The sequence below is a fragment of the Nelumbo lutea genome, chromosome 7 (genome assembly GCF_056320005.1).
Source record: "Nelumbo lutea isolate HS-2025 chromosome 7, American lotus-T2T, whole genome shotgun sequence".
NCBI classification, from domain to species: domain Eukaryota; kingdom Viridiplantae; phylum Streptophyta; class Magnoliopsida; order Proteales; family Nelumbonaceae; genus Nelumbo; species Nelumbo lutea.
The window spans coordinates 47,459,482-47,520,429 of NC_142690.1; the positions used below are offsets into that span (position 1 = coordinate 47,459,482).

Consider the following 60,948-nt stretch of genomic DNA (forward strand, 5'->3'; position numbering starts at 1 on the left):
ACTGACTAGAGGGTGGCTATTCAAGTCCCCGATGGGAAGACTAAGAGGTCACTTCAGTCATGGGCTCAGCTCGGGATGAACTACAAGGATTTCACAGCCGAGGAGAATCTCATCCAGGTCGGCTTGAGCCCGGGTAGGTTTGCCTTTACTTCGGCTTTTTCAATCGCATACTTACTTCAGGGTTACTAACGCTGAGCTTCACTACAGGTCCCGTGGAGGCGGAAAAGATAGAAGGTCAGAGGCTCTTCCGCCAAATGAAGAGGAAGAAACGCATAGCCAAGAAGGCGTGCGTCAAGTCTCTGCAGACCTCTACCGAGGCCCAACCTCCACAGGCCCCGGCTCCAAAGCCCGAGCTCCCCGACGCCTACTCTGTCATCAACTTGGAGGGAGACATGGCGCCTCAGGGGCCCGAGATGGCGGCAGAGCCCACCACTAGGCCTGTTGAGACTACTGTCGGGGATGCCACAGAAGCTACCGCTGAGGCTCACCCGGCAGAGGCTACAACCGGGGCTTGTCCTGCTAGTGTCGCCACTGAGGCTTCCGAGGAGTCCACCCATGCAGTAGAGATGACAGTATCCAGCTCGGAGAGTTAGGAGAGTCAAAGCATCTTGAACCCTCAGTGCAGCCTCCAAAAGAGTAAGGAGGTTGCGTACCCGGAGGAGGTCACAGATTGGGCTGATCTCACTCCTGGTCAGCTCGGTGCCCGAACTGCTACTCATACTATGGTGGTGAGTTCCTTGTGAAGGATTCTCTTTCTTTCTTTTTTTTTTTGACTGGTCTCCTTTTTGTAGGTGAACACAGCCGTGTGCGCCTTGACCCTTCAGTCTGATTGGCACCTGAAACGGACTTTGGCAGCTGAGAAGTCATCCCACGCAGCTCATACCAAGCTGAAGGAAGCTTGCGGTCAGATCCACCGCTTGCAGAATGATGCTTCAGCTCAGAAGAGCTTCATCGAGGTACTGCTGGTGGAGAAGAGTGAGCTGGCCCGAGACAAGGACAGATTGAGGGCCGAGGTGAACGGGTTCAAAGTTGGCCAAGAGGCCTTGAGGCTCGAGGTGGACAACCTCAAGACAGACCGGGACGCTCTGAAGCTCGAGGTGCAGGGCCTCAAGGAAGCAAAAGGGAAGTTGGAGCACGAGGTGGAGTACCTCAGAGGCGACATCAAAGAGAAGACCGAGATCTTCGAAGATGCCCTCAAGGAGACCAAGGTCCAGGCTGTCATTGACTATGTCAAGTCTTCGAAGTTTGACGACGCGATGACCGAGGCCTACCGCAAGGGTTTCAAGCTCAGTCGGTGGTTAATCAGGCACACCTACCCTGGCCTTGATATGAGCGCCATCACCACTTCGTGTATCACTGATGACATGGTGCGTCAGTCAGTGGATGATCCAGACTCTGAGGATGAAGGCGCCGATGATGATGCAGAGGCCACCGATTCAGTTAATGCTCCTGAGGAGGTCCCGAGCAAAGGCGATGAGCCTCCGAAGTAGTTTTGTCCCTGTACCCTGAGCCTGCGAGCTTGATCTCTTCTTTTTTTTTTTTCATTTCAATCCTTGTAAAGAATTTTGTAGAATTAATGAAAGAATTTTCTTCCTCGATCTTCTTCTACTGTTTTCTGGACTGTTCATTATTTTTACAAGTAGACCCCGTACGTTGGGGTGGACATAGTAAGGCATGTGCTCGACCCTGTCTACTCAGTTGATATTCGCTTTTGGCATATGCTGGGGTGGGCTATGTATCACTCGGTGCACGTACAACCGAAGTGAGGCAGTTAAGTCATACGCAACGCCGAGGTCTCTTACCAGCTTGGCTTCTTGGCGCTTAAGCCAGGTGGTGGTGACTTATGGTCTATCCATCCATGCCAAAGGGGCAGTTGGTCTTCATGTATTGCTGAGATTCCTGTCAGCTCGGCGTTTTGGTCCTTGGGCTCTGAGTGACCCGCGGTCTTCTTAGCGGTTACAGGTAATATTGCCTTCATCACCGAAATGGCTAAGTCTTTCTTGATGCTGATGTGTCAGTTAGCTTAGTGTTTTAGCCCATGAGCTGGGGGTGACTTATAGTCTGCCCTTGAAGTTTGCCCATGCCATGGAGACGACTGGGTCTTATTGCGTCGAGGTCATGTTTGCTCGGCATTTTGGCCCTTAGGCTCTAGGAGTGACTTGTAGTCTACTCAGTTGTTACAGGTAATACTGTCTTAAGTTGACAATATTCCATGACCAAGGTACTTGTTTCCCTTCGAGGGTCTTGAGCTCGTATGTTCCTTCCCTGAGCACTTGTTTCACTCGGTAAGGTTCTTCCCAATTAGACCCGAGCTTGCCAGCGCCGGGCTCAGGTACCATAACTTTGCAAAGGACCAGGTCAATAACGCGGAGGTTCCGCTTCTTGACCTTGGCGTTATAGTACCGAGCTACTCTTTGCTGGTAAGCTACAGTCCTGATGTATGCGAGGTCCCTTACTTTGTCGAGTAGACCGAGCTACTCATTGTATGCTTCTAGTCGTAGCGTAGGTAGTTCGATTTCTGCCGGGATAATTACTTCGGTGCTGTAGGTGAGATTGAAGGGAGTCTCTCCTGTGGCAGTTTTCTCCGTGGTTCGGTAAGCCCATAGAACACTGGGTAGCTTGTCTACCCACAATCCTTTAGCTCGGTTCAAACGTGCCTTCAGTCCGTGGAGGATGGCTCTGTTTGTGACTTTTGCTTGACCGTTTGCTTGATGGTGTGCGACTGAAGTGAAATTCTATCGGATTCCCATGTCTTGGCACCAGTTTTGGAATTTGATGTCTTCGAACAGCTTTTCGTTGTCAGAAATTAGTACCCGGGGTAGCCCGAAGTGGCATACAATGTTCTTCCAAAAGAAGTTTTGGATGTTCCGGGCTGTGATTGCTACAAGAGGTTCAACTTCTACCCACTTGGTCAAGTAATCCATTGCTAATACTAAGAACTTCCTCTAGCCTGTCGCTGGCGGGAATGGTCCAAGTATGTCGATGCCCCATTATGCGAATGTCAGATACTTGCGGTCGACAACAGGCTGATGGTGAATATTGGCATGCTTCTGGCATTTGTCACATTTTCTGACAAACTCGATGGCGTCTGCTTTCATTGTTGGCCAATAGTACCCTTATTGTAGTGCTTTTTGGGTGAGTGCCCTGCTCCCTAAGTGTCTGCCACACAGACCCTCATGAGTGTCGCGGAGTACGAGCTCGGCTTCGGTAGGGTGCAAGCAGCACAGGTAGGGAAGCGTGTAGGATCTTCGGTACAACCGTTCATCTATTATGACGTATTTGGCTGCCTGGCGCTCTCCCCTTCTGGCCGCATTGCAATCTTTAGGGAGGGTCCCGTGTAGCAAGAAGCTCGCGAGTGAGTCAATCCAGCTCGGCTTTGCTTGGACGACATGAGCGATCTCCTTGCCCCCCCCGAGAATGCTAGTCCGAGGCAGGTCCTCTATGTACACAGTTCTCATGGTGATATCACTGGTGCTAGCTAACTGGGACAGAACGTCGGCCTCAGCGTTCTCCGACCTCAGGATTTTTCTGATGAAATGTGATGGGAAGTTGAGCAGATCTTCTCTTACTTTGGCTAAGTAGGTGATCATGGTTGGTTCGCGAGCTTCATAGTCTCTTGTGACTTGGTTGACTACGAGTTGGGAATCACTGCAGATGACGAGATGCTTGGCTTTTACTTCTCTGGTTAAAGATAGTCTAGCTATCAACGCTTCGTACTAAATTGTTGGATGCTGCGAACTCGAAGCGCAGTGCGTACTCCAATTTCGTGCCACTTGGGCCGTGCAGGACTATTCCGGCTCCACTGCCCTTCTGGTTCGAGGAGCCATCTACGTGAAGGATCTTGGGCTCCTCATCCCAGTTCACGCTTGGCTTAACTAGGAGAGATGCCACACTGGCTGCTACCTCACGAGTCTCGGACTCAATTGGCCTGGGAGCTCCGGGTTTGCCCGAACTGGGGGCCCCGTGCTCAACCGGCCTGGGGACTCCGGAGCTGAAAGTGCACTTCGCAATGAAATCTTCTAAGGCTTGGGCCTTAATAGCAGTTCGCGTCTTGTATTGGAGGTTGTACTCGTTGAACTCAACAGCCCACTTCGTCAGTCGACCAAAGACCTCGGGCTTAAGTAAGACTTGCCTCAAAGGTTTGTCGGTAAGGATGATAACGGTATGAGCTTGGATGTATGGACGGAGCTTTCGAGCTACGATAACCAGTGCGTAGGCTGGCTTCTCTATCTCTGGATATCTCATCTCTGCTCCCTGCAATACTTTACTAACATAGTAGATGGGTCGTTGGACCCGATCTACTTCCTTTATCAGTACCGAGCTGACCACTTCGTCACTTGCCGAGAGGTACAACTCTGAAACATCGCCCTCTTTGGCCCGGGTTAAGGTTGGTACACTAGCGAGGTATTTCTTGAGCTCGTCAAATGCGAGCTGGCAGTCTTGGGTCCACTCGAATCCTTTGCTTTTAACTGCCTTAAAGAAAGTCAAACAGCGGTCCACTGACTTGGACATAAAGCGGCTCAGGGCGGCTATGCGGCCATTCAGCCTTTGAACCTCCTTCAACTTCTTGGGTGATCTCATATCTAAGATAGCCTTAATTTTATCCGGATTGACCTCAATGCCACGCCGGTTGACAATGTATCCCAGGAATTTACCCATGGCGACACCGGAGACAAACTTGTTTGGATTTAACTTCATGTTAAATTGTCGCAGAATTCAAAAGACAGAATGCAAGTCTTGTATTAATTCGTGAGAGAATCGAGTTTTGACGACCATGTCATCTACATAACACTCTATTTTTCTGCCAATTAATGGCCCAAATAGTTTATTTACAAGCCTTTGAAAGGTTGCCCCAACATTTTTCAACTTGAAGGGCATAACTTTGTAACAATATAGACCAAACTCTGTGATGATGGCCGTTTTTTCTTTGTCCGTCGGGTCCATCCTGATCTGGTTATAGCCCAAATATGCATCTAAGAAACTTAGTAACTCGTGCCCTGAGGTCGTATCCACCAGGTAGTCGATTCTGGGGAGGGAGAAGCAATCTTTTGGGTAGGCTTGGTTTAGGTCGGTGTAGTCCACGCATATGCACCACTTGCCGTTAGCTTTCTTTACCAGAACGGGGTTGGCTACCCAACTCAGGTAATGGACTTCTCTTATGAAACCGGATGCGAGGAGCTTTGCTACCTCTTCGTCAACTGCTTTCCATCGCTCCGGGGTAAGGTTGCATTTCTTTTGTCTAACGGGCCTAACTACAGGATCAGTATTGAGCTTGTGAGTTATGAGATTAGGGTCTATACCGGGCATTTCTGCCGTGGACCATGCAAAAACATCTAAGTTTTGAAGTAGGAAATTTACTAGTTCGGATCACAGGGGTTCCTAGACTGAGGCACCGATCTGAAGTGTCTGAGTTGGGTCTTCTGCTGAAGTCGGAATAGCAATTGTTTCTTCCGTGGGCGCAACTCATTCTTTGCCTTGCTCCATAGGTCGCTCCAGTTCGACGTTGTTGGCCACCTTGGTTTTTCTCTTGAGGGTGGCAACATAGCACTTGTGAGACTCAAGCTAGTCGCCCCGTGCTAGACATTGAAGTCTCCTATTTTGGGTTGACAATGGCATAAAACATAAATTTGACTTGCCTATAAATGTTATTTTGTCTTTTCCTATCTTTAAGTGAGGTATCTTTGGGATTTTGGGCATTTTAAGTCTATTTGGCTTAAGTGAGGGGCAGATGTTATCTCCCACCCTCATGAGGTCACAAGATGGAATAACTGATGTTGCGATTTAATTTAATGCGTCAAAATGGAACTTTTTTAGTTTAACGATCAAATTGTTAGACAGTGTATGCCCTTAGCTTCAATTAGATTGATGTACATTAGACATTTATTGTAAATGAATAAAAGTACATAATTGATTCATGTTATATCTGGTATGTTTCTGTGTAATTACCCTTAAACTAGACCCTTATGAGACTCGTGTTAGTTTAGAATGTTCTCAGCCGTTGGATAGACGTAGGGAGGATTATCCTGCCATGGCTGACACTAATGTGCTACCAAGTAGGTTGGGGTAGCTTGTCTAAGTTGCCAGGGTGAAACCCAAAGCACATATAGTGTGTATTTACTTGAAACACTGAATCCAGACTATTTTCCAGTTATTCCCTGAACCTTGGAGACCGGTGGGTAAAACCGAAAAGTTACACCTAACCCCTAGACTCGATTATGGTACCGCATTGGGTGTTGGATTGGCTTGTCTTTGATATGCCAATCAATGAGATCCTCAGTGGGGGTCAAAATTTGGGAATGTTGGGGCATGCTAAGAATTCACTCAAGTGGGTGACCATAGTGATAGGATCAGCCCCTTTATCGGACAAAGTGAATGATTGGGGACTGCCATGATTTCTAATGAAATTCTCAAATAAGGAGATTGGACGGAATCCACCAGAATGATTTAAACGGAGTTCCCCGAAGAATGAATTCCGGGAAAGTAGAGTAGAAATTCATATAATATAGTAGTAAAAATGAACAAAAACAAATACGTTCAATAAAAAAGAGATTTATTCTTCTTCCTTGATTCTTTTTTTTTTCTTACGACGCAATCTGGATTCTCAGATTTTTTGAACAAAACATCACTCTCTCTGATGGAAACAAAAAACTGTCGGTAGTCAATTTCAACCGTGTTTAAGATTTGTTTTTGAATATATATATATATATATATATATTATGTTTTATGAATAAAGTTTGCAAAATGTTTTAATTCTCTAGATCCATCCGAGAAGAGAGTGCAACACTATACCTTACGGCCGAGGGAGAGGTCCTCTCTTGTTAGGCAGTGTTTGATCATTAAGGGTTGAGAGGTTAAATGTAAGACCATTTAGGGCTTTTATACCTAATGGGTTAATCTCACTTAAAAATCACAGTCCTTGGTCCTCATAAGGTGGCTGGACTCTAGGACCATTTACTGTAAATGTTGGGTCCATTAAGAGCCCATAATGATGGACTCAGGGGTTCATTGTGTACAATAATGAATTTAGCCAGGCATTATAACAGAGGCTAGACTGAACCCATATGGCTTTTGTGAGATCAATGTTAGGGTCCTACGCCATACAAAGAGAGCCAAGTCAGCCTGCAATTAAAAGGGGAGGTGAGCCCACTTACTTAATGGGCCTAGGGCCCAAGATTAATATAATTAATTAGGGTGTCACATGACAGATTAAGCAATCATGTGACATAGGGCAAATATGGGTATGGATGAGCAGATAAGATAAGGGGATAAGCCTTATCACTTAAGGAGTCTAGGTCCAAATAAAGATTTGGATTAGGAGAAGCTGATCCTTAATGATTATAAATAAAGGGAGCGGATTGCTTCAGTTTCAACATTTTTTTGCTCTTAGTTCTCTCCCTCTGCTCTTGCCGCACTACCCTATTCGATCCTCAGTTTCATGGACTGATCAAGATTGGACCTTGATTCTGATTTTTCCAAGAAAAATAAGATTTAATTCATGCTCATCCCTTGCTTGATCCTTGCTGAAGGATTGTAGTTCTTGCTGAAGAACTGTATTGCGGAACCTGCTTCATCTTAAGCTACGCCATTTTCAGTGGAAGCGGGTTTTGGTACCCTCTTTGGGCGTGAACACCTACGTTGCTCTCCCATTCTTTTGGTTTCAGATCTGGTCTAGTTTGTTTCAAGAATGATCATTGAAAATGCAATTTTTCTAAAACTGGGAATACAATTCCCGGAAGGGAGAAAGAAATTTTTGAAATTTCGTCCAGCCACCTTGCATGGTTCGGACATCCATTTGATGGATCTCCCTTCCCTTCACAAATGAATGAATTACGCTGTGAAATTTGATGTACACTGGTGTTTTGGGTCTCTGAACATGGTGGTGGGGTCTGATCAGTTAAATAAAGCTTGGATGATGGATATCTATGGCCGGTATTATCTTAATGAATGAAATCTACTAAAACAGAATTGTGGCATGATAAAGTGTCAAACGAGGGAATTTTGGGATGAAAATTGACGGGAAGCCATTTTGGCATGTCTTAAATCTGATGAAAATAATGGATGTTTGACCAGTGGTGTGGATTGATAGATTTGGTTCATATAATGTCTTAATTAACAAAAAAGCCCAAAATGGAATCTTTCTTGATTAGCAATTAAACAGAGGAGTTTGGTCATGAAATTTCATATGCTGGGGGTTTTTGGGGTTCTAAATATGGTAGTGGGGTCCAATTGTCAAAATAGGTTGAAATGACAAGGATCCATTGTTGTATGCTTTAATCAATGGGATTTATCGAAAAAGAATCTTGGCTTGATAAATGGTTAAACGGGGAAATGTTGAATTGAAATTTGGTAGAGTGGCATAGATTTGGATTATGAGGCTGTTGGGAGGTTTGATCTTATTGGTGATGTATGGATCGTTGGTTTTAAGCTTAAGAGTTGTCATAGTGTTAAGCATGTTAAAGAGAAATCTTTTATAGATGAGTAGCGAAATCAAGGAGTTTAAAGCTGAAATTTGGCACGGTGGATGTTCAAACATTTTGTCCCTCATTATGGAGTCTGGTCGGGGATCAAGTATGGTGATGTGTCGTAATCATGGATGTCAGAAGGGAATCATGTAGATTTAATGGGGATTTGAGGGTATTTGGGCTGAAATTTGGTATATTGGGGTTTTGGCACATTCAATAAAGATTAGTGTGATTTGATCAAACATCCAGAATGTGAGAGGTGGGTTATAGAATAGATCGAGCAAAAATTGGATGCTAACACCAGGCTAATGAATGATGGGACAGGTGAACCGACATCCATAGAATGAACCACAACTGACTGAATAGCACCTGTTGCATTTGGAGTACCCAAAACTTCCTTGGATGGATCCAGATCCTTGTTGTTAGCCCCACAACACATCTCCATGTTTGTCTTCTCCCTGTAGAAAAAATTTCTTTCTCAAAATTTAAATCATCCACCATACCCAAAGGGAAGATTTAGAGGTCTATCATAGACAACAAGTCTGGGGGTAGGGGGAACAACATGAGGAGAAGCAACTCCATCACCGCCCTAAAAAATGTTGAATGACGAACATCGGTTCTTTCGTTGGATGGGGATATAAAATATTCCTTTAGTGTGAACCTTGTTGAGTCTTCACCTTGGTAGTAGTAAGATGCCTGCTTGGCAAAGTATTGCTTGAAGAGTCTAAAACTCTGCAATGCTTCCCTGTTGAGAAGGCAAAATCTTTGACTGCAAATCTTAACAAATAGCATGAAACCAAGACTTCCAAGACAAGAAATTTTAGGATGTGTCAAATGGAACTACTCTAGATCATCAACCAGAGTGAATCTAGTTTATTCCATGAAAGATTGGATGGATCCACTTCAAAAAAACCTCCTATTGCATCATTGATCTCTTTGAAAACCGAGGAACTCCAACCATGGGGTACTCCAAAAACTTTTGTGTGCTAATTGTTCAAGTTTTTTTTACTTAATATTAAGAGCACGAAAACAATAAAGGAGATACTCAATCGGATGTTTAAATGTTGATTGATTTTTCTATGACTAAAATGTAATATGGCACTATAATCTCAGAGGTACGATGTGAATTCTTATTAATCTATTAATCTAAAATTAATTAGTACCAAAAATATGAAAATTAATTAAGGCATCTATAGAAAAATGTACCCCATAAAGGCTTCTCTCTTGTGTTTAAGTGAGCCTCTTTCCTCCTTTGCTTTGACCCTTACCCCCCCTCCTCTTCTTCCCCCTTTTCCCTTTAACCTTACTCACGTTGTCTAGTGCAAGATGGTGGGCAAAGAACTATATACAAATCTGTCATGACTTTTGCCAACTCTTAAGTACTTAATTTGAAAATAGTACAATCTTCTCCAGAAGATTTTATCCCAAGTGACTGATTTTCAAAGTCCTCATAGATAGACCATTCAACCCAAGGGTTAGCAAGGCCTAGAAATTCCTAGTGGCCTCGATTATGGATTTTACAATGAACTAGATTATGAGAGAGCTAGCCCAACGTGAGCCCACACAACTGTGATCCATGAAAGGGGATTTATGGATTTGGTTAAGGCCCCGTTTGATTTTTAGGAAGTTTTTTATTCCAATAAGTGCATTTATTCATGTTCTTTTATTTCCTAGATGAATAAGACAATGATCATTTTAACCATAAAAATCCATTTTCAAAATGAGAAATTTTGTCCCATCTAAGTGTTGGCAACATTTTCCCATGTGGGAAAGTTACTAGAAAAATAAATTTTCCATGGACCCTAGATAAATCTAAAAAAAGAACATGGCATCTTAGTCAATGTGAACCAAAATCCCATTGACCAATTCCCCCCCCCCTAAAAGTCCAAAAAAAAGAACAATTCATAAGTGGATTTTTAATTGAATATGAAAATATCTCACAGTTTGAGCAGTAAAGAAGGCTGCATCTACACTTGGCAAGCCATTTGATTTGTCTTATAAGAGTATTTCAAGATGGAAAAAATATGCAAGAATCAAGGTTTCAATAGACATTAGCAAATTGTCAGTAGCCTCTATGGTAGTATGGACATCTTCCCCAATATTACTCCTTCTGTGGTAGGATCGTGCATGAAAGGTCTTCTTGTAAAACTCTTCACCAACTTAACCATTGAAGAGCTGGCCCAATGGAAAAAGCTATTGTCGCTTTGAGTTGATCAACTTCCAAATTACTAGACCTCTCTGACATAATACCACATGCAAATGATGAATAAAGCACTATTGTAGGCAAGGATCTTGTCTCTAAGTTTTTGAGTTTATCTCCTCAAATCCCATCATTGAACTTTACTATAGTTGTATGATGATGATGAGGAGGAGGAGGAGGAGGAGGATTTGAGTACAAAGGCACAAAATACCTAACGCAAAGGCGCCTATAAATGATGATGTCATGATAATCGACAAGGATTCAGCAATGTTCACAGGTGCAACCATTAACAATTCAAGTCAGATAATTGGAAGGAAAAGGGAGCATGTGGTTTTGAATCAACGTATGGGAGAAGGTAATTGCCACAATTTGTGTTGGACATGGAGCAAAAAGAAATCCTAAGAAGAGATATCAATTGGTAGCCTAATTAATTAGAAGGTTTCAATGAAGAGAATGAAAGAGTATAGAATGGGATAAATGGTGGTCTTTGGTCCAAGTGAAGAGAAGAGATTACAAAGGAAAGATAGGTGGGAAAAAAGAGATAGGGTTGGAGTTTTGGTATTGTAAGAGGAAAGGAATTGCTCTTCCTTTTTTTATTGTTTGGAATGTTTGTCAATATAAAGGGTAAAATACTTAAACCTCCCCTAAGTTTTATGATAAATACTTACACCTCACTTGTAGTTTTATATAGGATGTAAACCTCCCTCGTAGGAAAAAAGGTGCTGCTATATTTAACAGAAATTATGAAAAGATGATTTTGCCCTTCATTATTATTTAAAATTTCAAAGAAAGAAAACCACCAAGTATGGGAAGAAATTGATGGGATGGTTCTATCCATGAATTAGGTGGAAGATGCGTTTGTGGGTGTAGTAGAGGTGGAGAAACAGGAGAAACATTATTCTAATGTTTGCCTTTTTAGTTTCTTATTTTTTTTTGAAGATGATTTAAAACTTTGTTATGTTGAGATTTTTTTTGTTCTCATTCTTCAAGTTCTTTTCTCTAAAGAAGGAATTAGATTTAGGTGTTTCATTAGTTTTAGGTCATAATGATCTCCTGATTATGGCCAAAACAATAGGGAGATTAGCTAATCTCTTGATTATGGCCAAAACAATAGGTCATAAAGAAGGAATTAGATTTAAGTGTTTCATTAGTTTTAGGTCATAATGATCTCCTGATTATGGCCAAAACAATAGGGAGATTAGCTAATATGTTTAAGTGGCCATGGGTAATTCAAAACTATTTTAATGTAAGGATGTTTTCACCACCAAAATTGTAAAAATCCCATTGCACTATTCTCAGATCCACAACAAAAATGTTTTGGGGAGAATATTAACCATGAGAGTGTTGGTGGCAAAATTGTGGAACAATAGAAGTGGCAAGAAAAAGTATCCATCCTAATGCCTTTGCCTTGGAGTGATCCCCATGTAGTGTTGCACAACACTCCAAGATGTACTTCTACTATTCTCTCTACTTATTATGCTACAATGGGTATTTTTTCCATCATTTCTTCTCCTTGCAAATTCAATTTCAATTTCTTATTTGGCCAATTACAAATGGAATTTTTGTTTTGACTATTGACATAAATTTTGATGGGTGTATGCAGTTGGTTTAAGAAGCTATGGCAAAGTTGTTGCCTAGTTAGCTTAACCCAAGGGATGTGAATTAGGTTGTATAAATTTTTCCCCCAACTAAATCCTTCTAATATGATATGATGAATGAAAGAATAAACAAGTAAAACAATTAGAGAAAGCTATGTGTGTGTGTGCTATGCAAATGCAACAAAAAGTAAAGCAATCAACCTTAATTAAATAAACAAGAGATTGCAATAAAGTAAAGCAAACAAAGATTTTTGTAGAGGTTCATCCAAACCCAAGCCTACATCCTCTCCTTAAGAAACCTCTTGAAAATTCCACTAAAATCGATTAGTCTTCTTTGTGCCAATCAAAGCTTAAAACTAGCAGGACTTTTAGGTGCTTACACCTTGGACAAACTTCTAGATGCTATTCCAACTTGAACAATTGGCTTATGGGTGCCAACCACACCCATACTAGTGTTATACTCTTGTTCACCTCAAGTACAACAGATAATACAACTGTGAGCGTCTACAAATAGATCACTTGGATTGCTTTGGAGTGCCACCATAGTCGTGATATTGGGAGATATGGGCCTCCCAAAATTGTTTATGAAATCATTTTAATCTAGTAGTGACTCCAAACCAAAGGTAATGGTTGAATTAGTCTAGGTAAGACTTGGATGGGAGAGGGAAGGGGTTTGGCAGCCCCCTTCTATTTCTAATAGGTGGGTTTTTAGGTATTCTAGAAACAATGGAAGGGTTTGACTAATCCAATTATGTTTGGATGGAAGGATTTGGAGATGAATGAATCGGCTAATAAAAATGCTCAAAATTGAATATTTGTCTGATGAAGGGGTAAAGGGAGGAGTTTCGAGCTAAAACTCAATTGGGTGAAAATTTTATGGGTCTTGGATTGTTTGGTAGGTGTAATAGGTCAACGAGTGTTGGGATCAAGGGAATAAGAAGCACAAGTGTTTTATCCAATGAGAAAACTTAGAATGGAATCTTGGTTTAATGAAAGGATAGATGGTGTCTAATAGCTTTGAATTTGTGGGGTTAGGTGTATTGAGATGCCTAGGTAAAATTGAGAAATTCGGGAAGAATGGTGACTAACTGATTTTAGACCACCAAAAGCAAACTGTACGATGATAGAAATGGTTGAAATTTGTGATTTATTGATAGTATATTACAAAATCTTCGTAACGGTATGTTAAACTTTGAAAATGAATAACCACACTAAAAGTTATGAGATTAAGAAATTAGGTACTTGATCATGACGGATCTAGGTATTCTAGAAATAGTTGGTTGCCGGTTGAATTTAGGTGGCCAAAAAACAACCGTTTTATAATATTTTAGGAAAATTCCCAATTAGTACCCTATACTTTGGGCCTAGTGCCACTTTGGTCCCCAAACTTTAAAACGCGACAATTCAATACTCAAACTTTCAAAATGCACCAATTTAGTACATGCCATTAACTAGCTGCTGAGTTGCATTTGAAAAGACACAAATGCCCTTTGAGTGTCATCTAATTTTTTTTATCAACCATCCAAATGTTGACAAAAAATGAATAGTCCCATATCTTTTTCTCTTCTATTCAAGAAAGTTGGGGTCATGTCTCAATGGGAACTTTGGTGACTCAACTTTCTTGAATAAAAGAGAAAAGGATTTGGGACTATTCATTTTTTGTCAACGTTTGGATGGTTGATAAAGAAAATTGAATGACACTCAAAGGGCATTTGTGTCTTTTCAAATGCCACTTAGCAGTTGGTTAATGGCTAGTTAACAATAGGTACTAAATTGATATGTTTTGAAAGTTCGGATACTGAATTTTCAAATTTTAAAGTTCAAGGACTGAAGTGGCACTAGGCTCAAAGTATGGGGTACTAATCAGGAATTTTTCCTAATATTTTTGGGTCAAATCCGATTCTATTTTATAGTTGGTCATGGGAAGTCTATATTGAAAGGATAAATTTGTAAACTTTTCCATTTGAAAATGTATTATAAATGTTGGACACTAGTCCCATGAGCATATTAGCTAAAAATAAAAAATTAAAGAAACTTCAAATCCTAAACTAATACACCATTTTGGATTTAGTGGGTTTTGTGCAATAAGATAGAGGCATATTGTGCACACAACATCAACAATTTTGAATTTGTTGAAATAATTAATTATTTATTTATCTATTTATTATTTATAGGCTTTCATGACACACCTTGACTTGGTATATATATTGGGTACTTAAGATTTAGCATACCAGGTAAGCAAACTTCCATCTCTCTGGATAGTTTTAAAAATGTTAATTGAACAAAAAGTATATAATACTTAGTTATTTGTTTACTTATATAAAATAAAATCAGGCACCAAAAAATATTTGACCTTATGTTTGGAGTTTTGTTCATTACATTGTTAATTATTTGAAATGATTTGTTCGATACTTTGTCTTTTTTGAAATATTCCATTAATTTTTCTAAATATTTGGTATTCAAATCTAATATGTTTTGGCTATTATTGTCAAATGTGTTATTGAGACCCATGTGTGGATTATTGTATCTGTTTGCATTCTAAGATTAAGTTAATGCACTCTAAACCCTGCCATTGGGGATGAAGATGATGGCATCACAGGCTAGTCTGTTTTAGGCCCTCACCACAGTGCATATATGTAGTTTTGGACCTTGCCACTAGGGTTAGAGTGGTCATAGTCTAATTTCTAAATCTGTTAGTTATAGTCTATTATACAATCCATGACATGTGTTTCTAACAGTTTTATCTTAGTGTGTAAGTTTTTTTTTATAAATATTTAAGTTTTCATTTCTTTCAATTAAATGTATATTGCGTTATGTGAGCTTCTTGATGAAGGATTTTCTATTAGATATCAAATGTATTCTCACGCTTTTCCTTTCCACATTTTCAATCACCCATGAGTAACTTTTTGCATATTTGCTTGGGTGTGGGAAGTGTACAGAGCTTATTCTGCTAGTGTGATGGTTTAAAATAACATTCTTTGAAGTTAATTATTGATTGAATAGGAATTTTGATCCCACTTGTTAACTTGAGGTTTTTCTTGGTATATTTTATATAAGGATTATTTAATATATTTGGATAACTTTATTTTGAGGTATTAAAGATTATCCTACAAATCTCCAATTTTAGTTTTAAACATGGTAGCATTGCATGTTCTTTGAAAATATGGAGCTGTCATGTCTTGACCAAAGTTTGGGGCATGACAGTTTATTGGTGGTGTTTGATAGATCTGAAGTTAGGCTAAAGCCTTTACAACCAACAAAAATTCATGTGTTAGATACGTTAACAGTTCAATCGTTCGGTCAGATGATTTTTGTTCAAACTTTGGGTTTTAGGAAAACCAGGCCCAGAATCATGATCAGGTGTTAGTTATAATGATTTGATCATCCGGGTTAATAGCAGGTTAAAAACATTGGATAAAATTATAGATCGCCACCCTATACTTTAGGGATATTGGCACTTAACCCCCAAACTTTCATTTGTGACAACCCCCCTAAACTGTTAGATTCCGACACTTTTAGTGGAGTTCAATGAATAACTCAAGAGTCTTTAAAACCTCTCAATTTACTTAACAACATTGATAGTGCACTATTGCATTGGTAATACTTAACTAATGCATAAAAAATGTACAAAATTGGAGTTGATTGAAGATAAAATTTCAAACTAAGAAATAGCCAAAACAGTTCGAGCTTCTTGTGAACTAAGAAGAAGTGAAACACCTTTTTTTTTGTGTGGTGTTTTGGTCATGGCTATAGGTCGTCTATTGTCCTTCTTGGTTGCAGCTCAAAGTGTTATGGTCATTGTAATCAACTATTGAAGGTTTATAAGTCAGCCACTCCATTATTTTGGTGATGACATGGTGTGGTGGCAACTATTTCAACGAAAGGCTAAGGAAGACGATGAATAGTGGAGTGGCTAAGAAGTGTGGAGAGAAAAAAAAAAAAAAAAAGAAGAGAGGAAAGAGGAGGAGAAAGATGGAGGACTTACCAACCATTGGTTCCTGTTAACCACTACCCTGATCAAATGGTTCAACTGCTCAGTTTAATGGTTTTTTTTTTTTTTGACTTTTTCAATGTTTTTTTTTTTTTTTGGGTAAATAATGGTTTAGGGCAAAATAGAACCGGTGATCTATTTGATTCCCAGGATGAACAGTTCAACCTTCTGGGTCAATGATGGTTTTAAAACCTTGATTTTGTTTAGTTAAATTTGAAAAAGATTCTCATTTGAGTTTCATATGCTTGTTAAACATTTCTAAATCCTTAAATTATCATTTCCTTAATTTGTGTGATCATTTTTCCCTTACATATTTGTATAAACCCTTTACTTATGTTTCTTTCTTCTTTCTCGTAGTAAAGTGGGTGAAAGAAATAATGTACTTTGCCTTGCCCATTTTCATCATTTTGAAATGTAGTCCTCTTGCCCATACCAATCTTGAAAGGGCATTTTGGTAAATTAACTTCATCTGCCAATCCAATTAACGAAGAGGGGGCAAATTGTTGGGATCTAAAAGTTCTAGGGGTTTTTGTCACAAATGAAAATTTGGGCGTGGGATTAGTGTCACTAGCCCAAAAGTACATGGTAGCAAATTGAATTAAGTTTGGAGGCTTAAGAGTCATATGGCATTCCTAATTGTCATTTTTGGGGAAAACCGGTAAGCTTTGTTAAGTGAATGAGATTATTTTTTGGTTCCCCAAAAAAATTAAGATAAAAGGAGTCTCACACAAGGCTCCAAGGCAATGTTTGTGAGTGCTTAAAATAAGTGCTTATTTTAAAAATAAAGGCTTGTCTTTTAAGCCCAAATTTTCAGCTCTCTTTTAACTGCTTATACAATAAGCACTTAGCTCCTGTTTGATCTCACTTCTAAAAAGTACTTTTAAGAGTTGGGACTACACATTAAGTGATTATTAAGTGCTTTTATGTGTTTGGTAAAAAAGTGGGGAAGAAGTACTTTTTAAATAAGTGACTTGAAGTTGGCATTTTTTTTTCAGCACTTGTTGGAAAAGTATTTCCAATAGAATGGGATGAACCGATTCCTGGTATTTTCTTTTAATACCCAAAATACCCCCATGCGAGGGTTTTACCTCTTTCTCCTCTCGTTCGAGCATAGCAAACCAAGTAGCGGCGCACCCAATTACAGCTCCACTGGCGACGATTAGCTGTGGAGAAAAATGGCCAACGAACCTGTTGTTTTACCTTTTTCTTCCATTTTGTGACTTTTTTGTTCTCATTAAATCATTTTTCTTGGAGGAGACAAGATTTATGCAATTGAGCCCGCTTTATCGGTTTCCTTTTCTATACATATTTGCTTGGTAGTTCTTAAATCGATTGATATGGGAATAATGTGTGTGTTTTTGCCATTTTAGAGATGAATTTATGGCGCCAATCTATTATTTTCATTGAAGGTTGTTTTTTGTGCTTCTGAAGCTCATAATCTTTAGAGATACGTGCTTCTTATTTAAGTTCTCGTTACAAGCTCAGAAAGGGGTTCTGTTTTATCAGATAATTCCTAGGTTCTTGAAAGGACTTGGAGTTGATAAGTATTTGGAGCTCTACAAATATTTGGTTTTTGTCATTTGACTTTTAGAGAAGTGAGAAAAAGTGATGTCTCTCAAGAGTATTTATTATTCAGGACATAAAAGGCGGAATCGGTAACATTTCTAGTGGTTCGGGATATTTCGGTTCCTGTCGACACTCTGAAGTAGAGTTGTTGGGCCTACTTGGAGGCATGTGGTTGCTTGTGCTGGGATTTGTAGGAGTTAGAGGGAAATGACGAAGGAGATCGTGAAGACCCCTGAACTTTCCGGCAAGTTGACATTTTCCATTTGCACTTCTGACTCTAATTGCAGAAATCTGGGAACAAATCTCCCATTGCCACCCAGACTAAGAGAATGTTAAGGGAAGGGGACGGGCTAAAATTGTCATTTGTGTCAATATAAGCATTTATGGGGAAAATAGTTTATCAAACATCCCTATCCCAATAAGTGCTTAAAAACATAATAAGTGATTTGGCAAGTGGGTCACCAAACAACCATAAATAGTTGTTAAAATAAATACTTCTAAGAAGTACTTGTGCATCAAACAGGGCCTACTTGAAGTACTTTTAAAGTACTTCTTTTAACAACCACTTAATCATCAAACAGGGCCATATTCAATTATTTTCTTCCAAAATTATCCCTATTTGAATTTTAAAATTCCACTTATAATGCTATCCCTAGTTGAATTTTATAAAAGTACTTTCCGTAAAACTGTTTTTATTAAAGTTTTTTTGTAAAAATGTTTTTATAAAAGTATTTTCGAAAAAGTGCTTTTCTTAAAGTGCTTTTGTAAAAATACCTCCATAAAGTGCTTTTATAAAAGTACTTCCATAAAGTGATTTTATAAAAGTACTTCTGTAAAGTGTTTTTATAAAAATACTTCCGTAAAGTACTTTCATAAAATGTTTTTATAAAAGTACTTCTACAAAGTACTTTTATAAACGTACTTTCGTAAAAGTGCTATCATAAAAGTACCTTCGCAAAAGTGCTTTCATAAAAGTACTTTTATAAAAGTGCTTTCGTAAAAGTGCCTTCGTGAAATTTGAAAGAAAATGAACAAAAGTGGTTATTGGAGAAAAAGACTACCGAACACCCAATATGAAATAAATGCTTATTTGAAAAAGTTGGGTGCCAAATGCAAATAAGTGCTTATTCGAATAAGCACTTGTTTTTAATCACTTATTTTTAACATAAACACTCCCAAACATAGCCTAAATATTGATGCAATTTTATATGTTGGATGGGCATATTGGACTTCGGAACGTTGCGCCTTATATTTTATTTTAGCTTTTTCTCAAACCAGTTCAGGGCCAAGGATCAGTATAAGACTTGCTTACCCCTTAAAATAGGTCAAAATCCCAAAGTGTAATTCATGTATGGTGACCCACGTGTACAATATATATTGGTAGATACAGATTGATATGTTGCAAAATGTTGATCCTTGGTCTCATGATATTCCTATTCCTAATTGGGCTAAGCCAGGTCGGATCTATCCCAAGAATTATTCTTGAGAAAAAAAGTTCACTATTAATTAATGTTTTTGAACTATCGTTGACTCGAACAGTTGAACCATTCAGCCCATAAACCGTCTAAGAAACTGGTTCCACTTTACCCTTAACCCATTCTTGGACTAAAAACCACTGACTTGGTTAGATAATTGTTGAACCGGGTAGTCGAACCGTCGACTCGAACAACGGTTTGCGGTTCAATAAAGTTGCAAGGAGATCAAAGAGGGGAGAAACTCAAACAAGAATGACCTCAGATCTGAGATCGCTAGATCCCAGATACAGTAGAGAAGAAGAAGAAGAAGAAGAAGATTGCAGATGTTGAAGAGAAATTAGATTTGAGATTGGATCTGTGTTTTGGTTGCTACTACCTTGTCGTCGCTATTGCCAGTGAACGTCGAATCCTCCTCTTATTCCTTCTTCTTCCCTCCTCCTTCTTCTCCCCTCCTTCCTTCTTTTCTTTACTTTCTCCCCTTCATTTCCTTTTTTTTCTTACATTTTTCTTCCTCCTCCATTTCCTTTTTTTTCTTACATTTTTCTTCCTCCTTCCTTTCTTTCTTTTCTTTCTGATGAGGGCGAATTTGGCCCTCTAGTGAAAATATGACACCTAGCACCTCATGCCAACTAAGTGCAGCCTCTTGACAACTAGGTAGCTCGCCACTTAGGGGTAGTTCGACACTTACAGGCAGTCTGGCGTCTTACGAAGAGCTCGCCACTTAGGGGCAGCTTGGCACCTACAAGCAGCTCGGCATAGGTAGCTCGACATAGGCAGTCGGCCACTCCACAGGCAGCTTGACATCTTACGAAGAGTTCGGCACTTACAGGCAGCTCGGCATAGGTAGCTCGCCACTTAGGGGCAACTCGGCATATCGCAGGAAGATCATCTGCCTGACAACTATACCTGATAGATTCGGAGACCTACGCCCACGTCTCTTGCCAGGCGGCGCCGTGCCTGCCAACCCTGAGAGTTGTCCCTTGCCTGGCAGAATCGTACCCTGCAACAGCTGCTTGCACCGGCCACCTCAGCTATGGTAGTAACGGCTGTGGTAGAGAGACAGAGTAGGTTATGCCTGACTTGAGAGAGGCGGTTATGCCTGATTTGACTGGACACCGCTATATAAGCTCCGACCCCAAAGACAAAAGGGGGAGAGAATGGAAAAATGGAGGTAATCCCTGCTCTCTAGCTCTCTCACTTCTCTCCAAGCTCTCTGCAATTAGAATGCTAACTTAGGCATCGGAGAGTCCCCGCCGAGTAAATACCCCCGAGTCATCTGATTCAGTTCTAGCAGGTTTCTTAGTTCTCGCCGCCTACAAAGAGGAGGAAAAGGTGGAGTTCTCGCAGGTCTCTTAGCTCCCACCACCTACAAAGGAGAGGAGATAACCTCATGCAGAGGGCAGTCGGGTTGCACTACACCAGGGAGCTCCACCACCCTCTGAGTTACAGGCTGCCTAGGAGCAGGTCAAATGATGAGTCCATCCAGGTAGCTCACCACCAGGGAGCTTGTCACCAAATAGCTCACCACCAGGGAGCTCGTCACCACATAGCTCACCACCAAGGAGCTCGTCACTTGGTAGCTCACCACCAGGGAGCTCGTCACCAGGTAGCTTACCACCGGGGAGCTCGTCACCAAGTAGCTTACCACCAGGCACTTCAACACCAGGGAGCTCCACCATCCTCTCCTAGGAGCAGGTCAAATGACGAGGTACTTAGCCAAAAAAAATTGATACATCACAAAAATTGGTACGTGACCAAAAACGGTTACATCAATTGGCATGGTCTATGGGAACACGCGACAAAAGGCTAAGTTCTCTCCTCCCAAAAATCTAAGTCCAAACGTTTTAGAATCTGAAGCTCTCGCTTAATAGTTTCCATTTTGTATGAATTCAAAGACTATGCAGGGAGCTAACAGGCTAAGTGGCTCTAGCAACTCGTCAGTCCTCTTCGTGAGGTCCCCCCTACAAAGATGAGCTCTTCGTGGCTTCCGCGGGAGTTGGCGGCCAACAGACTACACAGGCACCCTTGTTGGTCGAGCCTTCCAAGGCTCCCGTGTGAGCTGGTGACATAAAGTTAGTAGTGTTGCCCCTGAAGGTCGAGCTCCTAGTAGCTTCTTGTAGGAGTAGGTGACCGGCATTATGAGGCTGACGCAGCACAATCATAGCTCTAAGGCACCTCACAGGTAGTTCGGCACCCGGTCAGCCCGACACATCACATGTAGCTTGGCACCTGGTTAGTTCGGCACCTCACAGGTAGCTCGACACCTGGTCAACTCGGTGCCTTACCGGCAGCTCGGCGCCTTACAGGCAGCTCGGCACCTGGTCGGCTTGGCACCTCACAGACAGCTCGACACCCAGTCAGCCCGACACCTCACAGGTAGCTCAGCACCTCACAAGCAGCTCGGCACCCGGTCAGCCCGACACATCACAGGTAGCTCAGCACCTAGTCAGTTCGGCACCTCACAGGTAGCTCGGCACCTGGTCAGCCTAACACCACATAAGTCGCAGTCGCCTCTTTGGCAAGGGCAAAGTCAAGAAGAGTGGACTACGAGTCGCTCCCAAAGCCTACGGGCCACATTACTGCTAAAAAACCCAGTTGCCTCTACGGCATGGGCTACACAACTGCTTAAGACCCAGTCGCCTCTTTGGCATGGCCAAAATCAAGAAGAGTGGACTACGAGTCGCTCCCAAAGCCTATGGGCCACATTACTGCTTAAGACCCAGTCGCTTCTTCAGCATGGTAAAAATCAACAAAAGTGGACTATAAGTTGCCCCTAGAGCCTAAGGGCTACAGTACTGAACTGGCGGGGACCTCCTCACCTTACAGGCAGCTTGCCACTTACAGGCATCTTCTAGAGCCTAAGAAATTGGATCAGCGATTACTACCTCGTCGACTTACGGGCCAAAAGGAGAAATCTACTCCCTTCGCCGAGTTACTCTCAGCTCGGGAGTGGAGGGCAAATGATGAGGGCAGATTTGGCCCTCTAGTGAAAATATGACACCTGGCACCTCATGCCAACTAAGTGCAGTCTCTTGACAACTAGGTAGCTTGCCACTTAGGGGCAGCTCGGCACTTACAAGCAGCCTGGCATCTTACAAAGAGCTCACCACTTAGGGGTAGCTCAGCATAGGCAGCTCACCACAGGAAGCTGGCCACTCCATAGGCAACCTGGCGTCTTACGAAGAGCTCGGCACTTACAGGCAGCTCGGCATAGGTAGCTTGCCACTTATGGGCAGCTCGGCGTATCGCAGGAAGATCTTCTACCTAACAACCATACCTAACAAATCCGGAGACCTGTGCCCACGTCTCTCGCCAGGCGGCATCGTGCCTGCCATCCCTGAGAGTTGTCTCTTGCCTGGCAGAGCCGTACCCTACAACAACTGCCTGCACCCGCCACCTCAGCTCTGGAAGTAACTGCTGTGGTAGAGAGACAGAGGCGGTTACGCCTGATTTGACTGGACACCGCTATATAAGGACTCTGACCCCCAAAGACAAAAGGGGAAGAGAATGGAAAAATGGAGGTAATCCCTGCTCTCTAGCTCTCTCATTTCTCTCCAAGCTCTCTGCAATCAGAATGCTAACTTAGGCATCGAAGAGTCCCCGACAGGTAAATACCCCTGGGTCCTCTGATTCAATTCTGGCAAGTTCCTCAGTTCTCGCTGCCTACAAAGAGGAGGAAAAGGTGGAGTTCTTCCAGGTCTCTCAGCTCCTGCCACCTGCAAAGGAGAGGAGATAACCTCATGCAGAGGGCAGTCGGGTTGCGCTACACCAGGGAGCTCCACTACCCTCTAAGTTACAGGCCGCCTAGGAGCATGTCAAATGATGAGTTCGTCCAAGTAGCTGACCACCAAGGAGCTCATCACCAAGTAGCTCACTACTAGGGAGCTCGCCACCAGGTAGCTCACCACCAGGGAGCTCGTCACCAGGTAACTCACCACTAGGGAGCTCGTCACCAAGTAGCTCACCACTTGAGAGCTCTACCATCCTCTCCTAGGAGCAGGTCAAATGACGAGGTACTTAGCCAAAAAAAAAATTGATACATCACAAAAAATTGGTACGTGACCAAAAACAGTTACACCGCTTTTTGTCTTTCCTTCTTTTCTTCGTTCTTTCTTTTTGCTCATTCGACAGCCTCTCTTTTCTCATACAAGACTAAAAGTCTAAGAATAGGTAATGATATTTTCCCTAATAATCAAATCGTCCAAACTGTTCGACCTAGATGGTCGAACCACTGACCTAGAAACTAGTGGCCACAATGGTTCTGTTTCCGAGTCGGTTTTTAAAACCTTGCTGTTAATTCTCAATAGGACTTTCTTATCTAGGGTACACACTCTCTTGATGCATCAAGCCATTAATGAGGGCCCTATCCTAGGTTTAAGCCTTGTGATGTTATTTTTATATCTTTTCTTAAGTTAAACCAAAATTTTAGGGGGGGGGGGAACCAAAACTTGCGCAATTATAGTATATCGGAACTATGAAAATAAAACAAAGAAAGGCCTTATATATTCAAACCATGTGAAATATCAAAAATCAAAGAAAGATTACATTACAAAATTTGATAATTACTTGAGAATTTATAGAAGAAGAAAGAGACAACCCCCACTCTTAACTCGAACATTACATATCAATCTTATCGCAATCTCACCCACCCAAGCATATCTAGCCTCACCCCTATCTCATAATGACTATAAAAGGAAAACCAAAAAGAACTTTGGTTTTGATTTATGAATACATACATACAAACCCTGAAATTGAAATTTAAATGACCTCTTTCCCACTAATTGGTTCTCAAATTATATGAGGCTACACACATAGAAAACTTATTACATGACAAAGGAAGATAAATAAAATACAAGGAAAGCAAGTGTGATGGAGTAGGTGGTCACAGATGTAGGCATTCGACCTTTGTCCTTCCTCAAGAACAAGGCCTCATACTGTGGCATGCTAATTATGCTTATATATCCTGAAATTATAAGTTGCAGAGCCAAGTGATCAAGACCTCCTAATCCTACTTCAAGGATTTTTGGGGTTGCTTGGAGAAGGCAATACAAATTGAGCAAAGAAAGGGTTGTTGGAGGAATGAACATGGGGGATGGTACTACAAACTCCATTATTTCTTTGTTGTATCTTTTCAAAGCTTCTTCATTTATGACTTTACTAGTAATCTCAAATCTTGCTTCAAAGATTCCTACTGATTTTAAGATTATGACAATAACTGAAAATAGATAAGAAGATGATCCTTTCATCATCCACATCCTTGTTTCATTCCACCACATCTTAATGGTTCCCTTTGCCCACATTAGCTCTCCCAGGCTAAAGATATGGGAAGCAATCCCTAGAGATGCAAAAGCCTTAAACCAAGGATTTGTAACCTGCAATAAGGAAAGAGGGGAACATATTAATGCAAGATTGCAAGGTTTTTAAAACAGGACCAAATAGGGAACCATTCTGGGGTCCATTTTCCAAGTCGAATGGATGGACCACTTAGACAAAAAAAAAGTTAAAACACAAAAAACAGAAAAAAATTGTTCCCAAGTCAAACGGTTCAATGGTTTGACTGCCCAGGTCAACAGTTCATTGACCAAATCAATGGTTCTTTTATCAAAAAGCAGTTTTGGGTAGACCTAGCAATTGGGTTGGGTGGTTTGGGTTCGAGTTGGGTCAAGACACTTTAGGTTGAATTTTGGGTTGGGTTGTCAAATGCTAGACCCTAACCCTAAATGTCCGGGAACAAATCTCCCATTGCCACCCAGATTGAGAGAGGATTAAAGGAAGGAGATGGGCTAAAATTGTCATTTGTGTCAATATAAGCACTTATGGGGAAAGTAGATTACCAAACATCCCCACCTCAACAAGTGCTTAAAAACATAATAAGTGATTTGGCAAGTGGGTCACCAGACAACCTTAAGTGGTTGTTAAAACAAATACTTCTAAGAACTACTTGTGCATCAAACATGGCCTAGTTGAAGTACTTATTTTAACAACCACTTAATCATCAAACAGGGCCTTATTCAATTATTTTCTTCCAAAATTATCCCTAGTTGAATTTTAAAATACCACTTATAAAACTATCCCTAGCTGAATTTTATAAAAGTACTTTGTGTAAAACAGCTTTTATTAAAGTGCTTTGGTAAAAATGTTTTTGTAAAAGTATTTTCGTAAAAGTGTTTTTCTTAAAGTGCTTTTTTAATACTTCCATAAAGTGCTTTTATAAAAGTACTTCCATAAAGTGATTTTATAAAAGTACTTCTGTAAAGTGTTTTTATAAAAGTACTTTCGTAAAGTACTTTCATAAAGTGCTTTTATATAAGTACTTTTGTAAAGTGCTTTTATAAAAGTGCTTTTATAAAGTACTTTCATAAAGTGCTTTTATATAAGTACTTTTGTAAAGTGCTTTTATAAAAGCGCTTTCATAAAAGTACCTTCATAAAAGTGCTTTCATAAAAGTACTTTACGAAAGTACTTTCGTAAAAAAGCTTTCATAAAAGTACTTTTGTAAAAGTGCCTTGGTGAAATTTGAAAGAAAATGGAGAAAATAGCCACAAATACTTATTTAAGCGCTTATTGGAGAAAAAGACTACCAAACACCCAATATGAAATAAATGCTTGTTTGAAAAAGTTGGGTGCCAAATGCAAATAAGTGCTTATTCGAATAAGCACTTATTTTTAATCACTTATTTTTTACATAAACACTGCCAAACATAGCATAAATATTGATGCAATTTTATATGTTGGATGGGCATATTGAACTTTGGAACGTTGCGCCTTATATTTTATTTTAGCTTTTTCTTAAACCTGTTCAGGGCCGAGGGTCGGTATAAGACTTGCTTACCCCTTAAAATAGGTCAAAATCCCAAAGTGTAATTCATGTATGGTGACCCACGGGTACAATATGTATTGGTAGATACAGATTGATATGTTGCAAAATGTTGATCCTTGGTCTCATGATATTCCTATTCCTAATTGGGATAAGCTAGATCGGATCTATCCTAAGAATTATTCTTGAGAAAAAAATTTCACTATTGATCAGTGTTTTCGAACTGTCGTTGACTCGAGTAGTTGGACCATTCAGCCCAGAAACCATCTAGGAAACCGATTCCGCTTTACCCTTAACCCATTCTTGGACCAAAAACCACTGACTTGGTTAGATAAATGTTGGCCCGGGTAGTCGAACCATCGACTCGGATAGTGGTTTGCGGTTTAATAAAGTTGCAAGGAGATCAAAGAGGGGAGAAACTCAGACAAGAATGACCTCAGATCTGAGATCGCTAGATTCCAGATACCTTAGAGAAAGAAGAAGAAGAAGTAGAAGAAGAAGAAGAAGATTGTAGATGTTGAAGAGAAATTAGATCTGAGATCTGATCTGTGTTTTGGTTGCTACCACCTTGCCGTCACTATCGCCAGTGAACGTCGAATCCTCCTCTTATTCCTTCTTCTTCCCTCCTCCTTGTTCTCCCCTCCTTCCTTCTTTTCTTTCCTTTCTCCCCTTCATTTCCTTTTTTTTTCTTACATTTTTATTCTTCATTCCTTTCTTTATTTTCTTTCTATCTTTTCTATCTTTTCTATCTTTTCTTCTTTTCTTCCTTCCTTCCTTCCCTAATAATCAAATCGTCCAAACCGTTCGACCTAGATGGTCAAACTACTGACCCAGAAACTAGTGGCCACAATAGTTCTGTTTTCGGGTCAGTTTTTAAAACCTTGCTGTTGATTCTCAATAGGACTTCCTTATCTAGGGTACACACTCTCTTGATGCATCAAGCCATTAATGAGGGCCCTATCCAAGGTTTAAGCCTTGTGATGTTATTTTTTTATCTTTTCATAAGTTAAACCAAAATTTTAGGGGGGGGGGACCAAAACCTGCGCAACTATAATATATTAGAACTATGAAAATAAAACAAAGAAAGGAAGATAAATGACCTCTTTCCCACTGATTGGTTCTCAAATTATATGAGGCTACACACATAGAAAACTTATTACATGACAAAGGAAGATAAATAAAATACAAGGAAAGCAAGTGTGATGGAGTAGGTGGTCACAGATGTAGGCATTCGACCTTTGTCCTTCCTCAAGAACAAGGCCTCATACAGTGGCATGCTAATTATGCTTATGTATCCCGAAATTATAAGTTGTAGAGCCAAGTGATCAAGACCCCCTAATCCTACTTCAAGGATTTTTGGGGTTGTTTGGAGAAGGCAATACAAATTGAGTAAAGAAAGGGTTGTTGGAGGAATGAACATGGGGGATGGAACTGCAAACTCCATTATTTCTTGGTTGTATCTTTTCAAAGTTTCTTCATTTATGACTTTGCTAGTAATCTCAAATCCTGTTTCAGAGATTCCTACTGATTTTAAGATTATGACAATGACTGAAAAGAGATAAGAAGATGATCCTTTCATCATCCACATTCTTGTTTCATTCCACCACATCTTAATGGTTCCCTTTGCGCACATTAGCTCCCCCAGGCTAAAGATATGGGAAGCAATCCCTAGAGATGCAAAAACCTTAAACCAAGGATCTATAACCTGCAATAAGGAAAGAGGGGAACAAATTAATGCAAGATTGCAAGGTTTTTAAAACTGGACCAAATAGGGAACCATTCTGGGGTCCATTTTCCAAGTTGAATGGATGGACCGCTTAGACAAAAAAATTAAAGCACAAAAACAAAAAATAAAAAAAATTGTTCTCAGGTTAAATGGTTTGATGGTTTGACTGCCTGGGTCAACGGTTCATTGTCCAAATCAATGGTTCTTTTATCAAAAAGCAGTTTTGGGTAGACCTAGCAATTAGGTTGGGTGGTTTGGGTTCGAGTTGGGTCAAGACACTTCGGGTTGAATTTCGGGTTGGGTTGTCAAATGCTAAACCCAAACCCTAAATGTTCGGGTTAGGGTTGACCCATGGGTCAAATTGGGTCATCCCAAAAAACAATTGGAATCTAAAAACACAAAGAAAAAATACATGAAAAATGCCAAAATTAAAGGAAGTAACCTTAAAATTCCAAATATGAAATAATAAAAAACTTGAACATTTAAGAATTCAAAGTGTAAACAATAAAGACTAAAGACTAAACAGAAAAAATTAAAGAGTGGAAATTCTAACAATGTATAAATAGTCCCAATTAGACCTGACAATTGGGTCAATGGGTTGACCCATGACCCAACCCAATTTTTTCGGATCGGGTCGGGTCATGCCATTCTCTCATTTATGTAGCTAGATATGAGACCCTTTATGTGTTTGGTTGGGTCGGGTTCATAGGTTGGGTCAACTTTTTGTCAAGTCTTAAATGCAACCGGTCAGGTGACCGATTCTCAATTTTTCCGGTCCAACCATCCAATCCAATCTTGGATTAATGTCAACACAACAAGAGAGAGAGAGAGAGCAAGATACCTGTGGAAACAAGGAGATTCCATTGGCCATTGCCAAGGGAGGAATAAGTGCATAACACAACATGGGTAAGCACCAAAGAGCCCATAAAGTGTAAAAGCTATAACACATAATTTGTCCTAGCTTCAACCTTCCCACTCCATGAGTCCAAGGGCAGTAGCCCGAGAGGAAGATTTCAAGCAACCCAGTTGTCCATCTCTTGTGTTGGATAAGTGTATCATTGGTGTTAATCGGGGCTAATCCCAAATATGCCTTCCTTTCTGGGCTGCAAAACACAGATTGCCATCCCCTTGAGTGGAAGACGAGGCCTGAGAAGACATCCTCCACCGCACACCCATACATCACACCCATCTGGGGAATACACAAATATTATCACTCTTGGTCAAGTAAACTAATCAAAGCACCTGAATACTGATAAGATTCATGTAAACTTAGAAAATGATCTAATATAAGCAAGACTACTCTAATTCACTTGAATACTGATAAGAGTCAAGTTTCTAATCAAGATAGGTTTTTAACAGTAGAATTATTAGTTGGGATTGGGGTGAAACCGAATATGGATTGTAGAGTACTGGAGTTGGACTTTTGGATATATAAGATGGCCATTTCAGTATATCAGAACCACCATGAAGAGCTACCTATAATTAGGGGTGTCAATTGGATTGGATTTGGTCCACTCCGATCCAGTCCAATGTGAGTCCATTACAAATGGGCCACCTCCAATACAATTTAAAGGTCATTTTGGATTGGTCCAGTTCAATGTTTGGACCATCCAATCTGTTCAAATTCGTTTTAATTTAGATTGGTTTAAGCTCAAACAGGTTGATTGACACCTATATTCTTATCTTATACCAATGGTCCAGATAATGGCTTAATCTAACCCAATCCAATATAAATTTATTATAGAGAGATCAGGTCCAATCCAATCTAATAAATATTTTGGACCCAATTGGTCCAATCCAATATTTCTTTTTAGTCCATCCAATCCATCCAAATTGATTTTGGACTGGACAGGACCGGCCCATTGACACCCTTACTTATAAGGCTAGAATGTTTAGTGTTTTAAGTTTGTTGTGGCATAAAATAGCTTTAATTGATATTTGAAACTATGTATAATTTTCTGAATGGGTCGAACCACCTCTGACCCAATGTCCAAAACTGTTGTTTCTGGTTCAAGTGTGACAACATTTTTGTAGGCAGTCCTGATTAAAAGCATTAGTCTAGGAGCAAGAACCGGATGCATGGACCGGGTTTGTTGTTGAACCAGGTTTCCAGTTTGGCCAGTGAGATGGCCCTGCTTTACAAGAAATAAGAAAGAAAATAGTTGTTAACTTGTTTTGAGCAAAAATAAAAAATAAAAGTGAATGAAAACATTTTCAATAGAAATAACTAAAAATAAATGAGAAATCAAAGTATAAGGACAATGGAGATTCTTTTTTGCATACTTCTTTGCCCCATGGTTTGCCCATCTCGTAGTCACAACTTATGAGTTCCTTTGCTTTCTCTTCCAACTCAGTCCAGCTTTTGCTTCGTTTAACTACATTCAATCAACATAGAGAGACAAAATGTGAGATCAGGTAATAGAATTTCCTCAATGCTGCTATACTTCTTTTGATTTCTCTTTGGGTTGAAGCACAAACATTTCTTTAGGTTAGGTTTGGAAACGATGAAAGTGGACTGTAAATCCCGGTTCACTTTGTCTGTATTTGGCAATATTACATTTATGCATTTCAATGACAGAAATAAGATGTAAAAATGCATCAATAAAAAAAAAGTAAATTTGCATTCAAGTGAGCTTTTGACAAAAAAATGCATATGTTTTATTGGAATTCGTATTTGCATCCAATACAGTTAAAAGTCTGTTTTGTAAGAAGGTAAATTTATCAATGCAAAACTAACCAAATTTGCTATTTATATGAATCATTTTACATTCTACATATTTGCATTCAAACTTATTTACATCGTTTCCAAATACAACCTTTAGTTCTGAACTAAGTGCAATTCATACCTGATTTGTCTTCCAACTTAATTGGAAAATTGGGGTCAAATTTCCTCCCGTTCAGAGATTCACGACGATGGACTGAACCTGTTCCAGCATACATGGGACCATTGTGTGCATTGGTGCCAAAAAACTCAATCTGCAAAATAAGAAGAAAATATTAAAACATGAAGGGAAGTTCTCTAATGTGGATTTTATTTTGTGAATTTCAAAAACAAATCAAAACATCTGCCTTAAAATTGCATGAGTTTTTAAAACAAAAAATAAAAGAAACATATTCTTGGTTATATGTGTTTCTTAGTTTTCAAAACCAAGGTTCAAAGTATCGATACGACACGGTCGTATCGTATCAGTACTTAGAAACAGCTGAAACTATATCTTTTTTTCTTTACATTTTGGTTTTTTGGAAAGCTTTTAGCATGTTTTTTATTATTAAAAAAAATTGGAGGTGCAGGTGTTTCAAACTGTATCTTTTTCAAAAAATACGATACAATACGTCCCGTATCGATACTTTGAACTTGTTCAAAACATATCAGAGTATTCAGTACAGTGGCAGCACATATTTCTCATAAATTTGTATTAATCAACCCAAAACGCAACAAAAACACAACGCCACTGTGTCAAATACCTCCATTGTCCTCATTTTAGAAACCGTTGTTTTGATGATTTCAAAAACATGCATGATTTTTCAAAGGGCTCGACTATAATATGAAAAAGATATGATATCTGAAAAACAAGTGACCAATAAATTGGAATCATAAAGTAATAGTGAATATGGTGCTATTTATGAAAATTTCTGGGTGGATTTTGATTGGTCAAAACTCTTTCCATACCATATCTTTTCGGTATTTTAGATTTTCCCTTTTTCAAAACAAAACCAACTTATTTTTTCTTCTCAAAACAAAAACACAATTCTAGAGAATGTCTCAATTTTTTTTCCTATCAAAAATGAATTAAAACAAAAGCATTCATGTTATACAAAGCCACTGAATTTTATCAGATAAATGGAGGAAAATAAAACAAGAAAACCCATTTAGATGTGTTTTTCACCTCATAAATTCTCTTGACACCATTAGCATACAAATCATTCTTTGTGACACCACCGAAGCTCTGAGGAAATTGAACATAACCAATGCGATGGCCTTCTTTGGGGTCCAAGAAAAAGCATACAGCATCACGTAGCGCTTGTGAGTTATTTGAGTGCATATCACAATCGACATTGAGGATTAGCGGGGCGTTACTCATCAATGATGAAACTCGATTCTGTAAAAAAGAAATATATTCAAAATTTTCAAAGGAAATGTTAGTAAAATTCACAGTGAAAATGTGATTTTATTAGGAAAAGATATTTTGGATGAACTGGGTTATTCAAGGACATTACATGCTGAGTTTTGAAAACATCAAATATATTAATTACGTAATTATTTTCTTAAATTATTAAATCATATTCTTTTAAATGTTTTCTAAGGGTGCAATTTGGGTTGGGTTCGTTTCAGAATTTGTTAAATTTTTAATGGGCCTCAACCCTAACCTGAGCCCAATGTAGTTTAAATTCTTCAAATCAGGCAATGGCTTGTAATCCTAAGGTTTTGACAGAGTGAGGATTAGTTGAACATAATAACTGTTCAACGTTCTGATGAATCAATGACAACTCTCCATGTAGGGGTGAAAATGGATAGGATCATGATCCAATCCAATCCGAAGTCCGATCTTATAATTGTTCGATTTGGATAACCTGCTTTGGATTTTCGGATTGGGTCGAATAATTGAATCATATTCATATATATTTATGTATTTATTTATTTATATATAATATATATTTACATATTTTATTTATTTATTTATAAGTATATTATTTATATTGAATTTTTGTAAATCTTTTAAATTATTTATTTTTTACAAAATGAAAATAATTGAAAAATACTTGTATTTTTTGTTTTTTTATTTAAACAGTTATATTTTCTTTTCTTTTTAATAATTTATTAAATTTTTTTTAAATTAATTTAGATTGAATCAAATTCGGATATCCAATCTCTTGATTTGATTCGAATTTAAAGCGAGCATGGGACCATTGGATCGACAGTATCCGAATTGGTTTTGACAAATGTCCTTAAACCCCACCCCTCTCCATGTTTCATTGTCCACAATATGGCAATGGCATGCAAGAAAACAGAGATGATAAGAAACAATTTCACAATGTTGTAGGACTTGGACCGGACAGTGGCTTGGTGAACCAGTTAGCTCATAAGGTCCTTTTTTTTTAAGGTTTTTAAAATCAAATTGGACAATGAACCGGTCAGGGGTCTGGTTCCTTGTTGAACAGTCCAATCATTCAAACTGAATAGATAGCCCGTTCTGACAAAAAAAAAATAAGAAACAGCTAAAACCATTGGATGGTTCAAACGATTTAGATTGTTTGACCACTCAGGTCAGCAGTTTGCTGAACAAATCAACGGTTTTTAGCGAAATAACGGTTCTAAGATAACATGAAACCTGTCACCTGATCAGTTCCCAGTTTTTCTGATCCAACTATCCAGTCCAGTCCAGTTTCGAAAAGCATGGTTTTTATAGGTTGAACAGCTTAACTGACTATTTAACAGGTAAAACCATGACTCATTTTGTTTTTCTCTGGTTTTGTCTAATTGACAATAATTCAATTTAATGTCCATAAATTATCAGTTTGAGAGAAAATACCAGGGCATTCAAGGCGCCAGCTTTGTAGTGGTGAGGGTGACCAGGCCGTTTTTCTCTTGACACGTATACAAGTGTTGGCATTGGTTTACCTTCCACATCAACATCCTTTCCGTTCCCTTGTAACAGAACCTAAAGAAACATCAAGGCATTAGAAAAGAAATAAGATTAATAGAAGTAAAACTAGAAAAATAAATTTGTGCTGTAGATGAGTGGTAAAATTCATGGTTTTCAAAATCGGACCGGACCGGACGGTTGGATCAGAAAAATTGGGAATCGGTCATTTGACCTGTTTCATTTTTTCCCAAAATCATTTTTTCTCCAAAACCGTTGATTTTGGTCAGCAAACCATTGAACCGGCCGGTTAACTGTTCGAACGGGTTTTGACTGTTTTTCAATTTTTTTTATTTTTTATTTTTTTCAAAACAGGTCAAACAGTCGGACCGTTCAAACTGGTAACTGGACCCCTGACCGGTTTCATCGGGTCGGTTTTAAAAACCATGGTAAAATTAGAAAGGATATAGTAAGAAATGAAGTCATAGACCTAAGAGAATAAAATGATAAAAAGTAGATTGAGGTGGTTTGGTCTATAATGTCCAATAGATGAAGTGATCTATTAGAAGTTAAAGGATTAGAAGAATAAGAAATTATTTGGGTGGAAGTGTACGAAATGATTTAATCACACATAATTTGACAATGGATTTTGCATTAAGGGTCTGTTTTGGCTCATAGTCAGAATGGGAATTGAAATCTTTTGGTATAAGAATTGGAATGGTCTATTCCTATAGTCTGTTTGGTTCAAGCAAGAGTGGGAATGAGAATTGTAATTACCAGGAATGAGATTTTATTCCTATGGGAGGGGGAGGGAATGGGCATTCCCTCGAATGGGATAATGCCATTCTACCAGAAATGAGAATAGGATTCCGATTCCACCCAACAAAACAGTTGGAATCGGAATAACCCTATTCCTCCAACCCAAATGAGGCATGAGTAAAATGAAATGGCGAAACAGAATTCATGTAATTGATCCCATATATTTGGGGCAAGACTTAGATGATGATGATGATGGTTCAAAAAAATTAAAGTTAATATATGCATAGGGGTGCGACTTGGGCCAACCCTAATACATTTGTTTTGTTTGATGTCAACTTATTATCCATTCTCCGGCTCCTATCTATTTATGGGCCTGAATTTTAAAAAATGCGAATATGAGCCTACCCAAGTTACACCCCTAAATAATATCATATGCAGGCTTATTTAAACTCACCCACAACCAATTCAGGCTCCTCTCTAATAAACTGAATTTAATCACTTCCTTGTATAGACATGGTTATTTTTAACACAAGCCCCGCCCTATGGGGGTGCTCACGGTTCGGATAATCGAACTGTGAGCCTTTTTATATTACCAGTTTTTCAGAAACTGGCAACTGAAACTGAACCAAATTCAATTCGTTAACCGGTTGATCAGTTTGGTTATTTGTCAGTTCAGTTCATCGAATTTTCGGTTTTTTAATTTTTACAATATATATTATAAAAATATATATAAATATATAATGAAAATTATAAATATATATAATATTATATTTTAAATAATAAATAATGTATCATATATTATAAAAATATATATTTATATATGCAATGTATACTTATTAATTTATAATATATAAAAATATATAATATATATAAATGTATAAAATATATAGAAATATATGTATACTAGCCAGTTTGGTTAACCGTTGGTTTTCTATATTGATTAATCGAAACCAAACCGATCGATTCAGTTAATCAATTTTTTGCTTCAGTTTTAAATCGATTTAATTTTTTGGTTTTTTTTGCTCACCCCTATTACCCAGCCACTAAAAATGGAGTAAAAAATTTCGACTACGGGCAAGAATAAAGTTCACATCAGCGCCCCACAAAGGAACACCCCACAATACCCCACAGAACATCCCAACCGTGGAAACGGGGAGGGGGTGTCCCTCTCCATTGCCATTCTTTTTCATTCAGAATATATACTTCAGCTTTCTTCAAACGGTCCCTTAAAAAAATAAAAAGGAATTGTATTTGTATATTCAAGTAAAGGGACCTCATTTGTTTAACTTTTGAGTTGTAACAGTCAAAAGAAAATGGTTCATCCAAGCTTGTGGTTGATGTGATGTTTCATATCAATAACAATGGGCCCACACGTGAAGGGCAAACTTAGCCGGATGAGGGATGAAAAGGCTAAAAATTAAAAACCACATCTAAAGGCCTGTTTGGGAGGGTCGAGCTGTAATTTCAGCTAAGTTGGTCGAGCTGTTGATTTGTGCTCTCTGATATTTCTCAACAGAAGGTAATTTTTAGTCCGTCCACATGGGCCCGCCCAAAAAGAATTACGATATGCACCTCACACAGGGCGCCTCCTAACGACCTCACAAGTGTATTCCACCCGTCCATCATGAATTTAAAATATCTCCCATAAGTAATAATAGATAAATACAGGAAATGTTTTCAATGCACAGTAGGACGTGACTGTGAGATCGGTGTAAAACGCCACGTGTGAGGAGCAGATCCGATCCTCCCAAACAGGCACAAAGACCTAATTACCTTAGCCCAAGCTAAAGGCTGAATAATTTGAACCCAATCAAGCACAAACCAGGCCAGCTGTCAAGTTACACTGGGAAAAGGAGAGAAGTAAACCAACCTCAAGTATGGTCTGATGGTCACGAGGATTGACCTCAGAGTCCCACTCCCTGAACCCTTTGTGCCCTCTCCGAGTTTCCTCTGGCACTCTTTTTGATTTCCCCACGATTTTTATACGATTTTGCATCTCTTCAAATTTAGCCTGTCCAATAAACAAGCCACTGTGTAAATAAGTAAACAATTAACAGATAAATAAATAATTGAAGAGACCATTTCTGCAACAAAAACCACCACCTTAATACCTTAGAACGATTCATTAAGAATATATAAATAATTAAGGATCTATTTTTACTTTTAAGCTTTGGTTGTGGGAAATAAAACTGAGCAGAAAAAAAAAAGTGCTTTGAGCATTTGATGAGAAGTGTCTTTAATAAAACATAAATGTGGTCAAACACTTTTAAGCCCCAAATGTAAAGCTTAAAATTCGGGACTCTGAAGTAAGGAAGAATGTTGCCAGGCGTAAGGTGCCAATTGGAAGGTTGATAAGGTCATGGGCAATCTCCGTTCTGTAGCCCTTCGAAAAAAAACAAAACTATAATAATATCCAATTTTCAATAAATAAAGGGATTCGACTATGATGCCGAAAAGAAATGATAATGGAAAAACTTAGGGTCTATTTGGCTTGTAGTTAGAATTATAACTGGAATCAGAATCAAAATTTTCTGGAATGGAATGGTCCATTCCCATATTTTGTTTGGTTCAGACAGGAATGAGAATGGGAATGGGATTTCATTCTCAAGGGAGGGACAGGGAATGGTCATTCCCTCAAATGGGGGAATGCCATTCCAGAAAGAATGGGAATGGGAATTAGATTCTACCCAACCAAATAGTTAGAATTAGAATAACCCATTCTAATTCCGATTCCAAGCCCCTATTCCCATAAACCAAACAGGGCCTTAGAACTGATCAACTGGCACCACAAAAGTAAGAATAAAAGTAAGAATCAATAAGGTGGGTTTCACCAAAATTTGTGGGGTTGAGGGGGAAATTGTGATGAGTTCAAATCAGCCCCCCATAACATCCCACAGCACATTCCCGCTGTGTATTGGTAACATCTCCCGAAGACAATACTAGGAATGATGATGTTATCATCGGGAGATGTTCCTAATACATTTTTTTCTCTGAAAAGGGATTTGATTCCTTAAAGCCTGAGTGTCAAACAGAAGGGTAGGAATCTTCTACTCATAAAAATGTTCCCAATACAGTCCTAACTAGACCTGTTCGTGGGCCAGGTTGGATTTGGATCCGGCTTTGTCTATGTATCAATAGCCTAACTATCAGGCCTAGGTCTTGAGCCTGAGCCCGATCTTCATATAAAGCCCAAAGCCCGGGTCTGAGCTTGGGCATGATCAGGAATTTGAAAACAGAATTTTTTTACTCAATAAAAAAGTGTTTTAATTTTATTAAAAACCTTCAGAATTAAAAATAATAATAAAAGATCTCACTATTACTTAAGAAAAGAAAAGAGAAACAAAAAAAACATTGTATATATTTTTATTAAATAAAATATATATTTATTATTTAATATATATTAGCAAGTCGAACTTGAATTCGGACTAAGTTTTTTTGAAAAAGCCTGAACCCGACATAAAAAAAAAAAGATCAAACCTTATATTTTAGGCCCGAACCAAAACTTACAGGCCAAAAATTATGTCCACGCCCAACTTATAATAATCCAAGCCAACCGGCCCATTGGATTACCTGACCAATGAATAAGTGTAGTCCTAACGGACCAATGATAGCATTTGTTGTTAGCAGATCTAAACTCCAAACAAAATGCTAACAAGCCAATATTCTTGAACATAGAGCCGGACTAACTGTTGGGTGGACCCAACAATTTTTTTGGGGGCACATGCCACAGTTATATGTTCTCAGACTTAGGTTTAATTAAAAAATAAAAGGTTTTTATCTGACCCAATCCACCCATGACAGCAGAAAATTGTTGGCCTTTAACTCCTTTCAAGTTTTGACACGTGGCATCTGGGTTTAAACATAGCGTCTATAAAGAAGTTAGAAATCTATTATTATAATTTTATTTTTAAATTAAAAAAAAAAAGAATCACCCGTTTCTTTTAGAGGTAACACCACGAAAACTACAAAGCACGTGGAGATCCGGAGTTGTTTTCTATAGCCGCTTACGCACTGCACGTTAGTGGTTGTTCAATTTTGAATCATCGTTAGTTGGATCTTATGATTCGATTAGAAATTGAATCGGATTCGGATTATCTTTTTTTCGATCTTATATATTTATAAATATAAATAAAAACATAAATATAATATATATATGCTATTTATTTATTTATAAGTATATTATTTATATTGTATTTTTATAAACTTGTTATATTATTTAAATGATGAATATAATTAAAAAATACTTGTATTTTTTATTTTTTTATTTAAATTGGTATATTTTATTTTTCTTTAATAATTTATTGATTTTTAAAGAAAACAATTCATATCGAATTAGATCCAAAGATCAGATAGGATTAGAATTCGAATAGAGTCCTATCAGATCTGATTGGATCAGATCCGACATGAACAATGTCGGATCGGATTCAAATAATACCCTAATTCAAATCCGATCCGATCCGTTTGCATCTCTAGATAGGGATTAATAGGAATCCCCGATCGGAATCAGAGTTGGGGATGGAGATTGAGGTTCCTTCCCCGCCTCGGTTCTGATTATATATGTATATTTATATTAAATGTTATTTAAAATAAATATATATTATTATATTATTTATATTATATGTATATATATATATTTATATATATTTCAAAACATATTTAAAACATAATTTATAATTTAAATTTTTTATTTATTTTAAGTAAACTTATTTTTCAAAAAAATATTGTCATCTAAAAATTTTCAAGGATTCTAGTCCCCATGAGGAACCCATCCCTGTCAAGGATCGGGGATGGAGGACAAATTTTATCCCCGATGGGGATCGAAGACGTGGATGGGAGTTAATATCAGAATCAGGGTCGGGGACGGGGAATATGATCCCTGCCCCAAACCTGCCCTGTTACCAATGCTAATTAGGACTTACGATTGTAATCCGATCAGATTTAAAGACACAAATTCGAATTCATTAAGATTTAATCCAATTCTATTATAAATTTTCTAAAATAACAGAAAAATTAAAACATTTATTTATTTCTCAACTTTTATACATAATAAATTAATATAAATATAACATACTAAATTTACTATATATATAATTCATATATAATATAATATATAGAATATATTTGTATAATTTAAATATAATTATATAAAATTTATATATTAAAATTAATAAATATTATAATATAATTGGATTCAGATTTTAATCAAATCAGATGAGATTAATTAAATTCGAATCTGATCTTATTATTAATCGGATGTAGATTGTAACATCCAATGTTTAGAGAACCGGGTCGGCATAGAACCGGAGAAGGGAGAGGTTCACAGGTCAGAGGTTTGACTAGGGTCGAACTATGATGACCTAGCATATACATATACATATATATATATATATATATATATATATATATATATATATATATATATATATATATAAACCATATATAATATATTTTATAACTTTTAATGTACTTAAATGTGGTGGATGGATGGTAAGCTTCTTAATTTGAAAAAAAAAATGACTACGGTTCAAGCCTTTGACTTGCATTTTTTAAAATACGTGCATAATAATGTAATATATATAATAAATAGTCATTAATTTACATAAATAAAAAGGTAAATTAGTGATAATTAAGTAATAAGTGAAAATAAGAGGTCTTAAGTTTAAATCATGTAACAACATTCTAAAATTTCACTTATATATGAACCCGGGCGATTTCATGTAATCGGGACTAGTTCACCAGTTTTCTAGTTCAACTAGCTAGTGAGTCAATGTTAGAGAGTATAAACCTATTCAAAGATCAAACCTAATATCTCAAATTTTATGGTTGAATATTTCGTTGAGATGGTATTAGAGCCTAAATGAAGTAGTTTAGTGTTTAATCGTTGTCACAAGGTATGGATGAGCTTTTACTTGTTTGCACGATGGACTTTTAAAAATTAATAAGAAATTTAAGATAAGACAAAAAATAATATAAATTTATGTAGAGTATAAGAAATTATCCACTTGCACTAAAATGCAACTTAAATTATAATGAAATAAACTAGTCATAAACCGAAAAAACAAATACTTAAATTAGACTTAGATGAACCAACTAACTGAAAATATTATAAAACTCTTTCCCCAAATTTTCTTAATAAAACCCGTCTTTCGCATTTATGCTTTTATTGTATCTGCTACTCACCCAAGGCGCCTCACACCACCGACCTCACAGGCACATCCCACCGGAGAATATTTCCCATAAATAATAAAATGTAAATATGGAAGATGTTCAATTAACGGTGAGATATGCCTGTGAGGAGCAGATCCGGTCTCTGAATTGTATTCCGATCTGCTGACCACAAAACGCTGGCCACAGATCCGTAGCGGTAGTACAGTCGTTCCCGACATCCACAACCCTTGATTAATAACTAAAAGAACAAGATAAATCAATAGATAACATACCTTCACCAGATCGTAGTCCCGCCGGAAACTCTGACAACCACCGCCGACATCCATATTTTCAGCCGAGAAATATGCTTGTGGAGCTGGTGGCTCGACTTTGTACTTTCGACAGAACGGCAGCCAGTGTTTTGCAAATAAGGAAGCTTGGTAGATAGCGTGAAATGTCAATTCTGATCCACCATCGTCGGAAAGATAGAAGGCTAGCTTGTTAGCATCGTAATCGTAAGCCATGAGTGAAAGAAGTGTGTCAGCCACAAGCATTGGTGGCTCTCTGTCGGGGTCGGCGGTGCACACGAACAAGTCCACCGGGGGAAGGTTGGACGGAAGGCGACCAGGGTATGTGACGTGGAACGTGGGGGCCCAGCGGAAGCCTTGTTGGAAGACCCATGTGGCTGCAAACCAGAATTCGGCGAGAGAGACGAGCAGCCATAGTATGGGGTGGTCGGGTGGGACATGGGTAAGACGGTAGTAGCAGAGGGAAAAGATTCCGGCAATGAAGGCGATGAAGTAGAGCTTGTAAAGAAGACGACCACTGGCTATGCGAGTAGTAAACAGGCGGTCGGTGATGGGCGCTGCCATTTTTCGGCCACGGCTGGTGGTGGTAGTGGGTAGACTGCTGTTATTTATAGGGACTCGACAACTCTCTTGTAACACTTCGTCATCCATCCCACGAGCTACGGATGCAAAATTTGTCCCACGGATGGCACGTGGAGGAAACGAATGAGTGAAGAGTTCAGATCTGTGCCCATAAAGGGGCGCCCCACAATATCATCGGGTCTGATATAATTATTGGGAGATGTCACATTGCACGGCTGATGAAATACGTAGTGAAATCACGAGTGAATTAATGAGATGGATGGAGAGAGCAATCTTTTTTTTTTTTCTTGTTTTTTGTTACGCTTATTGTGGATGAAGAGAGTTCGTTTTTTGTCGTTACGCTTATGTTCTTTTTTGTTTCTTTGTTCGTTTCTAGTAGATATGGGCAATTTTTTATTCTCAATATCAATAAAAAATAATAATTTTACAAAATAAAAAAAATTAGGTAACGTTTTTTTAAAATATCAAAGAACGGAAACACAGCGACGACGCCATTTCTTTCTGTCTCGCTCTCTCAGCGACAGTAAGAGATGCTATACAGTGTCAGCGCCATTGTAGCGATAAAGAGGCGTCACTCTCTCAGTCTTACTCTCAGCGATTGAGAGATGATGTACAGTATCGAGAAATGGCGTACGGTGAGAACCGCTCTTCTTCTGGACAGTGGTAAGAGATAGTGTACAGCGAATAAAAAGGCGTCTCTCTCTCAGCGTCGGTAATCTGTCGACCGTTAATGCGATGAACAATATCATTGCCCTTCTTTTATATTTTCAAAAAAATGATCTCATTTTTATTATTTTATAAAATTATTATCTTTTATTGATATTCAGGACAAAAAGTTGCCCTTATCCTATTAGAAACCCTTTTTTTTGTGGTGATACATCACTGCAAACTGGAGTCATTATGTGGCATGGACATGCGCAAGAAATGTATTCAATAGACTCCGTTTGTTTAGGATATAAACGCCAATCAAGGTATTTATGTATCTTGGTTTGTTTAACATGTAAAAAAATAATGATTATTAGATAAAAATGTATTTTTTAACACTTTTGTATTTTGAGAAGAGAGTATTGTTCTACCTATTTTCTGGAGATAATTTTATGTGCTTTTAGGTGGTGTTCGACACTGTGTTTATCTCATGGACGAGACCATTTATGGGATGAACACCCGTCCACACCCCGATTTTTCATCCAAGGCAAAATCTCGTGGTTAGGGACCGTTTGCACTTGATTTTTCATCCCCTACTTCACACTTTCCTGAAAGGCTGAAACCCTATTGTCTGTTTCACATTTTAATATTTTTGTCAATAAAATATTAATTATCTTACTTAATTTTTTAATTTTTTTAAAATTTAATATTTTATCAATAAAATAATATTTAAAATATATTTTTTAAATTTTTAATTATTTTATTATTGTTTTATAAAAATTTAATATTTATTGGTTAATATTAATTCACTGATGCATTTTTCAATATATTTATCATATAAAATGCAAAAATTAGATATTTATGATTAACTGTGTAGGTCAAGATTTTCAAACCACCATTGACTCGGATGGTCGGACTGTTCGGCCAAGGAACTGCTAAGCAAGCGGTTTCGTTTTACCCAAACCCTGTTTTTGGCAAAAAAAACTGTTGAAAAGTTAACAACTCGTTGACCCAAGTGGTCGAACCATTGCCCCATCGCCCCAATCAACGTTTTTTTACCATTTTATTTTAAATTTCTTGTTAGAACGGGCCATCTGTTCGAACCGGACGGTCAGACCATTGACCCAAAAATCGGTGGCCAGAATGGTTCCATTTTCGGGTTGTTTTTTAAAATGTCGGTGTAGATCATTCATAAATGTATATGAGATACATGAAATCAAAAAATGTGGTGTAGACCAGTCCACACCACGCTTTACAGAATGCCACTGTGGGTGTGGACTATTCCAGTCCACACAATTTGTCCATAGGTCAGAACAACTTTGAACTGTGGCGTGGTGTGAATTGGTCCCTGCCAAGGTTCAAAGTATCACATATATCGACAATATCGTATCGATACTTAGAAACGTCCGAAACTTTTTTTTTTAGTTTTTATTTTCAAATCTTGGTTTTTTGTGAAGCTAAAAACAATCTTTTTTTTTTTATTAAAAAGAGTCAGGGTTCCGAAACACCTAAAAATAGGCATTTTGAAGCATATCATTTTCAAAAGATATGATACAATACGCCTAATACGGGGCGTATCGTATCAATACTTTAAACCATGGTCCCTATCATAGGGTGTGGTGTGGACTACTCCACACCCACCAATTTCTCATCCACACTACAAAACACCACCTAATTAACTTTTTTACTAAAATTAATGCATTGGAGCATAAGATAGTTGAATCATTTAATGATGGTCCCATACTTTGTACCAATTCCAAACAAACAAGATAAATGCAAAAACAATTTAAAATGTAAACCAAATTTGCATTCGTGAACAAAAAAATAGATAAATATCCATCATACATATTTGTATTTACATTGCAATAAAAAATGCAGAATATAATAGCATTATATGTTGAATTGATGTATGAAAAATAAATTCAAGAAATACGTACGGATAAGAATCTTTTATTAGTTTTAAGTCAAATTCCTAACCACACCCACCGCCCTAATTATTTGAATACTATAATAGCTTAAGTTTGATATCTTATTGATATCGTTTAAATAATTGAATCGATTTTGGATGTGATCTAATTCAATTCGATAAATATTTAAATTCTGTTTATATTAAATTCAAAGTTGGATATTGATTTTTAATGTCCACTAGATATTAAAGTTTTTAATTGAATTTAAACCGCTATTAAATTTGGATATTCACTCACCCCACGGCCCCGCCCTCTCTCTTCATGGCTTTGAGTGGTTGGCTCAATTTTTGCTTTTTGGGCTTGCGATAAGCCAACTACGGATAATAAAATCCCCCGACAACTTTTTTACTAATTCTCTCGTAAATGAAATATACTTTTAGCCAACGTTCAAATATCAAATATGTAATGGCCGATACGTATCATTTTGGGACCCCATTGATACATTCCTGTAGTGGGTGTATCGAGGGTCTGACCGGTTCAGGGGATGAAAGAGACCTAAACTGACTCCCCTGAATCGGTTTTAGAAAAAAAAACTAAAAAAAATAGTATTGATTTGCCTAATATGCCCATACTGGTGTATCGGGCGTATCGATATTTTGAACTTTGCTTTCAGTCTTGGCTTAAAAAAAAACTATCAATATAGAATAAAATAAAAAATTAAATAAATAAATAAATAAATAATTGCGTAGGCTTTACCTTGAATTTACCCATTTTGTTCTCTAAAAACAAAATCTCATTTTGGTCCTTTTACATTTCTGTTTGGTTGCTGAGAAAGGACGAGATGAGATGGGATGGGATAAGAAGGGAATTTTTTTCTCAACCCTGTCACTTGTGTTCATGGTTCAAAGTATCGATACGATATGCCTGATATGGGAAATATCATATCGTATCTTTTGAAAAAGATATGGTCCAAAACGCCTGTTTCCAGGCGTTTCAGACCCCCAATTTTTTTAATAATAAAAAACAACTTATAAATTTCCCAAAAAACTAAACTTTGAACCTTGCTTGTGTTTGATTGCTGAGACTAATTTGTTCAAGGGAGAAGAAATGAAAGTTATCAGTTAATTTGATCTTACGGTGAGATTACATGCTCTGATGCGAGCTACGACCATGATAGCAGCAAGGAGGTGATCCTCCTCCTCCATGCACTTTTGCCTCCAAAATTTGGCAATCTCCTACTTCGTCACGCTCTGAACAATCTGCTCATCTAATCAGGACCCAGTAACTCGGTAGTGCTTATGGTGGTGGTGGCAGTGATGACTGTGGAAGAACGACTCCAAATCTAGAGAGGCAGATGTCGGAGGCTGTTTTTGGGCAATCAAAACCGTTGGACACCGGAAGCTAAAAGCCATTTTTTGGCAATGAAAACCAGAGATGCCGCCGGTGAGTAAACTCTTGGGTGGTGCCTAAGAAGAAGACTATGCTCAGTTGCCTCCCTCGATGAAATTTTCTCACTAAACTTCCTTTCTCAGTAGAGTTGCACTTATTTGGTGAGACCCCACGTCCCAGAAATTGAGACATGTGTTTTTGTCGCATCTCACCCTTTCGCCCAAAACAAACATGGGAAATAGAAACCTTTGAAAAATATTCATATTTTCCCATCCCAGTCGCACAAACCAAACAGACCATTAGACTCTCACGAACTCCACTTCAAAAGTCTTTCTTCCCAACCATCTAAGAATTTTCATACAAATCTCCTTCATTATCCAAAATCATTCAAAATTTTGTCGGAAGTATGATGTGATCATCCACCTAATTCTTGTTTGATTCAAAAAAAAAAAGAAAAAAAAAACAAAATGAGAAGCTTAATAGCATCCCTTTTCTCTTTTATCTAAAGCATCCAAAAATTTTTTCAAATCATCCAAATTTTTTTTCGAAAATCCAAAATCATTCAAAAGTCTTTATTCCCAACCATCTAAGAATTTTCATACAAATCTCCTTCATTATCAAAAAATCTTTCATCAAATTGTCTTTCATAAAAATTTTGGCATGCACCTAATCCAAAGATCTTTGTATCATCTATCCAAATCCAAAGTTACCTAAAATTCCTTTAATCCTTCTATGTGAGTTCCTTTCATCTAAGTTGTCTAAATCCAAAAGTTATTAATCACCAAACTTTCTTTCATCTAAATCATCCAAAATTTATAAGATCCATCAAAATTAATCAAAATCTCTCGCTTTATGCAACTCTCACTTCATGTGATCCAGCTTCAGGCATAACCCAATAACCATCAGGCATAATCGAATACCCATCGAAATTCATTGAAATCTCTCGTTTCATGTGATCTACCTTCAGGCATAATCAAATACCCATCCAAATTCATCAAAAACTTTCGCTTCATGCTATTCACCTTCAAGCATAATCGAATAACCATTGAAATTCATCATAATCTTTCGCTTCATGCAATTTGTCTTCTGGTGTAGTCGATTACCTATTGAAATTCATCAAAATCTCTCATTTCGTGTGATTCGCCTTCAGGCATAATTAAATACCCATCCAAATTCCTCAAAAACTTTCGCTTCATGCGATCTGCATTTGGACATAATCGAATACCCATCGAAATTCATCAAAATCTTTCGCTTCGTGCGATCTACCTTTGAGCATAATCGAATACACATCGAAATTCATCAAAATCTATCGCTTTGAGTGATCTGCCTTCGAGCATAATCAAATACCCATCCAAATTCATTAAAAACATTCGCTACATTCAATCAACCTTCAGACACAAGCAAATACCAATCAAAATTCATCAAAATCTTCCATTTTTTGTGATCTGTCTTTGGGCATTTTCGCCTTTGGACATAATTGAATATCCATCGAAATTCATTAAAATCTTTCACTTTATGTGACCCTCACTTCGTGCGATCCGCCATCAAACATAATCGGATACCCATCAAAATTCATCGAAATCTCTCGCTTCATGCTATCCGCCTTCGGGCATAATTAAATACCCATCCAAATTCATTAAAACTTTCACTTCGTGTGATCTACCTTCGAGCATAATCAATTACCCATTGAAATTCATCAAAATATTTTGCATTGTGTGATCCACCTTCAGTCATAATCGAATGCTCATCAAAATTCATCAAAATCTTTTGCTTCGTGTGATCCACCTTTAGGCATAATCAAATATCATTGAAATCTCTCGCTTCGTGCAATCTACCTTTTGGCATAATCAAATACCCATCGAAATTAATCAAAATTTCTTATTTTGTGTGATCTGCCTTCGGGCATATCGAATACCCATTAAAATTTATCAAAAATCTTTCTCTTCATGCGATCCGCCTTTGGGCATAATCGAATACCCATTGGAATTTATCAAAATCTCTTCCTTTGTGCGATCTGCCTTTGGGCCTAATAGAATACCCATCGAAATTCATCAAAATCTTTTGCTTCGTGCGATCTGCCTTCACGCATAATCAAATACCCATAAAAATTCATCAAAATCTTTCAAATCGTGTGATCCGCCTTAGGGCTTAATCGAATACTCATCAAAATTCATCAATGCATTTTGCTTTGTGCGATCCACCTTCGGGCATAATCAAATACCCATCGAAATTCATCAAAAACTTTTTTTCGTGCGGTCTGCCTTTGGGCATAATCGAATACCCATCAAAATTCATCAATATCTTTTACTTCATGCGAGCTACCATTTGGCATAATCAAATATGCATCGAAATTCATCAAAATCTTTCAGTTCATGCGATCTGCATTCGGGCATAATCAAGTACCCATCGAAATTTATCAATATTTTTTGCTTCATACGACTCTCACTTCGTGTGATCCACCTTCGGGCATAATCGAATACCCATCGAAATTCATCAAAATCTTTCTCTTTATGAAATCTGCCTTAGGGATTAATCGAATAGCCATCGAAATTCATCAAAATCTTTTGATTCGTACAAATTGCCTTTGGGCATAATCGAATACCTATTGAAATTCATCAATATCTTTTCTTCATGTGATCCACCTTCGGGCATATTCAAATACATATCAAAGTTCATTAAAAACTTTCGCTTCATGTGGTCCATCTTCGGGCATAATTGAATACCCGTCAAAATTCATCAATATCTTTTGCTCCGTGCAATCCTCCTTCAGGCATAATCAAATACCCATCGAAATTCATCAAAAAAAAAATCATGTGAGATGCATTCGGGCAAAATTACTCATAGAAATGAAACTTTCAGATTGATCATTTCTAAAATCAATTGTAGAGTTCAAAAATCTTTTGTTCCCGATGCATGACAGTATATCTAGACGCACAGAAAGCTTGATAAGTTGTGACCAAACCACCTTATCCTCAAATCACCCTTATAAAATCCAAACCGTTACTGGGGGATTAGACTTACTTTAACATCGTACACTTTGCACTACACAATTTTCGTCGCCCGAATTATCGAAGTTTTAATGTATAAGTAACTCCTATCTAGAAGGCTCTTATTACTTATCAGAACAATAACATGCGTTATAGCAAACACAGGACCTTTGTCAAATTTTCAAAATGGTTTCCTAAAATTATTTCAACACCAAACATAAAAAAATCAAAACCCGTAGAAACTCAAATCAAAAGCCAAAATCCATATTCAATTAGTAAACTTCCATTAAATATTTAAATCAAATAATTAAATTTAAAAATAATAACCCGTAAAAACTCAAATAAAAAATAAAAATTCATATTAAATTAGTAAACTTCCATCAAATATCAAAACCCGTAAAAGCCCAAAACAAAAATCAACATCCATTTTAAACTTCCATCAAATATTTTCAAAAAGTAAAAATCAAAATCCATAAATCAAATAACTAATCAAAACCCATAAAAATTCAAATCAAAAGTCAAAATCCATCAAACATTCAGGTCAAATAACCATTTTTAAAAATAAAAAACCAAAAAAAAATTAAATCAAAATCCAAACTCCATCAAATAACTAAAACCTACAAAAATTCAAATATTTAGATCAAATAACTAATTTCAAAAGTCAAAACCTATGAAAATTCAAAATCCATTAAATATTTAAATCAAAATCAAGACCTATAAAAAATTCAATCAAAAACCAAAATCCATATTAACTTAGTAAAATCCCATCAATCATTTGAATCAAACAGCAAATTCAAGCTTCAACATCAATTACCAAAAACCTAAATCTGTAAAAACTTAACAATCTTTAAAATCAAAATTTATAAACTTTCATCAAATCACTAATTCAAATGTCACAACATAGAATGGTCAAACCAATACAAATTTAACCTATAAGCATCCGTTAACTATCAAAAACCTAAATCCATAAAAACTCAATAATCTTTCAAATCATAATTTATAAGTCTTCATCAAATAACAAATTCAAACTTCACAACATAAAAAATCAAACCCAACCAATAAGCACCCATCGAATCAACTATCAAAATTAAAATCCATAAAAAAACTTAGCAAGCTTCATTAATAAAAAATCAAACATCAACTAATGCTAGCTATTTTTGGGATGGCACCACTATGTTTTTCTCGTGTTTGTTTGACAGTTGCAATTGCCTTCCAAGGCTTGGGACGGTACAACAATTTCCAAAAAAAGGTTTTGCATTACATCAACTTCTACCTTGACTGAAATTCCAGTTGTGAAATCTCCTCCTCCAAACTCTTGGTCCTCACAAAAATCTTTTTGTACTTTATTTTTTGTTGTTTGGTAGCTTGCTACCTCCAACAAAGAGGGGCACCTGTCAGCACCCAATTTTTGCTCGGTCCTTTCACCCTACCTCTATGTACCCTCCTCTTAGACCCCAAAAACTAGGAAACACAACCAGATCAACTTGAGACTTTCCAAAACCCCGAAATACCCTCCTTTGACTCAATCCACTAGGCAAATAAGAACCGTGAGATCAACATCAATGTTCGATCAGACATCATCCCCAAACATGGAAAAACTATAACTTAGTTAACATTAGTTTCCATGACTAAACAACTACAAAGATCCATTGTTCATTACGCCAACTTCCTTTCTAACGGCTTCGATCTATATGATATTCAAATTCCAACTCCTATAAAATCAAATCTAACATATGCATCACCCCAAGATCACTAGGAAACAATCAACTAGCGAATCCCAACACGAATACATGATAACTAACCGTAAAACACAAGATTCCATTCTGATCGCCCTGAACGATTACTAAGATTGACCATATCGTTCTTAGATCAGAACCATCCACTTGAATCCTCACCCTAATCCATGCCTACCTACCAAATTGTAGCTCAAAATTCCCCTATTTGATCCTCCTATCAAGTCTAGATCTCATTTCAGCAAATCACATTAATTAGAGTTTAACATCCGCCATCCCAACTTCATGACCAATCAGACCTTACCATTATATTAGGATACCCAAAAAACCCTAACACGTCAAATATCACAACTAAACATCTCCATTTGATTGTTGGAAAAGTAAGATTCCATTTCGGGCCCTCTTGTTGATTGAAAAATCATAAGCTAAGACCATGACCCGAACTAAATATGTTAATCCACTCCTCTGATCAAAGATCCATACCTTTCATCAGATTTGGGATGATCAAAAGAGCTTACCCACCAATTTTCACCCCAAAATTCCCCTGTTTGACCCTTAATCATACCAATATCCTATTTTGACAAATCTCATTGATTCGAACTTGTCAGCCATAAACTCCATCATTCTGCCCTTATTTGTCTGATCAGACCTCACTACTGTCTTTAGAAACCTAAAAAAAAAAAAAAAAACCTAGCACATCAAATTTTATGACCAGATTCATCCGTTTGCCATGTCATATGTCCCAACCTAAAGCCTCAAAAGGGTGATGACTGATGTCAAATCCATTCTTGACCCATTAGAACACGTGGACCAATGAAATAGAGCCTAATAGACCCTAAAACCCCAAAACCCCAAGATACCCCCACTTAAAGCCAAGAAAAAACAAAACTAAATTTAAAAGTTCATCAAATTTACATTTTCTTCCACTGATAGCCCCAAATACGAGACTACCATGACTGGTATGCCCCAAGCTCCCACTGGATGCACAAAACCCTTGAAAACTATCCCTAAATCAAAGAAAATGTTTCACCAAATAGGAAAGCTTGATTGAAATCTATTTCTTTGAAGAATCTTTAACTATTTGTGTGAAAAACCTTCGTTGAATCACAAACACTATAGCTGAACGAATTCAGACTTGACCCTCCTCCCTTTCTCTATAAATATTGATCTAATTCGAGATCAAAAGGGGGAAAAGGGGAGAAAACTTGAGTGAGGCCCCCAGAGAGAGAGAGAGAGAAAGAGAGAAAGGAGGGAGAAAACCGGAAAGAGAGAGATCTAAAGAGAAGAAGAGAAGAAAATAACATTTTTCCCAAACCTCTGTAATCCCAAAGTCCTTGAAGATCAAACTTCAAATCTGCCCATCTGTTTTTAGCTACAAGATTTGAAACAAAAAAGCACACCATCCATCCTAGTATCTCATTCTAGCTTCTTTAAAATTATTTCCACTGCTAGAAAGCTCCCATCAAGGTACATATGAAAGGTAAGTCTTCCATTTTAACTTTTAAACCTGATTCCATAATCTCTGTTTTTTTTTTTTTTAGTTTTTCTAGGTTGTTTGAAGTTCTAAAATGGAGAACCATCATTTGCAATTTCTTCTTGACTGAGAATAGAGGTAAGAGGCGAGGGTCTTAAGGAAATCAATACCTAAGACCCGATAACATCACCTAAAAATTGGTCTTAGGAGAAGTTGAAATCATGTTAGTCCAAATTTAAGAAATTCTTGCAACCATTTTTGTTTTTCTCCAAAGGAAATTAATCATAAATAACTCCTGTATTAGGTTGTAACACCAACTTGGAGAGTGGGGTGCCTAATACCTTCCCTCTCCCAATCTTTGGGACCCAAAATCTATCGGTTGTGTGCCTTTTCCCATAGAGAATGGAGTCACTATCAAAAACTTAAATCAAATTTTCCAAATTTGAAAATGAGGGCCCATTTCCTTTGAAAAATGGATGGTGACTCCATCCTTTTGAGCTGGGTATGTTGTTCTCGGAGCTTACACCCTCCACATTGGTTGTCATAATCACTTGCCACACCCTCATAATCACTTTCCATCACTTGCTACACAATCATAACCACCACCCTGTACGCCTTCAACAACACCAGTTGCCACACTCTCATTATCCCCATCATGACCTTTTCCTTCACCAACATCCCCTCTCATACCCTTAGCATGCACTGCTGCAAAACCATCAACACCCTCATCATCCATATCCTTATCATGAGGGCCCATTTCCTTTGAAAAATGGGTGGTGACTCCATCCTTTTGAGTTGGGTATGTTCTTCTCGAAGCTAACACCCTCCACATTGGTTGTCATAATCACTTTCCATCTCCTGCTACACAATCATAACCACCACCCTGTACACCTTCAACAACACCAGTTGCCACACCCTCATTATCCCCATCATGACCTTTTCCTTCACCAACATCCCCTCTCATACCCTTAGTATGCACTGCTGCAAAACCATCAACACCCTCATCATCCATACCCTTATCATACCAACTGATGCCATGCAATCTGAACTCTCCCTCGTGCACTTTGACTCAGACTCTGATTGGATGTCAATCTGGCTGTGCCAAGCTGATGTCTAGACGTTCAAGTTGAAGTGTGCTACAAGGGAAAAAATTTCAGAGTGCTCGGGTAGCGGAAATCACCGATGATGATGCGTGATCTGAACGCTCCTAGATGGAAGGTAGCTCGGACGTCAATCTAATGCATGGCCAGTCGAACTACAAGAAAATAGTATCAGAGGTTCTAGGGTACTTTACTCGGTGTGGGCACTCCGATGAATAAGTTCGCAAATTGGAGATTTTAGAGACATCTGAAAGCAAGATTGCTAGTATCTGAGAGCAAAATCGCACATACCTTGTGATTTTGCACAATCTGTCGTAGGCCTCATGAAACATGTTTGAGATCACCGGCCCGTGTAACTCGGAGTTTGTCCCACACCCAAAGATGGACTCCGTGTGAGCTGATAAGCCTTATCCGAGTCCTTCTGATCTGAGCGGGATAAGGATAAGGTCCATTGTCGTGTAGTGTGATTCTGGAGAGGTTGGATAAAGTTGGCTAGCTTCTAGAAGAGGGCTACATGGCACCTCAGCAGGTCGAGACATCACAAGCTGCTCAAACCTCAATTTTAGCCTAGGTACCTGAGGTACCCGAGCTGACCTGGCCTGCTAAGGTGTTCAGAAATGTTGAGATGTCATCTAATTAACAAGTCGTTCCACGCATCTGCATGCTAACGAGTCGAACCAAATTATCCCTCGCAAATTGCTCCCCACTCCTGAGCCTAAGGTGGTCAACTTGGGGTGGGAGTTCACGACGAGTTTGGGTGAATTTGGCCAAGGTCAATCCTATGGGTCTGACCTGAACAACCCAGCTAGCTCAACCTCAGGGCAAGGTCACGTCTTGGATACGCATAGACATCACACAGACTATAAAGTCCACGGATGTCAAAAATGTGTTTAAACAAATTCGACCTCGAAATGCGAACAGAAGAACCCCTCGTAGCTATTGGATCTTATCGATTTGGACCGTCCGTGGTCGGTTATACCAGCTATAAATAAGGCCCTTGGGGACTCATTTTTCTTCATCCCACTTTGAGATCTTGTGCAATTAGAGGTCACGGAGCATGCATCATCAGAGTAGTCAGGTCAGTCATCGAGGTTTGTTGTTTCTCCTTTTCTTTTGTGAGTCATCTTCCCTTGCTCACTCTTTTGTTCCTTTCCTTCCGTAGGGCCTTGTCTTCTCATCGGGAAGCTCGCCCTATAGAGCTGGACCACTTTGGTCCCAAGCAGTTGTCTATCGAAGTGATCCATACCCTAGCTATTGCGTATAGATTCCTTGATAACCTCGGCTATTCTCTTCCAGACAGGGGGTTTCCTTGGGAGAATGAGGAAAATGAAGTTGCCATCTTCGGAAAAGTCTTGAAAGGCGATCTTTGATTCTCACTTCACCCCTTTATCCCCGAGGCTTTGAATTTTTACAATATTACCCTTAGCCAATTGCACCCGAACTTCGTCTATACCTTGGTCGGTAAAATTTCCCTTTTTCACCAACTCAGCCTCCCTCTAGACATCAAAACTTTCACTGCCCTTGTTCAAATCAAGCAAAACCCAGCTAGTAGCTTGGGGAAATTCAGTTATTACTTGTCCTACCGGCTTTGGTACAACTTTCATCATATGTTCCCATCTAAAGTCATGGCCTAGAAGAGCAAGTACTTCTTTGTCACCCTAGGTACCAAGTGGCCTTTCCCGACACACTAGAGGAAAGGGATCAAGGACATCAGGGAAGAGCTGGATGAGCATATGGAGACCAGGATGTGGGACCTGGTGGAATGTGATCTACAGTTGGAGGACTTTTTATCTAAGGATAAGCTTATTCAGACCAGGCTCCTCCGGGTCGGTCGTCACCTCGGGTGTGGGTACTCAATTTTTACTACTTTGCTTCATACTGTTTTAGCAGAGGTTCGACCTTCTTTTGCAGGCAACATGTCGGATCTTTCAACTATGGGGTTGCTCTCGGATATGAAGAAAAAGAAGAGGAAGAGAAAGGCATCCCAGCAGAGATACATCTTGGGTGACAGTTACTGAGCCCTTTTCCTCCACCAAGGCTGAGGAAGTTCTAGTCAACAACTTGGTCGAAGATGACCAGGACAAGAAGTCGCCACACCAGCCCTAGGTGGCCCGGTCACTCGGGGTACACCCTCAATGTCCCAGGGGCAGTTTCACGGGAGAATTCCCCGAGGAGAGGCAGTCTATCATGGATGTTCGGACATACCTTTACAACAACCGGAGGCCATCTTTCCCGAGGAGGTCTCCAACATGACTGCAACGTGTCATGCCGAGTTGGGCACCAAAGTGATGCATTGTTTCATGGTGGTAAGTCCTCGAACCCATTACTGTGTTGTTTATGGAGTGCTTTCTTAAACTTGGGGAATTTATCTTCTTCTGCAGATCAACTCCGTGGCACATACCTTCGTAAAGCAATCTAAGCGGCACTTCGTGATGGCTATTGAGGCTAAGGCAGCATCGTCTTAGTAAATATCTCAAGGAAAGATGAGCTGGAGTGTGACAAATTAAAAGATGAGCTAGTGTCTGAGAGGAAGCATATCGAGGAGCTAGAGCTCGACAATGTAAAACTCAGGAAAGATCTCGAGGAAAAAGAAGCTTCCTTTTCCAAACATGAAGCCATTCTTATTGACGCGATCAAGGAGGCCAAGGCCCATGCCATCAAGGAGTACAAGGCCTCATCGGGCTTTCTCAGGAAGAGGTAGGACTTAAGCACCTCGGCTTTCCGTAAGGGCTTTAAGCTCTATCAGATGCATGTGAGGTTGGTGTATCCTGAGCTTGACTTCGGATCCATCACTTCCTCTGCTTGCACCAAGGAGATGACCTACAAGGTCAACGAAGACCCAGACTCCGAGGAGGAGGATGACGATGAGACCAATGAGGGTGTTGGGGAGGAAACCAATATGGACATCGCCAACGAGGGCATCATGGAGGAAGAAGTTGACGAGTAGGGTGCTACCGCTGCTACTGGAAACGGGGATGAGGAGGTCCGAGATGTCTGAAACCTTTGCCTCTTTTCTTAGACCCCCTTGTATTTGTGTAACATGTCGAGCCTCCGAGCTCAGTCTAAAGAACTCTTTTCCCTTTTTTTGATAATACTGATGTAAATTTACCAACCTAGTTACAAAAGGTGTCAAACCAACACTACATGGACGCCTGCGATGAATCCAGAAGCCATCGCAACTTGCGATGAGTTCATCGCAGATCCGCAATTGCGATGAACTCATACCTAGGATAGGTCGCAATGAACTTCAGCTAGTGCGAATCAGTGATAAAGCTAAGACATGCACAGGTTTGCGATGAGCCTTGGACACACATGGATTTTCGATGAACCCTAACACGCGTAAAGCTGCGATGAACCCGACACTATTACAAAACCATGGAATCATGGTAGATCGAGAATAAATGCCAATTACACATGCGTCTTTAAATTACACCTGCAGGTTCAATAAAAGTATGCCTGCCAAACAATGACGTCACCCACGACATGTCAATATAATAGAGTCACATACGGAGAGAATCCGGAAGGGATAGGATTCTCTGATAATGATCCCTTAATAGTCAAACTAAAGGAAATATCTCATTTTCTAACAGAAAAGATTCCCTTTCCTAACAAGAAAGAACTTCTTCCTTAACTTCCTCTCTATAAAAGGGAGAGAGCAATTATTCCCTAGGGAGACAACACAATCATAACTTTGACCTAGGGTTTCTCGTAATGGGATTCTCCCTTCTCTCTTCTCTTCTCCTCTCTCCCCTACATCCTCTCTCTTTCCTGCTGCCATCTCTAGACCTTCGAAGACTAACCAACCTCTGCCTTACCATGGTGATTACACTAAGTATAGGTTTACTTGAGGTGTCTAGCTCCAAAGTGACTAGACATAGTAGGGGATAAACCCGAGATAACTGTATGCCAAGGTGACTAGGTGTACTATGGGATATGACCCGAATTGCCTATGTGCCAACTAGGCATAATAAAAGATATACTCGAACTGCCTATATGCCAAAGCAACTAGGCTTTATTAGACCGTTGAGGTCACTGTTAGGTCAGGATTGGAGGCCTTTACGCACAAAGCAACTTGGCATCCCCTTTGAATTCTCTTTGAAATATGGCTTTCTAACATGCTTGACTAGGTTGCCGAAGTTGATAGTCTTTCATACTTGGTGAAAATTTTGATTATTTGGTTGAAGTCGCGGATGCTTAACTCCTGAGCTCATAGATAGTACTTTATGAGGTTATCAACATTCCAGGCACGGGGTACCTACCTCCTTCTAATGTCTCAAGCTTGTACATTCCTTCTCTGAATACCCATCGTACTCTGTATGGACCTTCTCAGTTTAATCACATCTTACCTACACCAGGCTTAGGCACCATAACTTTCCGGAGTACAAGGTTGCCAACTCGGAAGTGGCATCGCTTGACTCGGGCATTTTTATACTGAGCTACTTGTTGTTGGTAAGCCATAGTCCAGATATAGGCCAGGTTATGCACTTCTTTGATTAGGTTGAGGTTGGTCCGCAGCTCGTCAACATTGTCCTCCTCGTTGTACGCCTCTAACCGCAAGATCGGTACTTTGATCTCGGTAGGGATGATGGCCTCTGTACCATACGTTAAGTTGAATGGGGTCTCTCTGGTTGTCATTTTGATTGTAGTCCGGTAGGCCCAAAGGACATTGTGCATCTCATCAACCCACAAATCCTTAGCTCGAGAAAGGCGAGCTTTGAGTCCATAGAGGATTGCCCTATTTGTCACCTCGGCCTATCCATTTGCCTATAGATTCACTACCGAAGTGAATTCTGTTGGACCCCCATCTTGACACACCAGTTCTAAAACTTTATGTCTTCGAACTGTTTCCTGTTGTCAGATATTAGCACCTTCAGGAGTCTGAATTCTCATACTATGTTCTTCCAAAAAAGTTCTATACATCCCGGGTAGTGATTGTCCCATGTGGCTTGGCCTCCACACACTTCGTAAAGTAATCAACCACCACAACCAAGAACCTTCTCTACCCGGCCGCTGGTGGGAATGGACCAAAAATGTCTATTCCCCAGTAGGTGAAAGGCCACGGGTTGGTCAAGTACTTGAGGTCAGCGATGGGCTGGTGAAGTATGTTGGCATACCTCTGGCAGTTATAACATTTCTGGATGTGCTCGAGTATATCCGCTTTCATTGTAGGCTAGTAGTAGCCTTTCCTTTGGGACTTTTGGGTGAGCGCCTTACCCCCCCCCCCCCCAAATGTCCTCCAGAAAGACCTTCGTGGATCTCATGTAGCACTTGCCTTGCCTCTAAAGGTTGCAAGCAGTGTAGGTATGGGAGCGTGAAGGATTTCCTATACAACTGCTCACCAATAAGGACATAGCAAGCTAACTGACAACGGGAAGCAGATAATCAACAAGTGGATCCATCTAGCTCGATTCTACTTTCAACATGGGAGTGACCTCTTCTGCTGCCCTCGCGATGCTAGGTTACGATAGGTCTTCAACATATACTGTACTTTTTGTGACGTCGCTTGCACTGGCCAGCTTGAAAAGCACATCGACCTTTGCATTCTTTGTCCTTGGTACCTACTGGATGAACCAAGAGCGAAAGACATGTAGAAGCTTCTCACCTTGGCCAAATAGGCCAGCATGGTGGACTCCCGGGCCTCGTACTCTCCATTCACCCGGTTTACAACCAGATACGAATCACTGCACACCACAACGTTCTTTGCACCGACCTCTCTTGCCAAAGTCTGCCCGGCTATTAATGCCTCATACTCAGCTTCATTATTCAACGCCTCAAACACAAACCGATGAGCGTACTCCAGCTTCACTTTGCTAGGTCCGTAGAGTATAAGCCAAAATTTGCTTCCTCACTGGTTAGAAGAGCCATCAATGTGGAGGATCGAGGGCTCCTCATCCCAGGAAGAGACTTCCTTGGCCGGGACGGTGCCACATTGGTTGACACCTCCAATGTGTTAATTGGCTCAGTGACCTTAGGGGTCAGCGTGCTGAACATACACCTGACAACAAAATCAACCAAGACTTGTGCTTTAATTGATGGGCGTGGCTCAAACTGAATGTCATATTCGCTCAACTTGATTGCCAATTTCATTAGTCATCTTGAGACCTTGGGCTTCTGAATGACATGCCTTAGAGGTTGATTAGTTAAGACAATAATGGTGTGCACTTGGAAGTAAGGATGTAAGTTATGGGCTGCCAAGACTAAGGCAAAATCCTGCTTCTCAATGTTGAGGTACCTGCTCTCAACTGCATGCAAAAACTTACTTATATAATAGATAGGTTTTAGGACATGGTCTACTTTCCTCATCAATACCGAGCTCACTACCTCGTCACTCGCAAAGAGCTAAAGTTTTAATTCGTCTCTTGGCTCATGTCGGGTTAACATAGGTGGTGAACTTAAGTACCTTTTGAGCATGTCGAATGTGAACTGGCACTCCTTGGCCCACTCGAAGCCCTCGTTCTTTCTAATAGCCTTAAAAAGGGTAAGAACCGCCTAACTGACTTAAACATAAACTGGTTTAGGGTGGCAGTTCGGATAGTTAACTTTTGTAGCTCTTTTATTGACCTAGGTGGTTTCATATCTAAGATTGCTTAGTTGACACAACCTCAGGAAACTGTCCTTTGGGCAGGCTTTATTGAGGTAGGTGTAGTCGATGAACATGTGCCACTTGTCTTTGGCTTTTATCATGAGCACAGGGTTGGCAACCCAGCTCGGGTACGAGATCTCTCTAATGAAGTGTACTGCAAAGAGCTTCTCGATATCCTCATTTACTACCCCCCACCTCTCTAGGGTGAGGTTCCTTTTTCTTTGCCTGATTGGCCTGACTAAAGGGTCCACATTAAGCTTATGATTTATCACATTAGGGTCTATGCCAAGCATTTTTGCTGCGGACTATGCAAAAACATCTAAATTACCAAGTAAAAAACTTACCAGTTGCGACCAAAGTGGTTTCTTTAGGCGAGATCCAATCTAGATAGTCTTCGTGGGCTCGATATTAGAGACCGAGACCAGGACTGTATCCTCCATTGGCTGAGCTCGCTCATCTGTGTGCTCAAGGGTGGCTCCAGCAAAGGGTGTAAATGGAGTGGTTTTGGGTTACACCCCGCCCAGTCCAAAATCAACTTGGACAGATTGGACGGACCAACAAGACATTGGATTGGACCAATTCGGTCCAAAATATTTATTAGATTGGATTGGACCTGTCCGTCCATAACAAATTTATATTGGATTGGGTTGGATTAAGCCAATATCTGGTCCATTGATATAAGATAAGAATATATGTGTTAGTGGACTGTGTTTGGGTTGAAACCAATCTACATCAAAATGAATTTTTATTGGATGGTCTAGACATTGAATTGGACTGGTCCATATTGGTCCAAAACATTCATTGGATTGGATTGAACCTGGTCCATTTATAATGGACTCATATTGGACTAGATCGGATTGGACCAAATATAGTCCAATTGACACCCTTAGCTCCAACTCAACGTTGTCCGCCAGCTTACCTTTGCCCTTTAGTGCCATGATGTAGCACTTTCGTGATTCAAACTGGTTGCCCCATATGACCCTTACTCCATACCTCGTTGGAAATTTCATCAAGAGGTGATAGGTCAACACCACCGTGTGAAGTGCACGCAAGATAGGTCAACGTAGAATTGCGTTGTAGGGGGATAAGGTGGCAACAACCAAGAAGGTGTGCTCGAACTGGACTGTGTTGGGCTCTGACCCTGCTACAATTGGCACTTTAATTCGCCCTAATGGCCTCACTGCATTTCCGCTAAAGCCAATGAGTGGAACATCACTGGTGCAAGTCTTTCTGCTCTAGCTGCATCTTCTCGAAGGCCTCCAGGAATAGGATATCTGCCGAGCTCCCTGAGTCAACTAGAATTAGCTTTACCTCAAAGTCATTAATACTCATTTTGACAATGAGGGCATCATCGTGTAGATATTGGACCCCGTGAGCATCATCCTTGGTGAAGTAGATGACTTCCTCCACCTGAGGGTGCTTCGACAGGTTCTCGTCCTCCTACTCCAACTCCGGAACTGTATTCTTCCCCACCGTTGTACTACAACCTACTACTATAAAACCTCCGGTGATCATGTTGATCACTCTGTGAATCGGCCTCCCTGATGGTGGTGGATCCCGAGGTAACTGATCCCAATTATGTTGCCTACTCGGTTATGGTGCTTCCTGCGATGGTCGATAGGCCAGTCATTTCTCTTGTCGTGCTTGACAAATTGTCTCAGATAGCCATGATGAATTAGTTCCTCGATCTCATCTTTCAGGTTCTGGCAACTTTCTATGTCATGGTCGATGTCACGATGGAAATGGCAATACTTATTCGGGTTGTGGTTGACAGGGTCGCCTCTCATCCTGGGCAGCCATCTCACGTACTCAGCTATTTTGATCTGCATTAAACTTTTTCCCTTCTTTGCATTCAGGGTAGTATAGTTCCGAGTCTAGACTAGTGGAATTCTGGATCGCCAACCTGATTTGGAACTC

General features: G+C 39.1%; 1 protein-coding gene across 2 annotated transcripts; it reads right to left on the reverse strand.

Annotated features, from left to right (window-relative positions):
• Positions 1-23,773: 23,773 nt before the first annotated feature.
• Positions 23,774-41,232, reverse strand: LOC148846279 (cellulose synthase-like protein E6). Of its 2 annotated transcripts, none has more exons than XM_088955393.1 (8): positions 40,617-41,228; positions 36,047-36,187; positions 33,367-33,495; positions 31,723-31,935; positions 30,682-30,811; positions 30,119-30,210; positions 28,677-29,024; positions 23,774-24,664 (listed from the first exon to the last, which is right to left on the reverse strand). In XM_088955393.1, the coding sequence occupies exons 1-8, from the start codon at positions 41,193-41,195 to the stop codon at positions 24,116-24,118; spliced, it is 2,181 nt and encodes a 726-aa protein (XP_088811519.1). In that variant the 5' UTR covers positions 41,196-41,228; the 3' UTR covers positions 23,774-24,115. The 2 variants fall into 2 exon arrangements, with proteins under 2 accessions (XP_088811519.1, XP_088811518.1); XM_088955392.1 differs by lacking the exon at positions 23,774-24,664 and adding an exon at positions 27,197-27,814 and having other exon boundaries at positions 40,617-41,232.
• Between the last annotated feature and the right edge of the window lie 19,716 nt (positions 41,233-60,948).

Coding starts and splice junctions, on each gene's coding strand:
- LOC148846279 (XM_088955393.1), bottom strand. CDS start 41,195: ATGGCAGCGCCCATCACCGACCGCCTGTTTACTACTCGCATAGCCAGT. Junction 36,188..40,616: donor GGGACTACGATCTGGTGAAG/GTATGTTATCTA, acceptor TTTATTGGACAG/GCTAAATTTGAAGAGATGCA. Junction 33,496..36,046: donor ACCATCAGACCATACTTGAG/GTTGGTTTACTT, acceptor ATGTTTCTTTAG/GTTCTGTTACAAGGGAACGG.